The 63,167-nt window shown below is 37.5% G+C and overlaps 1 pseudogene across 1 annotated transcript; it reads left to right on the forward strand.

Moving 5' to 3' along the window:
- The first annotated feature begins 6,721 nt into the window (after positions 1-6,721).
- LOC308553618 (nuclear receptor coactivator 4 pseudogene) lies at positions 6,722-45,323 on the forward strand (annotated as a pseudogene). Its single transcript has 3 exons — positions 6,722-6,973; positions 7,487-7,549; positions 43,798-45,323. The product of its transcript is annotated as a nuclear receptor coactivator 4 pseudogene (transcript).
- The last annotated feature ends 17,844 nt before the right edge of the window (positions 45,324-63,167 follow it).

Raw genomic sequence — 63,167 nt, forward strand, 5'->3', positions numbered from 1 at the left:
CTGCTTTCTATGTCCCCAGAACATGTACTTTGGTAATTAAAAGTGCTGAGAGGGCTATTTGAATGGAAAATATGTTCACAGTTCATAATTAGTTTATAAAATGGATACAGGTAAAAACGAAGCAATACGACCCACAGCAGTCACTGCAATAGAAATACACCTGCTGGATGAGTTCGGTTCATGGGCTGCCAGTTTATGGGTCCAGGTGGAATTTTTGAAAGTATCTTTGAGAGCCCGAGGGAGGGCCGATTTGCTCGGAAAGGAGCCACCGGGAGTCCCGTAGGAGGGTGTGTGGACCCCCGGGCCTGAGCCAGGGGAGGGCAGCGCATTGCCCCAGGAGGAGAGCACAGTGAAAGCTCGGGGAGGTTAATGCAAAGGGCTGGAGACGTTGCCCATCGGCTGCCCTGCGAGCTGCACACGCAAGTGCAAGGCAAAGATAAAAGAGAAATTTAGCAATCTTTTGATAAAGACCAAAAAAAAAAAAAAAAAAAAGAGTAAACTTCCATTTAGATCATGTGGCAAACTTGGATACGAATCACAGTTTCAGATTAAATGGCAGATTTTGTTGAAGTAATTGCTGCAATCAACTTTGCTTGGTCTTAGCACCGGTTATGTTATGTTTTGTTTAGGTGAATTCCTGAGCTCTCACTGCCTAAATTTCTTAATTAGTGAAAATAGTAGAAATAGTTTAGCTTATGTGCTTGCTTTGAGAAATAAATTAAGTCTAATATTACCACATTAGTCATGATAAGTATTTAATACCTAGTGGTGATCATATTGTTGGAGAACATGGCAGGTGCCACATGAGAAATGCAAATATAGTTATTGACCTACTGTGTCAGTGACAAAGATTAGTTTTTTCTCGAGGAGGTTGGAATTAGCCTTGCTGAAAATATTCATTACACACCAGATTAGATTATACATTGTATTTCTGTCACTAAATATTTTTCTTGGTTGTTGTCTGAGTAAAACAAATTGTATGTAGGTTCAAGGTCTATCATTCAGACACCTTCTTCCAAAAGTAATCAGGTTCTTACTCACTTGAAACCAGATCATTCCATTTAATGTGCTCTTAAAAGATCCCCGAGGACTGCCCTCCATTGGTAAACACGTGAGAAGTAGAACAAACTGACTTTCAGGAGCATTGAAGTTTAGGAGAACCAGGAACAGAAAAGAATGATGAATGTAAAATTTAGTCTGAGAAGACTGATGATGATGAAATATAAATGTTTTCCATTTATTCTTACGCAGGGATTTTTGTCCAGTGAGAGTGGTCCATGGTACATGAAAGAATGTTCCATAAAGATTCATCCTAAGGTTTGTGCTGGTCTCTAGCCCCGTTGACTCATTCAGTGACCAGCTCAGCCTGGTTGTGTACTAGAACTCCAGCCAAATGAGAGCTGGACAGCAAGCACTCTTCCCCTCGGCTTTAATTTATTCATGAAAAAAAGTGTTTTTCTGGGTATCACACTGTGCTCAACACTAAGACACCAGGAGAAATGAAACATCACTCCCGACTGAAAATACAGTTTTAGACTCAGTAATGTCGTGCCCAAACCAGACCCACTATATTAGGAAAAGAAATTCACTACCAAGCCAGGAACTATATTAGCAGATATACAAAGATTTTAGGAGTAGCATCATAAATCTAGAACAGAGGAGGTCTTGAAGGAGAAAAAAAGAACTTGGGAATTATAAATGGGAAGATATCGCTAATAATAACGAAGAAGAAAAAATCCAGTAACTTTCAGAAGTGAGAAATTTTCCCCCTCTTTCAAATATTACTAAAAAATATATCTAGGTAAAGTTTTGAACATGCTGTATACCACAAAACATGAAAAGCCTAGACTTAATTTGTTTTTCTTATGATTTCCTATTTAGTGCAAGAAAATCGTATTCAGTCCCTCCAGTTAGCGTCTAATTATGTACCCTGCCACCAAAAAGAAATAAATAAAACCAACTTAACATTTCACTTTGCCAAAGTCTAAAATGTATTCAGAAATTTACGTCACAATTTTTTTAATGGCTTCTGTGGCCGACATTTACTTTACTTAAAAATAGTTTTATTTTATTTTAAATTTATTTTGATTTAGTTAACATTTAAAGATGTTGATCTTTGCAGATACTTGAATATATCATTGCTCATATTTCCTTCCCTTTGGAAGGTATTTGAAACACCTGTCATGGACTGAAACGACCTTTTAAGTTTTGAGCACATCGCTATTCTATTGTGCACTCAAAACTTGGCTTTGTATATAACCCTTTTTGGCAGAATATTTTCCACACAGTAATCCTGTCCCACATCACACGTGTACTGGGACACCCCATGGATAAAAATCATGGCCTTCTGTGTCTTCCTGACAGCTTTCCCTTCTCTCCTGAGGGAGCCTCTACTGGGGTCTTTCTTCTCTGGTGTCCTGCATGTCTTGTTATTTTTTTGTTTTTTGTTTTTACCTTGCTCCATATTATACACAGGATATTCTTATTCGGCTGGTTGTTGTTTCTTAATCTGATCTAGAGATGCCTTCATTGCTGGATTTGCACTTTATTACAAAGAAAGTCTGATTTTTTAACTTTTTTTCCAAAAGACTTTCTTACTGTCATTAATCTGTTCTGGCTCTCCATTTTTAAATTTTTTTTATATAGGCATAAGTAGTTCCTCCATGTATAAGTATGATTGAAAATATAGTATCTAACTAGGAGTGTGCATGAAACAGGAAAGAATTTTTTTCCCTAATTCTGTAGCTCGTCCGTGATGTCTTTTAACTTGAATAAAATTTTGTTTTAAAAAAAATACATACATTTATCTGTATATTCACACAGATTACAGCTTCAACTCCATGATCATGAAGATATTTTCCTGTGTTTCCTTCCAGAATTATTATTATTTCAAATTTCTATCTGTAATCCAGCCAGAATTATTTTTTTGCGATGTACAGGTCAATATTCATTTTTTTATATGTAATTGAGCTGGCATTGTTTATTTAAAGGACTGTTCTTTTCAACTAAAGTGTTATCTGCGTCTTAACCAAGTGGTCTAATGTGGTGTTTGGTCTGGTTTGGGACTTTGTTTTCACTTCCATTGCAATTGCTTTATATGCAAGAATCTGAGCTGGTTATCCTGGAATTACAAAGGATGAGAGTATGCTTGGTCCCTGCGCTTCTGAACAATGTTGTAACCGTGCACCACCTCTGGCAAATAATTATCTTCTGAGATGTGTTTTATGACTGAGATACAGAGAATACACATGATTCTTTTAATTGCTTAATAAAACTAAGACAGAAGTCTTCTTATTACCAATTCCAACCATTTTCTCTAAGAAAAAACCCTTTCTCCCAATGCCTGAGAGAAAGTAGAACTGAGCTAGCTTTTGTATTGATTCAATACCTAAATAGATTATGGAATGATTTGGCTACAGAAAACTCAAGTATGAGGATTATTTCAGTTCCTTTTATAGAGAAGTCTTGACAGTGGTTTTAAGTATTTCTATTAAGAAAACTCTACCCAAAATCCTACTACCTTTTGGCTAATAGAAAAAGTGAAAGATTGCTATATAAATAAAATTAGGTGCATATATTTCTATTTTCTTGTGACAATATATCCCAGGATAGAAAATGGTCTTTTAGTAATATTATAACTCTATCTATTATCTATCTATATCTATCTATCTATCTATCTATCTATCTATCTATCTATCTATCTATCTATCTATCTATCTATCATCATCTATCATCTATCTATCTATCTATCTATCTATCTATCTATCTATCTATCTATCTATCTATCTATCTATCTATCTATCTATCATCTATCTATCTATCATCTATCTGTCTGTCTGTCTGTCTATCTATGTATCATCTATCTGTCTATATATCTATCTATCTCTATCTATCATCTATCTATCTATCTATCTATCTATCTATCTATCTATCTATCTATCTATCTATCTATCTATCTATCTATCATCTATCATCTATCATCACCTATCTGTCATCATTTATCTATCATCTATCTATCTACCTATCTGTAAGTTTTAACAGTTTCTTTCAATGAAAAGTCTCAAATTTATCACCCTCATCATACTAATAAAAAAAATAAAACAAGACATCTTAGAGAACTGACTATAATAGGCATTGTATAGCAAATAGATGGGACAGGGAATAAAAAATATGATAGAATTAACAATGCTTAACTAATATTTCATGTTACCCTAAAGGCATTCATTTAAAATAAAATTAAATGGCTCTATTAGCATGAAAATGTCACCAGAATAACAAAATGTAAGAGTCAGATTCATTAGAGCTGGCTTGGGTCTTAAGAGTTCAGCTCCAGAGCCCTGTCCAGGCACCTTGGTTTTACAGTGACATTTCCAGTGTGCAGGGCTCACTCACTGGACTTTTATCTTCTCTCTGAACCGTTTATGGCAACAGGAGTCAGTAGCCATGAAATTGCAGGAGGTCCCCTAATAAATACTACCATTTATTGAAGGAAAACAGCTGCACACACTTGTGCAGATTTCTATAACATGTGTAAAACAAGGCATCCTACTGGACCTGCTGAGATTCTTTTTTTTTTTTTTTTTTAATGGAAATTTCCTTATTTGGGTAGACAAAGGGTGGATAAGATTTCTTAAGTGGAAAGCTGGTGTTTGTATGGAACCTTTTATCTGTAGAACAGCTGAAAAGATTAACACACATATATACACAACCATTTTCTTCTTCCTTGATAAAAAATAGCTCTAAACTAACTTAAGCAAGAAAACCACATGCATGTGTATGTATCCACATATACATATATACATATATACCCATGTATTTGCATATTTAATTACTTAACTGAAATTTTTTCTCCTTCCAAATTCAAATGTGCCCTAGAAATAAAGACTCCATTTTGTGAATGAGGAGTGAATATTCCTTGAATATTAATTATTTTTAATGAAAGGACAATTCAGGTTAAAATAAGGGGAATGATGAGTTCTTAAGGATCTTGGGTTATTTTTTTGTTACGTTTTAATTCTTTTAAATCTTCAACATAAAGAAAAATATGCAATATTCTCTAGGTTTCTACTAGCACACAAGTGAGATCTAGCAAATTATTTTAGGGAAATAAGACAATCAAAATTACCCTGCTATAAAATAAAGTGAAAAAGTAATATATAATCACATTTCAGTGAATGTTAGAATAACCACAGCGTCCTTAGGGCTTTGAAAGTGCGTGGTTAAGGGATTTTCCAGCTGCCACAAGTCCTGACAGACGCCTCAGCTTTTTGGCCTGGCCCACAGTCTAGGGCTGAAGAAGCTCCTTCTGCAAAGTGCTGCGTCCTGCACTCTGATGGTTTTCTCCAGCTGTGGCATCGTGTGCAGCTCCTGTCCACAGGATCTCCGCTGATCAGAAACCTTGGCTTCAGCTTTAAAATGCTGCTCATAATGACAAAGTCTGGAAAAAAACTCCTTTTAGTTACATGGGTTTAGAGTTCAATAGCTCTGATTTTATTTTCCATGGTTATTCAGATGAAACCGTATAGCACAGTGATGAAATTAACAAGGTTAAAAGTTAAAGGCTAATATAATATTTAAATAAGCTGTGAAACATACAGCATAATAAAGTTGTAGACTAGTTTCCAAAAGTCGCTGCAGAAAACTGATTTCATTAGCTTCTAATGAGTGCTATATATACGAAGATATGCATGCATACTAAAAGCTTCGATATCTCTGTCACGAGCATTTGTAATACAAATAACCTTTTCAGCAAGTGTGTGCACAGGGGATATTTTGAAACTCACAACACTTGTCAAGAGAAAATTAATTTCCACTTGAACTAAGCTAATGTAAATGTCAAATATGCCCTTTGGAAATTTAATCACAAAATAAAAGATCAAGACTAAGGAGTAAATTTGCATATATAAAAACAATCTGTAATATAGCTTAACTGTTGTGTTATTACAACCCAGTTTAGTAAGTGATCTAGCTCTGTGACCTTGGGTAAGTCATTTAGTTTCAGTGTCCTCATACAAATAACTGATTTTTGAGGGTATAATGAGGCATGCATTCAATACTAATGAAAATAATAAATCAAGCCCATGATACAGTATTTTAAACGTTATGAGAAATGTTTATAAAATTCACATATATAGGTACATAGATATGGGTTATTTGTGTAACTAATGATGGTTATGCTTTCCTATTTCCATATTGAACATATGTAAGCATGTACTTATGAAAAGTTTGTTAAATTTGATAATGTTTTATAATTTTTAAAAATAGTCCCCAAATCAAAGAAAGAAAAATCCCATGGGATCTTTCCTTCCAGGAAAAATAACAAGAGAAATATTTGTTCAAAATTTTAAAATGGCCATTGACAAATATTGAAAAGTAATTGGGAAATCCTCACCATAAACAAAATAAATTAAAATGCATACCTAGAGACTGAGAAAAGAGAAAAGAAAGAAAAAAGAGAGAGAACTCATGGACATGGACAGCAGTGTGGTGATTTCTGGGGGCGGGTGGAGGCGGAAGAAGGCATAGAGGGGATAAATGGTGGTGAAAAAAGTCTTTTTTAAATAAACAGTGATGCAAACATTAAAAAATAAAATGCATAGCTAGAGCTTTGAGATATATATGTAAAATACTATGAACTTTTATAGTCGGACATCACACTGACAACATTTAATAATTATTTCTTTTTTAGACTTCCAGAAATTCATGGGTTTGAACCAGTAAGATGTACAGTGAGAGTGGGTTTTCACAGGCACACATTTACCTTTGGGCGCAGACCAAAAAACATGAGAAGCTAAATGAAATAGAAGTTTGTCAAGGTTTGCTAAACTGTAAAATAGGAAACAGTCCCATGATAAGAGCAGAAGAGAATTTGTATTTTAATGTGCAAAGCGTTCTTGGTAGCCCCTCTTCGCAGCAACCTTCCTCCACAAGCACAATCAGCGTGCAGCTCACGTCCACAGAGGGGGAGCCAGAAGTGAGTTCCTGAGTTATTCCAGTTTCAGGGCCACAGGAAGAAAATTTCAATTGAACTTTAAAGTGGAAACACTCAGGACTAAACTAATGCAACATAAAGTTTTAAAAATTAAAGTACTTCTAAACTTTAAGGGCATCAGAATATCGATATCTTCAGCCTGGTTTTCATAGTGTGATAAACAAAATAGTATCATCAATGAGATTAATTCAAGCTGTTGCTAAAAAACACACAGATTGAGTAATTAATTACTTATTTTTCATCTTCTTTTTAAAATTCTTAACAAGCTTAGTGCTTGGCAATGAAAGAATAAATGAATGAATGAATAGTTCAAATGAAATTTTCTGTGAAAAACTTGGTGGTTCTTCTGTAGCAAAATCATGCACTTCTTGGCTTCTTCACACTTTTAGTGTAGCTTTTCTTACTTTGCTTTAATATTCTGATTCTGTGTTTTATTTCCCCATGATTTTCTGGAGTTTAAATACCCTATTCTCTGTCTTTTCATTCTCAACACAGAGTATGGTATTTGGCGTCTTACAGGTCAATAATTGTTTGACAGAAGAGTTAATGACTGAGTCAGTAAGAGAATAAAATGTCTAGTAACACTCAGTTGTTGACAGTTTTGATAAGATAAATACAAACTCCAATATATTGTCTCATTCATTCACAAATATTGATAGAGTGCTTAACGTAAATAAAATAAATTACTCCATAGCTCCCTATCAGCTATTGATTGATGCTATCAGCCCTGAGAGTAAATATGGGCAATGAAGGGAACAGTGCTCAATGGTGCCAGAGCTCTTCACAGGAGATCTGAGGTTGTTGTGGGCTCTGGAAAACCTAGTTACGGTGATCCTGGCTGCTTACCCTTTATGGTTACGAGTTTCTTCGTTTGTAATATGAAGGGATCGCCTTAATGATCTTTAAATTCCCTGTGTGTCTAATATTTTATTATTATGATTGGTAGTTACATGGTTCAGGCACAAACTCTACAGGCTCCTCGTGCACATTGCTTGGGGCTCAGACATAAAATTGTTATAAAGGATATCAACGGGGGGAAACCATAGCTCTAAAATGATGTGGAAAACACAGCAGAAACACGGAGGCAATGAGAGGTCAAACGGTGGCAGTGGTGCGTGGTGAGGAAAGAAAGCTTGAATGTTCAAGAGCAGTATTACCAAAAGAATACTGACACTAAAATGAGTTTTTTAAGGATGAGTTTTGCAGGGACGCAGTAGGGGATGTAATGGGATGAGTCATTCCACGTGTCGGAAACAGCACGTGCAAAGAATAGAGGTTTGAAACAGCAGGAACGTAAAGGAAACTGGAAGTGGTTTGGTTTGGTTGCAGAATTAATTTGTGTGACAGGTTGGAGATTGGAATTGTAGGTAAGAGCCAGACCTAAAGCGTCTTGAATTCCGTGCCTAAGGGTGTAGATTTTCCTATTTAGTGGCAAACCATTAGGAGGCTTTCACCTAGGAGGGATGAAGCAGATCATTATTTACAAAGATCCTAACTCCAGGGAATAAAAGCAGAGGCAGTGAGTTTCTAAGGAGGAAAGCGAGGTGAAGTCCCAGTGGAAAATGTCGAGGTGGGCAACCGGAGCGGTGGCAGTGATGCGGAAAGGGGTACACGGTGAGAGGCATTATGGGGAACACTCAGTAAGATGTGGTAACGGACTGAATTTGGAAGTCATGGAAAAATTACAGGACACGGTGGGAGTGTCTTTAGTTTGGGCGACTGAGAGATGATTTCATTAAGTTGACAGACAACGTAGAAGCAGAAACATGCTGTGGAAGAAAGGTGATTAATTTGGTTTTAAATATGCTAAATTTGATGTGCCTTTGGAACATTCAGGAGGGAAGCGCCAATTGCAGTTAGATTAATGTCCATAAACTTTACTGTTCTTGCCTTAGAAGTCTAACGTGATGCTATCCCTCACCCCTCATTTCCTCCTCTACTGTACCCTCCTTGACCAAGTAGAATGTTCCCCCCCTCCAGCTTTTGAAGTTACTATTTACTCTGTTTAAAACAATTTCTCCCCACACTTTTATAGAGATGGTTTGTGTTTACTAGGCCTTGGTTATTATGTCTCAGAATATCATCTTTTTAGACTCACCTTCTAAGACTATCACGTTGCCACACATAGGTGTGCAGAAATTGCTTGGGCCATTTGGTGTCTTTGGGGGTTCGATATATATTTTGAGATTATTTGTTCTAGTTCTGTGAAAAACGCCAGTGGTATTTTGATAGGGGTTGAAATAAATCTGTAGATTTTTGGGGGGCAGTGTGGACATTTTAACAATGCTAATCCTTCCAATCGATGAGCACAGTCTGTCCTTTTATTTGTATGTTTCTTCTTCAAGTTCTCTCATCTATGTCTTTTAGCTTTCAGAGTACAGATCTTTTACCCACTTGGTTAAATTGGTTCCTGGGTATTTTATTCCTTTGGATAAAATTTTAAATGGGATTGTTTCCTTAATTTCTCTTTCTGATACAGAAACGTACTGGCCCACAGCTCTGAAGGCTGGAAGTCAGGATCAAGATGGCAGTGGTTTTGATTCCTTTCAGTGTCATGAGGGAAGGGTCTGTTCCAGGTCTTTCTTTTTGGTTTATAGACAACCGTCTTCTCCTGGGTCTTTTGACATTAACCTTTCTCTAGGAGTGTCTGCCTCTGTGTCTAAATTTCCTCCTTTTGTAAGGACACAAAATATATTTGATTAAGGCCCACTTCAGTGTCCTCTTTTTAACTTGATTCTTGCTGTGAAGAGCCCATCTCTAACTAAGGTTACATTCTGAAGCACTAAGGGTCAGGCTCCAAAATATCCTTTTGAGGGGAACAAATTCAGCCTACACCATACCAAATTTATCATTATGCTTCGTGTCACCATTAAGTAATGAGAGAAACAATACAATGGTAAGAGAATTTGTCATGATTGACCCAAGTCTGTTCTCCTCCATTTCCACTGATAGATGAAATGCAGGTCACGGGAGAAGCGGATCATTTAAAATAAAATATTCATCCAAAATAAAACATTCAGAATACAGAAAATATCCACAAAATATAAAATAAGTACGTGTAATATAACCATAAAATATACATTTATAAAATAGAGTAATATTTTCAAGGACATGCAATTTCTTGAATACTTGCTAACTTTTCTTTGCCTTGTCTTTTTTTCATGGCAGTATCTAAAAAGATATTGTCCAAAAGGGAAAAATCCTACTTATGTTAATTATTGTTTGGCTCAGTAGCAATAAATGATCATGGTATGAGAGTATACTTGTTCTTAAGGAAACATTAACAGATACACATTTATGTGTATGTATGTTTAAATATATATATTCATGTATATATATGTGTGTGTGTATATATATATAAATATATATATGCACACAAATACAAACATTGATATGTATGTGAGTATGTCTGTAGAGTATTCCTTAAAACTTAAAACTCAGGAAAAATTAACTTTATATAAAATAAAATTTATCAGTGAATAAAACAATATAAATCATAATATAATCCTAACTCTACTAGGTACATAACTAATAAATAATGTAATATACGTATAGCATATGTATAATTTACTGTAGGTAAATAAAAGAGTGGAAGCATTTATATTAATAAGTATTTATTAAAATTAAATTATATGATTCAATTTAGAAAAAGCAAAATTAGTTTATTATAATTTTTCAACTAGATATAGATAGGGACTAGGTAATTTTATAATAATGGTGCATTTTTTAAGCAATTTTACTTTGCCCTTTGCATTTGCTCTGCATTGCAGCTATTTTCCCTGTAGATTTTTTTCCTAAGGTTATAATCCCATCGCCCCGGCAGATTGCACGGAAACAAGCAGAGAGGGTCACAGCCCTCTGTCTAAACTTTACTATTTAGACTCAAGTCCCAAGCCTTCTGAAAATGTAAATTGACCTGGCCAGTTCAATTAGAAGACAAGAACCTAGATTAGAAGGATTAGTTTTTGTAGAACCTAAATGTTTTTCTTTTCCCTAAGCACTTTTCAAGTGTTAAATTTAAAGACAGTTAATTATCTTTCATCCTTTAGGGCCCAGGAAAAACAACTTAGTACTCAGTAAAATGAACATCGGCCTACCTTATTGCTCTCGTCCTTTTGGTAGGCGAATGTGGAAGATTCACACGTTCATGAGCAGAAGCAAGAGCAGTGTCCTCTTGGGGAGACAGACCTGTAGGAAGGATGGGGGTCGAGGCTCGTCCGGCCCAAGTCACAAAAAGCAGCCAGCACGGGCCCCTGGTCTTCCGACGGAGGGAAAGTGCTGATACCTCCAGGCGGCAGGAGCATGAAGGAACAACCGCCAGCAACCAGAGCCTAGCACCCGCACGACCTTGATTTCCAAATGCCACACTGGACTTCTGCTTCCTTTGTGTCAATCAAAATGCTCCCAGAAAGCGCATTTCCTTAGAAAGAGAGGCAGTGTGAGTGGCGGGGACGCAGCTGCAGATCTCTGACCCTAGACACTCGTCTCTCATCAGAGCCCAGGGGAGCTGCTGGTGCCTCATGGGCGGGGTGAGGTTCACCAGATGAGGTGCTAAGGGGTAGGAAAGAGATTTGGAAAGCCCGCCATTGGCTTTTGTGTGTCTCTGCTTTTTAAATAGACTTTATTTTTTCGAGTAGGCGTTGCTGTTCAGCACTGAACATTATTTCATGATCTGGATGTCCCACGGTTTGCTCGTTTATTTACCTACTGAAGAGCCTCTTGGTTGCTGCGGATTTTGGTGATTATGAATAAAGCTGTTATTTGACACAAATGTTTTGTCGGGCATCGCTCTTCACATTCAAGCCCATGGATTTCCCTCCCATTTACTTCCTATTTTCTAGTTTTGGCTTTTATAAATTTTTAACTCGTTGTGGTCATTATTGATATTTTCAATACTTAATATGAGAAAAAATGAGGCCAATATAACTAGGGCATCACTGATAACAAAGTATTTTTTTTTAAGATTTCTGGTAATGTTCTAATATAAAGAAAATCCCCTCTTCTTTCCTTTTTCACGGTGTGAACATTTTTTATGGTTTGATTTTTTTATATCAGAAAAACATCTGATACATTTGAGAGCTGAGATATATCCTGTCATCTGAACTTACACTGAATTTATCTGTACCATGTCATGGTGCTGGAGGTGTTGCTGTGCAATGCAGAAGCCACACACATGTCGAAGTGCGGCAGTGTGTGTGTGTGTGTGTGTGTGTGTGCGTGCGTGCGTGCGTGCGTGTGTGTGTGTGTGTGTTGCTCGAGACTGGGCTTTTCTGCTTACCAGCTGTGTGTTTTATACAAGTTAAGACATTCTTGCCTTTCAGGTTCATCATCAGTAAATGAGGACATATAATGCTAATCCATAGTATTTTTATGGGTTTTAGCGGAAATATTTTAATGTAAAATATCAATTAAATTTTTCCCAAATATAATGCTGCCCCCTAAATGCGATGTTACCTATCATTATTTCCTTTTTGTATTGCAGTCTTTTGTTATCCTTTCTCCCATAAAAAAGTCTAGAGTGGGAAATTTTGAAATCCTTAGCACTTTACTTGGCTTTTATTATGAGCTCAATAAATATCTGTCAAAAGAAAAATGAATGTTCCTGATTTTAAGCACTAGTGTAAACATTTATTTGGCCACTAAGAAAATGTAATAATTAGCCATTTATGTAGCTGAAAATTTGAGAGTATACTTGAGAAATCCTTAAGATGTGGGATGATCCAACGAAGTTATCTGGGCCCTAGAGTTATTCCTAATAACTTACTTTTGTACGTTGTCCTTGCAAGAGTTTTCTTTCCAGTCAATCACTTTTAAAGGTTGAAGCTAAGGTAGCACAAAGTGTGAACCCTTGCTGCATAGTTAGTGTCTTTGTTGCAGCAAATCCTGCTGAGAGTTTATTATTTTAGTGGGATTCAGTTAGTGCCTATAAATACTTTACACAGTGTAAAGGTGCTGCTGTAATCTATCACTATCTGGGAAAGGAAAAGCACTGGTCTCTCCAAGGCGTAGAAAAAGCCCTAAAAAAGATGCTCTAGCATTAAAAAATACCCTGTATCTACTCTGGTTTTAGCTTTCACTTTTAATATAAAACATCATTAATGATCTCAATTATTATATGTGTACATGTGTGATGTATTTGTTGTCTGTATATATGAAGTAAAATGTACCCATGCTATCTATTCCAATGGCCATTCATGACAGCAAATGTTTCCAAACCACTTTCTTAGACTTGATTTCCAGTTTATAAAGTGGTTAATAAAGGCTTTTGTTTGTTTTTTAGTGCTTTAGATACTAACCTTCAAATATAAAATGAATGATTTACTTTTCTTTGTGATTTACGACATGGTGCAGTGTCAAGAATGTTCGTATTTATTTCTGGGAAAACAAATCATAGCATAAACGTAAGCAAGCTAAAACATCAACTGCCCCATGGCCTCAACTTTAATCCCAGGGATCTATTACTTGATTTTAGGTCCACATATTCACTGTCTCCACATTTGAACATTCCCAAATCCATCATCCACTTACCTACTCTCTCTATAATTGTCACTTAATGTGAATTTGTCGATTGTTGTTGGGAGCATGTGTACTCTCATGCCACTCCCTGCAGGCCACATTGTCCATCCAGGTTATCATGCCAGCTGGTTTCAAATCTGGTTCCCACTGTGGATTGGGAAGGAAGGAAGAAGCTAAGGGACACCCCTTCTCTCTCCTCTTTCCTCAAAGGGAGGCTCAGACAGTGGCTACATTTTTCTGGGGCTCCCTCTAGAAAGATCTACCATGGTTTCAATTTTTACCAGATGATCCCTGTCCCAAGACTGGAAAACACCTCTTCTTTTTGAGACTCCAGCCTGGGGAAAATACTGCCTTACTGCTGCTCCTGAACGCTGAGTCTCCTTATGCTCACTGGGTTGGCTTCTCAGCTCTTCCATAAGATTCCTTGCATCCATTTCCCAGGATTAAATTCTCTTTCTTTCACTTAGCGTAATGTTCTCCAGGTAAAAAGACAAGTACCACATGATTTCACTCATATGTAGAATTTAATGAACAAACTGAACTACCAGGCAAAATAGAGACAGGCTCAGAAAGCAGGCAGGCGGCTCTAGTGGGGGGGGGGGGGCGGAGGTGAAGGAATTGAGCAAAAAAGAAAAAAAAGACAGAGAACTCATGGACATGAAAAACAGTGTGGTGTTTTTGGAGGTGGGTGGGTGGAGGTGGAAGGGGGCATAGAGGGGATAAATGACGATGGGTGAAAAAGTCTCCTTGTTTCAAAAAGAGTAAAGGGTTTCTATTTTTTATTTTTGTTCTTTGATTGCGACAGGTACACTCTGTATGATGATATCCTAGGAGTCTCATTCACTGGATATGTTTCTTTTGTGCTATTTGTAGGAATTGTGGACTATGACTCTGTTTTAGATTAAAAGTATTAAACTTTACAGCTTGCATGGTTAACTAAGAATTAAATGAGTCCTTTTCCCCCTAAAAATAATATTTTTTATTTTAAAAATATACAGCGGCATGACTTTGAATTAGTTCTAATATATAGGAACAAATACGTAAGTGGATGAAAGGCTTAATTTATGGAATATTACCATGTGATATATGATTTCCATATATATCACATTTATTTTGGTAATAACTCAACAGGGATACTATGTAACTTAACTTGCTATTATAAAGTTTGTGAAATAGCTCTAAACCAAATCCAGGCTAAGTAAAAAGCCTAGAACAGTCCTAATCTATAAATTTTTTTCTTCCTTAAAGAAAATAGCTAAACAACAGTGACAGGATGTGAATATTCAGTATGTATAATATGGAAATTTGTAATTTTTTCTTTATTTTCTTCGCTACATTAGAAAAACTCCTTGCAGTGTTTTAAGATTAATATTTTCTTTCTGTCAAGGAAAAAAGATAGAGCAAAACAAGTTTTGCTTTTAATGACTTGAACTCTGGATTTCATAAGTTTTAATATAAAATTAAAAGAAGGAAATATATTTGGGAGTGAAGATGAGCTTAGGGACAGAAAATCATGAAGGTGGCAAAAGAAGTGAAGGACATTTCTTAGGTGGGAAGCAGAAAATTGGAAAGTGAAGGATTAATTCACATCAACAAAAAAGTTGAAAGTTAAATTGCCTTTATATGATTAAGTCAGAAGTATAACTTCACTGTCTTGCTCCTGGGCTTGGCTAACTATCCTGTCCTCACTAAATCTGACCTGTAGAGACCGTGGTTGTGTGGATATTAAGCAGGACACCATGCTGGCTCACTAAATGATGACATCATTTTAATTAAACTTGATGGTAAAGAACCAAAATGCCCTAGTAAGATGCATGCCTGGTAGCCTCCACTTGCCCAGGCTCTCCACACATCATGGTGTCTTGAGGTGAAGCCCACCCTCTTCTCACAACCAATGTTTTATCTGTTGCCTGAGAGTCATTGATTTTACTGACTTCATAATATTTCCTGGGGTTTAAATTTATAATAGTTTAAGGTGCTTAGTAGCCCCCAAAGATATTTAAATTTTCATTGATTGCTCCCAAATACAGAAACCTATTCAAAGCACAAAATAATTTTCTAATGGTAGAAGTAAGACATCTCTAACTGATAGGTAGGTTCCAATTAGAGTACGTTATGTCCATATGTTTGTGTGTCTAACCTTGTCTATCATAATTACCTACTTATCACCCATCAATTTACCACCCATTCTAAATAGATATAATATTAATGCCAGAGGAGAAACAATATTATAGTTTACTGAGGACAATAGAAAAGTGGGGTAGAAGTCATGTCATTGGTTGAGAAAAAATATAGTATTACTGTGCAGAAAGTATAATAGACTAGAAATGACTAGGTTAGTAAATTTTCTTTATTTATGACATTATTTTAACTACACAGAAGCCAGTTTCCTATCCCGCTTGTTACTTTGCAAAACATGTCTGATCTCTGTTAGAAGTCAGGATAAAATTTTAAAAATGAATTTTCAAAATCAATCTGAAGGTGAACTGCTTAGTTCTTTGCATTCCCTACTTCACTAGCCCTGTACTGCAAGTTCTGGAAACAGATAGAGGTAATGCATTCTGCATGGCCTACTTCTGAATCTACATGAAACACTATAGATTTGTTTGAAGTTACAGTTGAACAAGTGAAAAAAAAATCAACAAAATCTAAGAAGTACCAGATAGCATGATTTAAAATAAGCTGAAAGGCTTGGGAAAAAATCTAGAAGTAAAATGTTTATTTTTTCTCAATTGACATTTTCAACAATTATTTTTCCTTTTATTAAAATGTGATTATGGTAATGTAAAAAAATTTAAATAGATGGGGCTAAATTCATGTTATTTAATAGTACCCTCACCTCCCTCCTACCCTAATACCAATTGCTCAATGGCAGCCACTTTCACTTTATTTCTGTTTCTGGTACTTACCAATGTATTTCCTAATAATATAGGTATTATGTTATTTTCTTATTTAGCAAGTTAGACATGTATCCATTACAGACCTTTTGATATTCTATTATAATGGATACGTACTAGGCTCTCTTTATTGGAATTTCAAAGAGAAAAAAGACAAATCTCCTACCCATGAAATAGATTTGTTACACCATAAAATTTCAGTGTTAGGTGGGATTTCACATTTTATCTAGTTCAGCACTATATAATGCTTGTATTTTTTCTGACCACTCCTTATCAGAGGACATCAGCTTCTGCATAAACTCCTCCAGTTTCTGTGAAATTATACCTCTCAAGCTTGTCTATTTCATAATTTCACAGCTCAGAATTCCCCCCACCCTCTCCATTTCAAATTAAAATAAATTCTCCTGAGATTTCTTCCTCCTGATCTAAAATTCCCACTGGAATTATTACTATTCTACCTGACAGATCTATAAAATGTTTTAAGACAATATTCATTTTATTCTTTAGTTACTTCTCTGCAAAGCTAAATACTATAAATTCCTTCATGAATGCATTTCAAGTCATCTTTCCATCATCGAAGCTACCCCTAAATTTTTAAAATTTCTTGATGCCCATAGAGTGAACGCTAAACAAGTAGTTTTCTCCCCTTTTTACTCTCTCAGTGTTTTAGGAAAGCCACGTAGCAAAATGCACTCACACTGGGCTTCTATACAACCAAAACACTTTGTAGAGAGCTTTTTGCTGAGCCTGGATTCCTGTACGACGAACTCTTGAACTTGATGTTTTGGATCCAAGAACAGTGCCAACATATTTTATCCCTGTTATATTTTCTTTCTAGTTAGATCTGACGTGTTGTTAAGTCTGGGAATCTTTTGAATACTGATTCTATCATCTGTGATATTTCTCAACACTTCTGTATTTCTGTCAACTGCAAATGCCCCAAGCCTACCATTTCTATCTTTACCTAAACCATTAACACAGACCTTCAACCAGGCACGGTCAAGGACAGACCCTCTGTGCATCTCTCTGCCAGGATGACAGCGATTCTTTGATAAATATTTTTGAGAATTATAATAAGTTTAAGACTTTGTAAAAAGAGATTAGGAAATCCCAAGAAGCCGAAAAATGAATTCTTACGCCTTTTTAATATGTTAAGACAGGAAGGAAAAGCATTGTTAGTGTACTTTTTAAACAATGTATTAAAAAATATTTGTGATTTTATTTCATGACTAACAATTATCTATGAGTTTTGGGCAAAGTGAGTCAATGCAGAATGCGTACTTATATTTATATGGATATTCCAACTTAGCTGCAGATCTTTGGAGGATGACAGTTGTGCTTTGCTCTGTGTGTGTGTGTGTGTGTGTGTGTGTGTGTGTGTGTGTGTGTGTGTGTGTGGAGCTTATGCATAGGAGGGCTAAAAGACACCAAAGGTGTTTTTATTTTCAATAAGAGTCATGGATGCGTGAAAAAACTGCATTTTGAAGTAAGTGAGCACATGCTCTGTTGTTGTGAATTATTGTTGAGTGAGTATAAAATATGACTTTCAGAAAACTTGTCATCTAGATAATATCTTATTTTATTGGCAAACAGACTCTTTGTCCCTGGGAAGTCATCATTACTGAATTTTGACAATTTTAGCGTTTCAACAAATGCATTAATATGTTTCTTATTTCTTCTTATTTCAGGTACTATTTCAATCTTTTCTTCAAAATAAAAGTTGGCCAGATCAATAGGATTAGAAATAGAGAACAAACACTTCCCTTAATCTGGGGGCAGTGCAGGTAATGTCTCTTTCTTTTGGATATTCCCCTGGTGATTGGTTTAATCCTAAACACATCCTACTAAACTGGAGCTTCCATTTTGTGAGTAAACTAAACTAAAGATTAAATTTGGAATAAATTTGTGCTTGTTTACTACAAGATGAATAGCTTGCATATATTACCCCTTGCTAATTAGTAAATTTTATTCTCTAGTTCTTAAAAAAAGTTACTTAAAATGTAAATACAAATATTAAAAATGTGACTACCATTTCTTTTAGTATTTCTCTTTGGTCAACTTTCGAAAATAAAAGCCTTGCTATTTTACTTAAATTTTGAGACACATGGTTACAGCAGCACCGTTCTGGTTTATCACACACAAGTTCAAATCTCTTGATCTCTAAATTCTGATTTCTTAAAGAGAGCTCCAAAGCAAAGCAACATTTTGAATTTGGCATATGGTTAATCAGCTGGGAACTTCTCTTATGCATCTTAATGTAAACCTGGGAGAGAGCAGATTTGTATGGACAAAGTAAATGGAAAGGGACTTTCCGGTAACAAAGAAATAGGTGAATAAATTCACAGGAAATACATAGGAAACACATATTGCTTTGCAAAGAAGCCATATAGAGGAGGCAAGCAAGAAACAAATCAGTTAAAGAAGGAGTCATAGAAATGTTTCAAAGACACTAGGTGTACAACACTAACAGGGCATAAAAGGTTAATCAAGTCTAACAAAACACAAGACAGTATCATATGATAACATATTTGCAAAACGCAGACCCAATAAGAAATGTTATTATTATTATTATTATTTTAAATATATCTTTATTGATTTCAGAGAGAGGAAAGGAGAGGGAGAGAGAGAGAAACATCAACAATGAGAGAGTCATTGCTCGGCTGCCTCCTGTCGCCCCCGACTGGGGATCGAACCCGCAACCCGGGCCTGTGCCCTGCCCGGGAATCGAACCCCCATCGCCTGGGTCCTAGGTCGAAGCTCAACCGCTGAGCCACGCCCGGCCGGGCAAGAAATATTATTAATGCAACTGATTTCAAAGATATATGAATTGTTTTATAAAACATAAGCTTTGGGCAACACAGCATTGCAGACGGAGAGAAAGCATTCGGACTCCCAATGAGGTGACAATGTGAAAACAAGACTTTACTTATTTTCCTTTGGAACCGCTGGGGGCCTCCGGGGCCATCAGTAAGCTTACTTCAAGTTTACCTGCCGCCCCAACTTTCACCTGAAGTCGTCACAGGGAGTTACTGGGAGTCAGCCTCGGAAAACCCCTCCGTTTGCAGGACTGCCCTTGACTAACGGGCTCCGTCCCGCGGCCTGACTGCCACGGGGGTCACTTAGCCAGAGGCTTGTTGGCTTCGTGCCTGCGGGATTCCCGTTGCCTGCGCCTGATGCTCAGGGACAAAATGCTTCTTCAGGCTTAATGAGACGCAGTGGAAATGGTAGCCAAAGCCCAGAATTGTTGTAGAATCCACACTAGATAGAGCGCAGATTTATTGGGAAAAACAGAAACTACATTAGATCAGGCTATAACTTGAATATTTATGACCTGTAAGTGTTGACTCTAAGCAGCTTAATTCTATGTTGAATATAACTGGTAGACAGGCTTTGTAAAATAATGTATATAGGCTCTCTTTTGATAATGATTAATTATTTTAAAATGACCACAATTTGGATATGTATTCAAATATTAAAAAAAATTATTTTTCCCTGCTACTTTAATCCTATGGTGCTATGTTTTACTACTTTTTAAAAAATTTCCCTCAGAGACCTTTATGTAAATATTAATTACCGTAAGTCAACTGTTTAATTTTTAATATTACTGGAGACTTTAAGTAGGCTTAAAATCAAGTATTTGTGTTTACAGTACAATCAATGCTTTTTTTCTTTATATATAAAATATATAAAAGTTTTAATTATGTCTTTTTCTGTATATAATGAATTCTATTACCATAAAAGAAATTACTTACCTTCATCACCTCTGAAGAAAATTCACAGAGTTTGCACAGTTTCCGGCTTATTTTTTAAGAAAACAAAAACAAAAAGCTATTTTACAAAATGAAATATAATATTCTTTAGAAACCTGGAATTCTGCAAATAGGTTACTCATTTGAGGATATGACTAAATTTTCTTGGTAGCACAGCTTCAAAACAGTGGGAAAAAGTTAAACCAATTCGACGATTGGATAAACATTTTTTGGGGGGGCTTGAAATTACTAAATTCAGGAGTTGCCATAGTTGAGTGCCCCCTGCCAAGCAAACTAACATCGAAAGAGGTGTTTTAACCAACTAATAATTATAAATGATGGGCGAATACTAAATTGTTTACTTCTGATGCCTGTTAGAAATCAGATAATAAAGCAAAGAAATATAAATTCCTCTTCTTCAAAGCCCTTCTACTGTGAGACAGATAAGAGGACTGTCCACACGCAGGGATTTCCTGAATGAAAGCTCACTGCGTGTGCAGAGAACAGGAAGGGTGAGCAGCGTTGGGGTTCCATGGCCTTGTTCATCTGGAGAACATCTGGAATCAAGTGTCGAATGACTGTAGGGACTATAACGTGCTGGTGGTGTGACTCAGAAGGAACCATCCAGGGTTGACAGACTCCCAACGGCCCAGTCAGATGTGTAATGCTCGGTGTGTTAGAAAGTTTCACAGAGTCTAGGAAAATGCAAAGAACTAAATATGAATTCTCCTGCCAGTCCAAGGCAATCTGGACTAGTTAATGCAGAAGTACTAATTTCCACTATGTACCACTTTATCATTTATAAATCATGTCCCTACTGATTGTCCTTTTTAATCCTCAAAACGAACCTGAAGATATAGTCTTTGGGGACTGAGAAAAGTTTAAGTCACCTGATAAATTCATATGGAAGATGGTAGGAAAATACTGCTAACCTGCTGTGTGACTTACTTAAGGAATTTCCTCATTCGTAAAGTAGTGTCTATAATACCGTCCTTGGTGTCTCACCATCATCATGATCATAAAATACGTACAGATGTTTTCAGATTTATTTTGCTCCATAAAAATCTTAGGATCAAGCAATAGCTGGGAAGGGTAAGGAAGCCCCTGAGAACTTGTAACTTCTTGAGAAGAGAGAAAGATGAGCATGAACCTTTTGGATAATCAATTTCAACCGGAAATTTTGGCAGAGTTTTATAAAAAGCCTATCACACTATTGAAGGCAGACTTCCACTTTATTCGGGCATAGCTTAGTCTGGACTGAGTCATCTATCTAGACCTCATTCTAGTGTCTCACAGGCTGGTGTGTACCCAGGGCCTCCAGAGCCAGCACTGGCCACAGGCAGGTAGAGTTACACTGTTCCCTTATACAACTCAAGGCTCAACTCCCCAGAGGAGAGGAATGGAAAAAGTCAGAGGAACTTTTCTGCCTCTGGCATCACTTTGTTCCTACAAGCATGGATTGTTTGCTTCTACTGGCCTCTGTAGAGGCACCTGGGGCTTTCTGGTCTGCACAAGAACAACAGAAGTAAAAGGTAAGAATCTAATGCCCTGGAAATACATGTGCTCTGTGTGTGTTGGGGGGTATGTAGATGTTATGTATTAATTAAAAACTGAGTGTTTCCCCTAGTAGCTTGGAGTTCAATAGGGAATATAGCCCGGCAGATGATGGGTAGGTTAGTGGCTGCTTATCCTGGGAGAAGGAGAGGAGGGATGTGGAGTGACTACTAATAGCTACAAGATTTCTTTTTGGGACAATACGAATGTTCTAAAATTAGATTATGGTAATGGATGCACAACTCTGTATATATACTAAAAACCATAGAATTGCACTGTTTAAGTGGGTTAACTTTATAATATGTAAATTATCTCAATAAAGCTGCTTTAAAAAGATAGTTGAAAAAAAGCTATATGATTTCATCACATGTGGGATATAAAACTGAAACTCACAGACACAGGTAATAGTATGGTGGTTACCAGAGGGAAGAGAGTAGGGGGTCCTAAAAGGTAAAGGGGGCCAGATATCTGGTGATGAAAGATGATTTGACTTTGGGTAGTGGGCACTCATGCAATACACAGATCATATATCATAAAAATGTACACCTGAAACCTATATGACCCTACGAACTAATGTCACCCCAATCAATTTAATAAGAAATAAATAAGAAAGGTGATAGAAACTTTTTTTGCTAAAGCAAGGTAGATTAAGGTAGCTATGGATTCATTGTTCTTTTCTCTATCTCTGCAATGCCTTTCAAACCTGTTCCATTTTTTCTCTTCATTGTCTCTGTCTTAGTTCAAGCCTCATTCAGCTCTTTGTCTGGTACTAACACATACAGACTAACATGCTTCTTGGTTGACTCTAGTTGATTAGCCGTAAGCTGTCTTATGCAGACAGCTGCATTTGATTTTGAAAGGATGTTTTAACCACGATTCTCTCTTAGTTTTTCCTAAAACACACGTCTGATTATGGCATATTCTCACTAAACATTTCACGTGGTTCGACATGGCCTATAGAATGAAATGCAAACTTTTAGCTGGACCCATGATTCTCTCTTTCTGGTCTTATTTTTAACAGCATGATTCTACCAAACCATGATTCATTTTTGGCATACAAAACAACTTATCTTTGTCTTAAAAGATACTCCACTTTTCCACTTCTCTGCTTGTCGCCCTTCTCTTAAATTTAAACTGTCAAAATTCCACCCATTCAGCTCAGATGCTTCCTCCTACCTACAATCTTCAATTGCACACATCAGAATTGCAGCCTTTTAAAAATTACACCCTTCCTGGTATTTTAATTACTTGCCTTTCTCCTGTAACTACCTATTCAATAAACTAAGGTCAAGTTGCATTTTCAAATAAATGTTACATGATAAACCTCTTTCTTTGTAATAATAGAGAAAATAGATTCCTGATGCAGAGCAAAATTCCCTCAGAGCCCGTACGGACCTTTGGCTCGTCGCACAATAGTATGACCGTTAGGCTCCTGCTTCTTTCTCCCCCCCATCCCTGCCCCCAAGCATTTCTCATGCACCCAGACCCTCTTCCCCGGATTCCATCACCGAGAAAGCTCTAACTCTGTCAACCAGGCTGGTCAGTGCCGGCCTCCATCTATTGAAATGCACGTTTTATTAACCTATACAGTTAGGAACAACTTTCAATCTGAGACTAAACTGTACAAATGGAACAGAAGAAGGTAAAACGTCCCTTTGCCAGGAATCCTACAATATTAAACCACTCTGGGGTATTGATTTACGGAAATTAGATTCTTTCTAATATACTTGCTATGTGCATTTTCATGGAGCTCATCCAGGGGCCAGGCCTCTGCTTCTGTTATACAATGAGAAATGAGAATAGTGAATGTTTCAGAGATGTCAGCTGGGGAACTGATTACCAAGAAGCAAGTGTGAATGATGGGGCCATGGGATGGTGAACAGCAGTCGGTGGTTTGTATTTTTTACATCCCTACATTTATTACAACTGATTCCTGTCAAGTTAGAAAATATAACATGGATTTCAAACCTTAGCAGTGCACAAGAATTATCTTGTATAGCTTTTAAAAACACAGATTCTTGGGTCCTACACTGGTCAGTTTCAGAATGTGGTGGCCATGAACTAGTGTTTTTAAACCTTCTCAGGTAATGTGGAAGTAACCAGTCCTTGGATTGGCATTGGGGAATTACTGGTTCTTTGGCACATATTTAATGACATCTAGAGTTTTTTGATTAACACTATTGTCCAGACTTTAGAACTTCTCCCTGAATGTCTTTGCACTGAAACCATCATGAAGAAAGGCTTGTAGGTCTCATTCTATGAGCGTCTCAGAGCAGAAAAGATGGTGCTGTGGATATTCTACAATGAACTTTAATTCACTTGGTATTTTGAATCTAGACCAAAAAATCTTTAAAATTGTTCAAGTCCTTACACACAAATATATGAATTGATCCTGAAATATCAAAATGTCACAATTAGGATAAATACAAACATATTTCACAATACTTTTAAACAATTACTTTCTTAAGAAAGTGGAATTACTTTAATTTTCAGTACATCTAAAAATACTGACAATTTAAGGTTGTTCTGTTGCTTTGTAAATGATGGAATAATAATGCTATTTCTAACTGGCCTTACTTAACTTGCCCACTGCCTTAAAGGCAGACTAATGTATAAAAAAAGAAACCACAGATAAAGAAAAGAATGATTCATCAATTAAATAAAGTGGAGAGTTGAAAGTATGCTGCCGCAAAACATTTCTTTATGCCTTAAACAAATTAAATCTCTTGTGATTCCACTGGAAAAGTAGATACTCAACAAAGTATATTCACAACTTTATCAAAGGAACACAGATCTATGCCTTTTAATGAAAGCTTAACCTGAGTTTACACAATGTTTAGGAAACATTGCAGTAATATCTCGCATATCCAACTTATAATACTTGAAAGTTGACTGTGAATTGATTTTTCTAGCTTGATATTCTCAATAAACCTCTAGTCATATCTACTATATTCCAGCAGGGGGCCAGAGATACCATAATCAACAAGGCCAAGTTCTTCCTCTTGGGAATCCCATAGACTTCATTTTTTTCTCCAACATCAAGCTAAGCTCTATAAAAGAGCTATTTTAAGATTCTGCAGTTTTCATGAAGTTAGATACTCTACAGAACAGCCTTTAAAACAATTGACTCTATGTAATTATTTTTATGCTCATAAAGTTATTAAGTACCTGATAAAAAACACCAAGAGTTGCACTATAAGAAATATTTCACCTAAATGCACAATATTGAACCAATGAAATTAATTGTCACATTTCTAGCATTATAGAGAGTTCTGGGTTAGGTGCAGTGATCCCTTCAAGAAAATGTGATCTTGCCCAGCCAGTGTGGCTCAGCGGTTGAGCATCGACCCAGCATCTAGGAGATCGTGGTTCAGTTTCGGGTCTGGGCACAAGCCCGGGTTGTGGGCTTGATCCCCAGTAGGGGGTATGCAGGGGGCAGCCAATCAATGATTCTCTCATCATTGGTGTTTCTGTCTCTCTCTCTCTCCCTCTCCCTTCCTTTCTGCAATCAATAAAGATATATTAAAAAAACAAAAGAAAAAAGAAAAAGGAAACTTGATATTAATATTTTGCTTTCAGCAATAAAATAGCACTTCATGTGTTACTTGTAAAGGACGATTTATTACCTTAATATCATCTTAATAATTTATTTCTTCCTTTCTTCAGGTTTAATCTCACACCACAGCCCTTTGGCCTTAAAGAATAATTTAGTCTATTAGCCCAGAAACCTTTCAGCCAGTCCTTGATGCCGAGCAGAAGCAGATAGTTTCATTAAGAGTGTGCTGTGCTTGAAGGTCAGCTTCAGTTCATCACATACCTGCAGGACTGTGCAGGTAGAAACTAAATATTTTGGCTTCCAGTCTCCTTGTGAATAGACTTCTTTGAAATAAGAAAGAAGACAAAAGAGACTGAATGAGGCTCACACCAGGGCTTGAGGCTCAGGAAAATTATTTAACAGGAGATATGTGGCAGTCTTTCGCAAGTGGTAATTTACCCTCATTTTGGGACACAGTGTGCAGTAAGAGTATGGGGATTCGCGTTATGCACAAGCTGAATGGGGAGGTCTATTGTTCTGCTGAGATTCATGTTTAATTCTTCACACTTGTATATTTCCTGAGGAAGAAAATGACAATGTTATCTACCTTTTTCTGTATATATTTATTATTTTTATTTAAATTAAGAGTTATACTACAGAGTTTCTCTTGAGTAAAAGGAAAATATCTGAAAAAGTTACATTACAAAGAGGAAAACAGGAAGGCAGCTTCCTGAATTTTTTATGAAAACTCACCTAGAAGGCACTGCATATTTTGGAATCAAATAGCATGGAGGCCTTAGGACACATAAGCAATGTAACTGAATCAAAGAAACTTCAGAAGTCTTAGAGCCTTACAAATAGTTCTCCTTGGAGAAGATGCAAATGCAATTGTAAAATTATACATAAATATAAAGATGTAATGGGATGGGAGCATGGAATATTTATGATTATCTTTTTAAAAAAAATTCAACTTAGTTGACCTATAACAGGCATAAAACATCTAAAGTGTATTTCATGGTGCTTTGATATACATATACATTATAAAAGGATTTCCCCGTCTAGTTAATTAACATGCCCATTGCCTCATGTGTTTATGGGGTTTTTGCTTGTTTATTTGTTTTTTATTAAATGATTCTTGAAAAGAATCACCCAATAAGGTGAAACAAAGGAGCCTTTGAATATACTACAATAAGGTTATTTAAAACAATTTTCAAAAACTTGAACTATTTTTTTTTAATCTTAAGATAGAGTAGTTAAGACCTGTATAAAACAAGCATCTTTAAAAGGGAGATTACAGAAACTCTAACCTAGATGTTTACAGAAAAAAAGAGAGAACTTTTTTTTTAAATTTATCTTTATTGTTGAAAGTAGAACTTTTTAATAACAACAAAACAATCTAATTAAAATATGGGCAGAGGTACCAAATAGATATCTTTTTTCAAAGAAGACATCCAAATGGCCAACAGTTACATGAAAAGATGCTCTACCACTAATTATCAGGGAAATGCGCATCGAAAGCGCAGTGAGTTATTACCACACACCTGTTAGAATGGCGATTGTCAAATGGCAAGCAATAACTAGTGTTGGTGAGGATGTGCTGGTCCCTTAGGTATTCAATGGAACCCTTGAGTACTGTTGAGGAGAATGTAAATTCAGCCACTATGGGAAACAGAATGAAGTTTTCTCAAAAAATTAAAAATAGAGCTACCATTTGATCTGGCAATTTTAATTCTGAGTTTACATCCAAAGGAAGTGAAAATAGAATATTAAAGAGACTCCCATATTTGTTGCAGCACTGTTTGCAATAGCCAAGCTATGGAAACAAACTATGTGTCCATCAATGGATGTGTGGATAAAGAGAACATTATTTATACACACAGTGTGGAATATCATTCAGCCACGAGGAAGAAAGAAATCTTGCCACTTGAGACAACATGAATGGACTTTGAGGGCATTGTCCTAAGTGAAATAAGTTAGAAGGAGAGACAAATGCTGCAGGATTTCACTTGTATGTGGAACCTACAAAAGCTGAATTCACAGAAATAGAGAGTAGAATGATGGTTACCAGGTGCTGGGGATGAGGGAATTGAGAGGTTGAATAAGGGGACGAACTTGCAACCAGTAGATAAATAAGTCCTGGAGATTTAATGCACAGAATAGTGATTATAGGCAACAATACTCCTATAAATTTCAAAGTTCCTAAGAGACTGGATCTCACTTGCTCTCACTGCAAAAAGGAAATTATAATTATGTGACAGAGGTGCTACCTAATGCTACAGTGGTAACTATACTGCAATACATATATGTATTAAATTAGCAAATTGTACATCTTAAACTTATACAATGTTGTATGTCAATTATATCTCAATTTAGAAAAGAAACAAGAGAACATTTGACTGAGATTGAGCATCACTGAAAGACTAGCATATAAAATTATTTTGAAGGGGGCATAAGATTTTGAAAAATAGATGTTTTGGAGGAAGGCATTTCAGGCAGAAGAAAAAAATAGCATAAAAAAACAGGGACACAAAAACTTATGGGTATGGTCAAAGAAAATAAGTAACAGGCTGTAGATTTAAAGTATGTTTTAAAAAATTTATCTTTATTGTTGAGAGCACTACAGGTATCCCATTACCCCCTCCCCCCCAGTTGATCCCCTTCACTTCTCTCCCACCCCCCTACCCTCTTTTCTCTGAAATATGATCGTCTGTTGCCTGCATCAATGTCTCTGGATCTATTTAGTTCATCAGATTCTTTTGTTCATTAGTTTCTTCTTAAAGAAGACCCTTCAACATTTCCTGTAGTGCTGGTCTGGTGGTGATGAACTCCTTTAGCTTCTTCTTATCTGTGAAGCTCTTTATCTGACCTTCAATTCTAAAGGATAGCTTTGCTGGGTAGAGCAATCTTGGTTGTAGTTCCATGTTTTTCATCACTTTGAATATTTCTTGCCAATCCCTTCTGGCCTGCAAAGTTTCTGTTGAGAAATCAGCTGACAGTCCTATGGGTGCTCCCTTGTAGGTAACTAATTGCTTTTCTCTTGCTGCTTTTAAGATTCTCTCTTTGTCTTTAACCTTTGGCATTTTAATGATGATGTGTCTTGCTGTGGGCCTCTTTGGGGTCCTCTTGTTTGGGATTCTCTCTGCTTCTTGGACTTGTAAGTTTATTTCTTTCCCCAGGTAGGGGAAGTTTTCTGTAATTATTTTTTCAAATAGGTTTTCAATTTCTTGGTCTCTTTCTTCCACTTCTGGCACCCCAATAATATGAATGTTGGGCCTCTTGCAGTTGTTCCAGAGGCTCCTTATACTATCTTCATATTCCTGGATTCTTTTTTCTTTTTGCTCTTCTGGTTGGATGTTTTTTGTTTCCTTATGTTCCAAATTGCTGATTTGATTCTCAGCGTCCTCTACTCTACTGTTGATTCCCTGTAAATTATTCTTCATTGCAGTTCATGTAGCCTTCATTTAAAATTGGTACTTTATTATGTCATCGATTTTCTCAATTATTTTTGTCATACTCTTACTAATATCCTTGAGATCCTTATAACCATAATTCTGAACTCTGTATCTGTTAGCTTTCTTGATGCAATTTCATTTAGTTCCTTTTCTAGAGATTTCTTCTGTTCTTTCCTTTGTGACATGTTTCTTTGTGCCACATTTTGTCTGCTTCCTGGTATTTGTTTCTATGTATTAGGTAGAGCTGCTATGTTTCCTGGAATTGGTAGAGTGGCTTTGTGTAGTAGGTGTCCTGTAGGGTCCAGTGGCTCAGCCTCCCCAGTCACCTGAGCTGGGCCTTCTAGGTGCTCCCCTGTGTGGGCTGTGTGCACTCTCCTGTTGTAGTTGAGCTTGGTTGCTGTTGGCATCACTGGGAGGAATTGACCCCCAGGCCAATTGGCTGTGAGGACCAGTTGCAGCTACAGCCAAAGAGCTGCTGTGCTGGAGACACCCCTATGGAGCAGGATTTACTTCAGTGGAGCTTTGGTGTTCACCAAGTGCACCCCTTAAATGTGTCACTTGTGGATGTGGTAGGGTTGTCATCCAGCGTGGTCGAGTCTGACCCCCACGTGCACTGTCTCTGGGGCCTCCCGGGAGATGCAAAGTCAGCCTGTGCCAGTGCCTTGCCCAGGGCCACCCAGCATGAGCTACTCAGCAAACCGTAGTTGGCTGCTACTTGTGCTGGGCTTGGAGGTGCCCAGGAGAGGCCCAGCTATGAACCAATGCAGCTGCCGCTGGTGCCAGGCCTGGGGCCGCGTATCAAGCCCTATGGGGCAGCTGCTGCTTGTTTGAGAGACTTTAGGAAAGTCCTAAGCATGAGGCTCGAGAGGCCACGTGCACAGAAAAGCCCCTGGAAATGGCCTGGATGAGCTGCAGGTGGGGAGGGGCGGGGCCTCCGGGAATCACGGGGCGGGGCCAAAGGTGGGAGTCAGGTGCTGGCGACTCAAATATGGCGCCTGCCTGCCGGCTGTGCGGGGAGGACTCGCCACAGGAGCCATGGCCTCCGCCAGCCCTTCTGCCCGGGAGGAAGCCGCCCTCCGCCTCTCGCCCGGATCTCAGGCAGGTTAGTTCCTCCCCGAGTGTCCCGGGTCCTTTTGGGCTGCTGCCCGGCGCTGGGCTCAGAGGGAGCGTCCGAGTGAGTCCGTGCCGGGCCCTTTAGAGGAGCTGCTGGGGCTCCCGCAGCCTCCGCGACCCTCAGGGACAGTCCCTGCTGTGTTCACAGCTGGAAGGTGTGGGGACGTCTTTTCCCGGCCCTGGAGCCCTGGGCTGGGGGCCTGCTGTGGGGCTGGGACCCCTCACTCCTCCAGGAAACCTCCGCCGCCGAGATTCCCTCCTGGGTTTAACCCGCGGCACCGGGTGTGGGCCCGCGGCCATGTCTCCCCGATTCACCCTTATCCGCCCCCGTCTCCACCCCTCCTCCCAATCTCGGTGCTGCTTCAGCTCCCTGGTTGTGGGGCGTCTGTTCAGCCAGGTTTCAGGAGGCTCTGCAGGATGGTGGTTCTGTATTTTAGTTGTAATTTTGATGTGATTGCGGGAGGCGGCGGGTGCAGCTGCTACCCACGCCACCAGCTTGTTTCCTCCCTACTCTTAGATTTTAAGTTGTGGTTACATAAAGAATGATTATACTATAAATAAAAACTAAAAACAAAGTCGGAGGAAGAAACTCATTTGCAGACAAGGGCCATAGAAATGGTAATGTTTGCTTTGGCTATGCTGGTCATGTTAGAATATTTAAGTAAAGGTGATGAACAAGTGGTAGGTGAATATATGATTTTGGTGGTTAGAGGTAGGCCCCAGGGGTTGTGAACAAATAAGATCTACTTACCTAGTGGCAGCTCCCAATGATAAAGAGGCAAGAGGTGATTATAGGCCCCTGGAGAACGGTTCCTATTGGGAGCTAAGCGGGATAGTGGTTGTTAGAGAGCATGAAAGTATCTAAACCAAAATAGCTTGTAAACTTAGTCAACTGAGTATCATTTACTCTAGGTCTTATTTTCTCTGTAGAAAGAATCAGTATGATGACCAGAGAGTTAAAAATATGCAGAAGCAAGGGCAAGTAGGTTTTGAGAAACAAGGGATGATTACTGTGGTCAAATATTAAAGAGAAGTCAGTGAACGTGAAGACTGGGAAAAGACTTATAGGCTGGTTATCAAGAATTTGTAGTGAAAGTTATTCTGCAAGAAATGAAAACATGATGGAATTATGGCAAAAATACTACAGCTGCTCTTTCAAAAGGTTTGGCAGCCAGAGGACAGGACAAAGTGATACCTTGAGAGACTGTCAGTGTGAGGATAGGCTTTGCAGAAGGGAAAATGGAAGCACATTAGTAAGAAAAAAAAGGGAAGAACGCCGAAAATGCTGATTATTTAATGGAGCAAGTTTTCATGAAAAGAAGAAAAAAGGTTACTGTCAAAGTCCAGGTAGATGGTTTAGCACTAAAAAATGGAGGCATTATGGTTCTTTTCTTCTTTTATTTGGGCAGGAATGAAGGGTAAGGTGCCAGATATCGATGGGAGGTCTTTACGTAGAGGACAGTCTGCACAGGTCATTTGAGGTGGCATTGATAAGCGCAGCTAGGCAGGGATGAAGATTTTAACATGGGAAGAAGGGAATATATTAAAATGTAACGAGAGGGCTGAACTATGGATGATGCACTATGGAATCAGGAAACAAATATCATTTCTGAGCAGTAGTGAGAGATGAGCAGGATTGGGAAATAGGGATCTGTAGTGAAATTAGCACCATGTACCTACTTTCTCCAGCAATGCTAAATTGTCTAAAACCAGTGAAACGATTCTAAGGACTACTCAGAGTTGAGTAGAATACAGATGGAAAAGGCAAACAGGCGAGGTATTTTCCAGGATTAACGAGAAGACCACTAAGGAGGCTTTATACGGTTTCACTAAGTTAGGAAGAAAACTGAAGTCAGACAGAGGTGAATGAACCAGATATATAAGGACAGTTCAATGAGAACAAACTTCAAGTTGGTTGTTAATGAAAGTATAGAAAGGGTGAAAAGTAAGATAGTTCTGTCATAGAGGAAAATTTCAAAGTTCAGAATCAATAATATTAATCGAGGACACATAATAAGCAAAAGTGTAAGCTCTTATTGATCCAGAATGTTTGCGGAATGAGATATCTAAGTAAATGTGCTGACTTAAAAAGAGTATTATATATATGTATGTAACATATTTCTACAAATAATCAAGTACGTGGGATTCTGCCAGATGAACTCTCATTTTATTCCCAATAGCCATGAAAATATCTGAAATGTTGGGCATCCGGAGTCCTAAGTCAATATCAGCAATACGTCTAAGTAACACGAAATAGTGTATATCTATTTCTATGCCTACATTGCCTTATCTGTTTACCTACCTATATATGTATATATGTAGCCTGTATCTGTATCTGTCAGATCTTCTGAATATATTGCAAAGACCTAGGAGCGCAGGAGCTGTTCTCACACCCTGCAATCTTCCCGAACAGGAATGTTAGACTTTGCTATGCGGTTGAAAGAAGGAGGGATGAGTAGCTTCTATATTCACTTAGTTGTATATACCATAGAAATCGGTGCAAACCAAAATGTACCTTTGGAAAACCAAGAAGTAGAAAGGGCTTGGAGGGCAGCATTAATTGGGAGAAAAATAGAAAAGGTTTTCTTCCAGTGGAGAGGGCCCAATCGGATAAGCGCGAAAGGTCAGCTAAATGCAAAGCTCAGGACTCCTCTCTTTCCTTGCCTTCCAGCTATTACAATGGTCTTTTGTATATAATATTCTTGATGCAGAAAGAGATGTATAGCATGGGCTGTCAATTTTCATAAAGCAAATAATACATGTAATTAAAACTTTGCTGCCTAAAATACTCTATCTTAAATGATTCAGGAAAACCTTTGTGAGGAAGGTTGCTGTTGAAGATAGATTGCTTCTCAGAGGAATTAGAGTTATTTTAGCTTAACCCATGCTCACCAGTCTATATGGTGCATTCAATCCGACATTTACCACTAGGCATAAAAGAGGCAAAATTGTTAGCTGTGTTGGACAAAAAAAAGAAGTGGCATTAATGACCCATCCTCTATTTTAATGGTTATAGTCACTTGTAAACATACTTGGCAAGAAGCAGAGTGTGTTGGGAGGGAAGTGAGTTGACCAGTCAGGCAGAAACAGAGCATGTGGATTGTGAAAAATAGAAAATAAAGCCTCACTAGTAGAATGGCACAAAATTATGAGCGAATTTTAATGCCAGGTAGGAGAATTTGGTTTTCATGCAGAAGGCTATAGGGTATAGGAGTTTCCTGAGCAGAAGAGCGATATTTCAGACAGATTATTACAGTGAAAGGGTGAATTAGAGAAGGAGTGAATAGGGGCAATTAAAGAGCTGCTGTAGTATTCAAGCATCAAGTGAGGAAAGCCTACGCTTCAGTCTTAGTAGCCACAATTGAGAAGAAAAGGAAAATCAGAGAGACACTTTAGAAAAAGAATGAGAAAAATGACTGAACACAACAACAGACTGCCTCTTCGGAATTTCAAAATAGAAAGCATCAAAAATTCATTTTCTCTCTGTACTCATTATATTTTTCATCTCACTGTATTTCCTATTAATTCTTTATGACCTGCCACTTAAGCAACAAGTAAGAATAATTTAAGAAGAAACGTGACTATCATTTTCTGAAAAGTACCATGAAAGATGTTAACAGTATATTGCATATAGTAAGTGCTCAATAAATGTTCATGAAAAATTTAATTTTGAAATCATCAAATATATAAAGTCAATTCCTCTTTCAGGAACCAGCTTTTGGAATCTAGGGTTGTCATACTTGAGCTATGTGAAGCATGATGTCAAGAACAAAATAAACGGAGACTTTCAGTGTTTTAAGCAGTGAAATGTCACCAGGGACGGCTTCAGAAATGTAAGAAAAGAAATGGACACAGTCAACTTATATGTTGAAATATAAATGAAAAGTTTCCTATCTAATTTTTATAACCGAGGCAAAATACTTAATCATCAAAACTATTTATAGATTGGTAGTATGAGAAATCATTTAAGAAAGTCAAAATATGAATCAATATGTGTTTAGTGACAAGAAAATAGAAATTAAATCTTATATTGGTCCACTTTTTGTATATTATAGTAGCTGAATGATTACTGTGAACAAACCTTGGGTAAAAATGACACTCAAATTATTTCATTGAATGAACATTTTGAATGACAAATTCATTATGAGCACAAATATTTTAATATTTTAAAATCCAGATCATTCTTACAAAATATACAAGCAAATTTGTTGAAAAATGTCTTCAATTAACATAATGGGTGAATTATAAAATCATTGAATGTTATATATACTATTTTGCTTACTGATGACATTGCATAATTCAGTAAAATTTGATATTTATAAATTTATAAACGTATTCATGGATAATTTAAAAACAACCAGAAAAGCCAAACCCATAAATAATACAAAAATTTATTAATTTTATAAATAAAAAAATTTGTACCTGTGTCACAAAATTTAATTAGCCAAAATTTAATTTATACTATATTCTAACCAAAAATTTGAAATTATTTTGAAACATATGAAATTGCTAGTTGATTTGGAAAATTTTAATTATATTATTCATCTAGCTCCTGAAAATAATTAAGGAAAAACATCATCGAAGTATCTATATCCCTAGGAACTCATTAATTTTCTTCATTTACATGCTCAATGAGTAAGACTTTGTTAAGTCACCCAGGTGTTTGTTGATAAATGCACTCATAAGTCACTCTCTTGAGATTTATACTTGGAATTAATCTGATTTTGTTTTCTTACAGAGCAATTTGTTCGCATCTCCTTTACAACGCTTACGTAGACATTCTGCCCTGGATCGCTCTTCCTTAGAGTGTATGAGAAACTCGTTCAGAGTTTGTTGAATAATTAAATTTTGAATTGCCCTTCATCCTTCCTGTCATGGTGAACAGAAAGTGGTGAGAAAATTAATTTGACACTCTTCATATTTTTTCAGTCCCTTCACCGCTATTAAGTGACATGCCATAAATTAGATATACAATTTAGAATTTAAACTTTTTTTTATACATATGAAAAATATTTTAAAAGCCAAAATTGACTTGAACCATCATTAAATTTGTCCTTGTTTTACTAAATGCAAAATGTTATTAGGTTGAAAATAAAAGTATTTTATCTGTAACAATAGTAATGAAATAATATTTTAAAAGATTTTAATATCATATTTTCTAATATTAAATAAGAAAGTTCATTTAATCTATTTTTTCTGTCATTTTTTTTGGGTGAATACCTAACGTGATAAACATATCTGCATTCCTTTGTTTTTTTGTTTGTTTTTGGTTTGCGTTCAAACTATTTGTTTATATTTTAAATATTTTTCTTAAATAAAAATGCATATACAAATCCTTTCAAGGTTGAAATTAGATGCATCCTTCAGTGATTATTAACACTAGTCCCTTATTTTAAGACAAACAAAATGATGTTTGGATGTTCCTTTTCTTAAATTTAATTTTTTTTTTCAATTACAGTTGATCTTCAATAGTATTTTGTATTAATTTCAAGTAGACAGCATAGTGGTTAGATAATCATATGCTTTACAAAGCGTTACCCCGATATTTCCAGTATGGATGTTCTGTCTTTATCAGGAACCAACAGCTGGATAACATCAGACCTAGCGCTTAAGTTTTTTCTAGGCCTCATTTTATTCCTTCCATTAAAGACTTAAACACTCAAGTATGGACCTGAATATATACACAGTTGTATTGTGTGTTAAGAGGAAATTGAACATTTAATTTCTCTCCTTAAAAATAAAGATCTGTTCAATAAACTAAAAACACACAGAAATGCAACGAAATAATAAAACAGCTGCCGTGGATGCTTTCCCTGTAGTGGGATCTAGTTAAGATGACTTAAGGCGCTTCATTCATTGACTCAGTTTCCCACCTTGTCTTTTAAATCATAAGCATTGATTTTTCCTATAGTTTCATCATCTTCTGTGGTCAGTATAACGAAGTGATATCTAACTTCATTTATAAGATACACTCTTCTCATTCTGGTTTCTTTATCTCTAGTCTCGAATCCCTATTAATGAAAACTAATAAGGAACAAAAGAGAAATCTGCTGCTGATGAAATGACATTTCAAGAGCCTTAGAGGTGAGTTCCAGAGACATATAATTTTAGATATGTGCATGCCAGTGAACTGCTGAGCTTTGGAAATTTTTTCAATTAATTGGAGATAGAATTCTACCAGACACATTTCACTCTCCAGTTCAGTAAAATTTCTTAACATTTCATATTTTTATAGAACTAAACAATTTATGATCATTTCACCTTTAACCTTTATTATAATTATGTCAGAATTGCCTTATTATAGATCATACATGAAAAACTAATTCTCCGAGGGGTTAAATCATGTACCTGAGGTGGCAAAATTAGTGTGCCTTGGTTGGAATTTAAACCCAAGTTTTCTGACTAAGATCATGTTATTGTAGCAATACTCTGTCAACTCGCCTGTTCCAGGTAAGAATTTGTAACTTTCCTAAAGATTCTTCTCAAGGAGAAACATTCCATCTTCCAGATGAGTAAGAGGTTACATCTTAATAACCTTCAAAACATATCACTACTCGCTTAAAATAAGCCTGCAGTTGTCAGGCTCCTGTGGGTTAATTTCTTTTGCTGGTAAGACTTGATCCCATTTTCATTGCTTTCCTGCTGGCAAAATCTGCTCATGTCAAATCATATATATTATAGCACTTTCGATTTTTTTTCTATAATTCAGCTATTTTTTATGATAGCAGCATGTTGCCATGATAAAACTGTAACTTGCAGAATAGGAAACAGGATTAAGAACAATAGGAGAAGACCCCTTTTCTATAATAAGAGTGGTCAGGCAGTGAAATAGGCTTTCTCTTAGATAAGTATTTCTCTCTCGGTAGCTGGTGTTATTTGACCACATGCAGAATGGCAGAGAAGAAACAGCATCCACCAGGGGAGGGGGGTTTACATTAGTGTTTCTCAAAAGTTTCTAATCAAAAGAATGTTCTAAGGAGTTTATTTAAAGCTGTTTTTCCTTTGATCCTGGATATCTGCATATTAATTAGATCCCTAGGTAATTTTTATGATCTGCTGGTTTCGGAAACACTGCCTTAGATGGTCACAAATAAAACTTTCAACTCAGAAAGTGGCTGCTTTAGGGCCAGGCATGTGTCAAGTGAGGGGTGTAAGTGTTAAGCTGTGGGTCCTAGCTTGAGGGTTGAAAATAGTTAATGAAGCACTAGAATATATGTGAAAACAAGAACGAAGGGAAGAAAAACAGGAAGGAAAGGAAGAAAGGAAATGGGAAAGGAAGAGAGGAAGGAAAAGGTGGATGCCAGTGAAAGGGGGATTTAATACGTGTGGCGTTTACGCACTAAATTTCAGATATTTATCTAGGGCAGAGTAAGGAAGAAATGAAATCCATTCAAATCCATAGTAAAATACAAATTGTATTTCTGGGCAATTTTTTTCTTGTTGCCCACTGTCAGAAAGTGAATTTGTAATTGTGATGGGAAGAGAATACGGAATGTTTGATTTCGACAAATTTCCTAAAAATAACTCAAGAGATAGTGGGAGGTGAATTAGGAAAATAAATACCAAATATCCAAATCTTCACGATGCTGTGGCTGGATCTAAGTCTGGTGTCTTCTGTTTGTTTGCTTTTTTGTTTTTGTAGTAAAAGGTATGCTGACGGATGTATGTACTTCTATTTGATCATAACATTTTTGGTAAAATTCTAATTTTAATAATTTAAATGATCAAAGAGTACTTTTTATTTTTAGAAAAGCTAAACAGACTTTAAGGATAACCATATATTCTAAGACTGACAGGATTCCCAATCTAAAAGTATCACTAGCTTCTCTGAATAGCTTTTAAATGATATAAAATAAGCAACGAGACATTTGTCTCTTATTCCTTAGCAAAGTAGCAAAGTATACTTAGATGACATTTCTACAAGACAAAATGTTGAAGTTTTTTATTCAGCTTTATTGTTTATGAACAACACATCACAACACGATTGGTGTAGTGTCACTGATACCAACTTAATAGTGAATTTCCCTCTTGAGATGACTCAATTTCAATGAGAGATCAGTTATCCATATAAATACATTATCAACATAATGCAATTTGCTGTGCATAAATATGAAAGCGTTATAATGATTCATTTTGCTAAATGAACTCAAAATGCAGCTAAATATATTATGGTACATAATTACAAGAGTTAGTTTTCAGGGTTTGCATGAGAAGACTTTAGATTAATATAATTTTATTACATATATCTGATTATACATTTTCACAGTATGTTTACTTAAGGTATTTAATATGTTGCGCCCAGTCAAGCAACAAAAGGAATTCTTTACAAAATGGGATCTTATTAAATATTTTATAATTTAAAATATTTGAGTAGTTCCTTACGGGAAAATTCTCTTACTCTGGGTTTATGGTATTTTTTAAGTGGATTCTGATTCTCCTGGAAAGGAAAGTTAGTCATGTTGGCTTACGATAGCATCTGGAATCTTTTCAGATTTAGGTAGAGATGCCAGAGGATTCACAATGAACATCCTGTTTTGTAAGCCACCAGTTCCAGTCTCGCCAGGGTAGAACAGAGACTTGCTAGGGATTTTTTGTGAAATCTGAGCTGTGACCACATTTCTAAGTCACTCTGTTGTATTTCAACCCATATATATCTCTGCAGGAAATCCCAAAGACAACCTTTTGCATGATTTCTTTTATTTTTTTATGCACTAAAAATAATGATTGAGCCACTATTATGTGCTTTTTACTTTAGTGTTTTATTGTGTGCAAGATAGTAGGATAAAAGAAGTGATTAGGGCGTGATTACTGTCAATCCTCCCACCCCAAGTTCTGCCCCCTGCAAACAGCTCTAAAACTGCCTAGATATATTCACAGGGGAGCTGGGTACTTATAACTGTCATTGTCCACATCAGGCCTGACCCCCATTATGTAGGGTGGGTGGTCGGGCAGCAAATCAAAGGGAGGGCTATGTTGCCAACCTCATTTTATTCTGTTTATAGCAAACAGCTGCTCCCAGATGTTAAAACTTCCAAAGTTCCCGCTCCCTTGGCTCACAGAGATACATGTTCCCCTAGGCACACTCCTGGCCGGTCAGGATATGTCCAGGCTAACAATTCCCTCTGCCCTGTGCACGGCTGGCTCCCTGGCCTGGGCTTCTTTGGTTCAATCTGTGTGACGAGTCCTCTCTCATGGGCCTTCTTTCACCGAATAACTACATAGAGATGAATTTTGTTCTCTAATTCATGATAAAGGAGGCACTTAGAAAACGTATTTGAAATAACTGAATTTCCTTTCAGGCTTTTTCTGCCATCCGCCTTGTACCCAAACCATTTCTGTTTTCGCTTTGCCCTTTAAAATGCTAATTAGACCACTTCTTTGTTTTTATAGAGCCCTTAGAGCACTTTGCAGTTTATGAAGGTAATCCATATGTTCTCTCATTGAGTAAGGAACTAACACTTTGCCGTGTGTTAGCTTCAGGCTTCATCTTTACTAGAGACAGGGTACAGACGCAGCGAGTAAAAATGATGAATGCTAGTAACAATTACTAAATGTTTAAAGCATGTACTCTTGACCAGGTATAGTCATAAGTAGGTTGCGTGTGTTGTTTCATTTAATCTTTAACCCCAAGGAATAAGTAGCATGATTCTCCTTTACAGATGGGAAGGATCAGGCAAAAAGTAAACCACGAGACTAGGAGTATAAGCCAGGCACGAATGCCAGAGCCTGTATGCTGATACCTTTTTTCTTCTAGGGTCACACTACCTCCCTTGGTAGATTTTCAAGTATCTACTGTTTGTGTGGGGGCAATCATACTCTGTGGAGAAATGGCTCCAAAACACACCATGTGGTGACTGCTCAATTCTAAACCTAATCCTAGGCATGACATTCAGATCTATAACCGATTAAGTGACTAAGGCTGATTTACTGAGAGGGGGTGATTGTAATCTACATAAAACTACAAGAGACAGAAAAATACTGTCTTAAAGTCACTTCAAGGTATGTTAACTAACTAATAAAAACATGTAGTCATTAAGATTACTTCTCTCTACAAAGATTAGAAAAATGGTAAAAGGGCATACCATTTACGTTTGATTTCCGAAAATATAAGAGTGTAATGTTTTCCTCCTGCAAAATGAGGTAGATATTAGCAATGTTCCCTTGTTAGGAAAGAATTTTCTTATTACTATCCTCTTAGCTTCTTCTAAAACAATTAGATCCCTAATAATATTTGAAAGAGGAGCTAGCTTCTCAAACACAGGAAGTGGCAGTCTAGCTAATTGAATTCTAGGTCAGTGGGTCTTTCTCTGCATGTTTATCGTAGATGATAATGTTTCTCTGGGGGAAATGCGTGGCAGTGTTCCAGTGATTTATTGTTTTTCTACATACTGTTAATGCAAGGACTCTGGTATTTTTGAGGAAGTTATGGCACATCAGGATATGTAGAGTATTCCACTAGCCAGAGAGAAGGTCAGGTGAAAAAAGAAAAGAGAGAATATAAATGCAACAACTTCAAATCAAGACTAAATCTCTATATAGTTCCTTGGTGTGCATCACATTGAATCAATACTAAGAAATTGCAATTAGTCATAAGAAAGCAAACTTTAGAATGCTGAACAGATGGGGAAAACAGAAAAGAAAAGAAGTTATCTTCTATGATAAGACAAACAAAGCATATGACCATTTTCTTCTCATTGATTTTCCTCCTCATTAAGACGTGTCCATTTACTCTCTTTTATTTTGAAGATTCTGGCTGGAGTCTTGAAACTAGAATTGTCTTCAGTAAAGTATTTTGTTCACTATTCAATAAGAAATACAAGGCAAATTCCAGATTGGCTTGGGCAAATAATTGTTTATGCTCTAATTAACCGTCTCCAAATACAAACAGCCCATAGACCTCCTTAGCCCATTCCAGTAACAGACATCCCAAGTTCTTGGGCAAATATTCACTCTGATGACACTGTGGAGTATAGAGGGGGAAACACAGGTTTTCCAAGCAGGAGAAAGAGGAAAAATTAAAGCAGAGTTTTGGAGGCTGGAATGAGAACAGTGGATTTATGGGGAAAACAAGGACCGTATTAATTAATCGACTTACTGAAGTTAAAAAGAGGAAAGCATCTACACTATATATGTTTTCATTGAGCTTTTAACTCCTTTAGCATAAAAACTGTATGCCTTTTGCATAGTAGATACCCAGCTTAAAAAAAAAAAAAGAATGCAGAACAGATGAATGATCTCACACACACACACATACACACAGAGAATTTGAAAAGCTAAATAGGTCTAATATTTTGAGGCCCAAGAGAGGCAAAGAAACTTGAATTTTATCTTAAAACAATAGGAAACATTTGAAAGTTCATCTTAAAGTTCAACTGAAATCTCTCCATTGTATAGCAATTTAGACATGATAATATTCATCTATTCAACCAATATTTACTGGGCATCTACTCTCCACAAAGCATACGTTCTTTATTTTAAGGAGCTCAGACAGGGGCTAATAAAAATGCATTTATAACACAGTAAGAGCAATACTGAAGACGTGCATAGGTAGAAAGAGAAACGTACTGAATTTTATGTGTATTGGGGTGGAAAGGGAAGAAGTGTGATGAGCATTATGTAGTCAGATGAAACATGGATAGGAAGTCCACAAAGAATGCACGACATAGAGTTATGGTAGCAAAAACTGGTGTCCTTGAAACTACAAAGCGTTGAGTACTGCTTGATGTCAAGTAGACAGATAGTAAGCAGAGTGAGATGTGCCAGTAGAAGTAAACACAAAGCGGACCATGGAACCATTTATATACCAGTTCATTTAACTGCTCCTTGTGGTCTGTGCGGAGTCATTGAAAGGTTTAGAAAGGGGAGAATTAAGGCCATTTGAATAGTAGAGAAATAACTTTCAAGGCTGGTAGAATACAGAGCAGAGAGGGACACAACTTGAAGGGGCATATTTAGAAGGAATCAATTTGATTTTTGACTAAGACCATGATCTCCAGGTTCACAGGTCTTGCTACTCTTCCCATCACCACACATACCCTGCCTGGGCTATCATCACCCTGCACACACTCTCCTGCCATCTTTTCTTAACTCTTACACATTCTTTAAATCTTTGCTCAAATATGACTTTATCAGTGAGGCCTACTCTGACCAGGCCACGTGAAGTTTAATTCACTTTGCATTTCTGATCCTCATCATCCTATGCTGTTTAACCTTAGTCCGTAGCAGATCTCAGTTTCTCATAATTCATGCATTATATTTATTGTTTATTTTCTGTCTCCTGCAATAGAATGAAAGCTCCAGAAGGGCAGGGAATTTTTTTTTTTTTAATGTCTTGTTGTTCAAAGTAAACTCAGCTTTAGAAGAGTGCCTTGCATATGGTAGGCACGTATTAAATATTTGCTGAATAAATGAAAGAGGTGAAGATGAAAGGCCAGAAGTGAGAAATACTGAGACCTGGTGAATCACCTAGAAAGGCCAATAGGAAGAGCCGAGGATCCCTCCGTTTCCTAGCCTGGGCGCCTGGGTAGACAGTCATTCCACTAACGGAGAAAGCAAATGCTGAAGAAGAAAGAGTTAGAAAGAAGACAGTGGGCTCTGGTTTGAATATATTGAATTGAAGACGCCTGTGGGGTGTGCTGGTGAGATGTCTTCTTGGAAGCTCAGGGGTGCAGCCCAGGCTAGTTAAGAAAAGTGAGGAGCCATCTGCATGGGAGTCATGCTAGGACAGTAGAATGGATGAGAGCGCCCTCAGGGAGCAGTGCACAAGGAAAGCAATGGGCCAGTAACAGACTCGAGTAAATATCATAACTAATCAAAATGTAGGGTATCATAAATAGTGAACAGTGGGTTCTCATCTTTCTGTATTATGATTCCGGGGATAATTAGAGGTGGTGAGGTGACATGGGGCGATCCCAAGTGGGGAGGCGACTGGTCAATGATCACAGTCATCACATAACTTCCCAAAGCTTAAATTAGTGGGTCGCCAATTACCCTAATGGACCTAAAATACCGCCCTTGCCCCTGCCCCCCTTAGGCTGCACTTTGAGTAAATTTATAGTTTCTCCTGTTTTCCAAGGCAAGTGCAAACCCTAAGATTCTCTGTATCTGAGAAAGAACAAGACCCAAGTTCCTACAGTGCGTTTCTCATCTAATTGTTTTGATTCTCAAGTTAATTGGCATTCCGTTGGTGGGTATCCCTAAAATGATGGGCACTCTGGGGCCACGTAGCAATGGTCTGGAACATTGCACGCAAAGCTCTGTTGTCTTTAAAATAAGTTGGATTAATTTTATGAGTCAGAAGAGGTTATTTATGGTCAAAGATAAAAGGGGAAGTGCATTTTTAATTTTACAGAAGATTTAAAAGATAATTTATACTTTACTCCTAATATTATTTTGTGATTGATATATGCCATATATCTTTTTAAAGAGCATGAATATTTCCTGAAAATCAGGGAGTATTACGAAATAATATTTTTTCTTCTGTTTTCTTTTCCACTTTCAAAATATTTTTATGACATTCTACTAGATGTGGTTTTGAGAGGGTGAGTTATTGGATTCCCAAAATAAAAGATGTGTGTGAAATATTAGATTTGTATTATTTCCAAAATAAGAACAGAGGCCACTCTAGACTGGAAGAGTATCATTTGAAATGATTAGATTGTGGCAGACTGGCAAGAACAGATATATTTTAATTAAATTATTTTTCAATTTAATCTGCCCCAGCATGTAGGCTCTTTCCTCAATCCTTTCATGAAGGTGAAGAAATTCTGAAAAAAGGGTAGGTTTGATACTCAATGTTTTCTTATTTTTAAAAATGGAGACAGCTTTTTTGGCCCTTGGCTTGCATCAAGAGGTGTCTCTCCACCAAAGGTCCCCTCGGATCCCCTGCAGTTGCACTTGTAGCTGGAAGAGTGAGCAGAATTAGTCCCACACAAGACCAGAATGGCCCCCTTAATAGAGAACCCCTTTTGAGGTGTTATGTTGCCATGAGGTGTGGTTGTATAAATAGGTAGGTCTCATCTATCAGAGTAAAGAGGAGACACTTCAGCTTTAGGCCCAGTAGATCTACTGGCTACTGGGCTAGTTCAGTTGTCTTACTCATCAGCTAGAGTGCACCCAAAATGAAGAGATAGCCAATCAAATCTCCATGGGCCTGGAGAGACTAGGTAGCTTGACCCTCAAACCTGAAAAGTCTACTGTCTTACCCTTTGAAACAGACACAACTACTCTGTACCAGGCCTTTACCACATTGGGGTCCCTCAAGATCATCCAAATTCTAGAGCACTTGATGGTGCATGCTAGGTCATCAGATATTGGGGGCTTCATAGAGAAAAGAGGCTGCATCCCATTGCCAGAGCAGAAGTTAGCATCCAGCACCACAGCTGACCCTCTCAGTGAATGGCTCCTTGGAAGCAAACCTGCCAGTGGTCATCAGGCTCCTTTCACACCCAGCACCAATCTCCAGGACTGGCTTACCCTACAGGAGACCTTGGAGAACAGCCAGACTTATGCCAGAGCTTGCAGTTTTTTAAATAATATCTGGGGCAACCTAAAGGGCTTAGAAAACTGACTCCACAAGAGTCAGCAACAAGAAGTTTCTGAAAACCCAAGTTAGCAAGAGGGTAACAGTTATTCTACCACCAGTTCTTACTGCATTGATATTGAAAAGGTTGAAGATCTAAAGCTTCTTGATCTAGATGATTTGGATCTTCCTGATTGGCTAGTGACTCCCCAGGAACCCGCAAAGCTGGAGAAGCCTGGGAATGGCAGCTGTGAAACCAGAGAGAAGTTAAGCTCTTGTTCCAGGTGTTCCAGGAGTCCTAGGGTATGAATGGTTGGCTTCTCAAGCCCATTTCCTGTACCACTTGTCAGGACAACCAGCCCAAAGGTGTGGAGATTGAAAACCTGGACAATCTGAAGTGCCTGAATGATCACATCGAGGCCAAGAAAGCCTTGTCCACCCCAGCATGGTTATTGAGGATTGGCTTGTCCTGGAGGTGTGCAACGTGTAAGTGGCGGCTGGAGAAAGAAGGAAAGGGTGGAAATGGTGTGCCTGTGGTCACCAAACCTGAACAGGAGAAGCATACAGATTCCCTGAATATGTGGCTCTGTCCTTCCAGAAAAGAGGCAACAGAACAAGCTAAGACACCAAGGCCCATGGCTCCTTCTAGCATTGCTGATTCCTTCAAAGTGATAAGGAGCAGTCCCTTGTCAGAGTGGCTCACCACCCCCTCGTGCAAAGAAGAACATCCCAAGGAAGTGCCTAGTACCCCGGACAGAGCGGGCAAACAAAAACTCTCCAGGCCCCCGGGCACTTCCCGTGTCCCTTTAACACAGCTGACTGGGTTTTGCCAGGAAAGAAGACAGGAAACCTCAGCCAGTTATCCTCAGGAGAAGCGGGGACCCCAGAAGAAGGCCAAGCAAGGATCACTTCACTCACCCCTGCAGGAGATACGTAACTTTCCCCCAGGCTGTTACGGCCTCCCAGCAGTTTGTGATCCCTCTGCCTGTGTGTAGATTAAAATTGATGGAGAAAAGCAGTTGTGTTGACTTCCTCTACAGATGTGAAGGAGTGGAGTGCTAGCATCAGGCACCTTTTCTGCAAATTGTCACATTTCCATGAGCGAGTGACTGCAACCTGCCAAATTGTTGTGTTTCCGGGTGTGACCAGCCAGCTTAGTTCCTGCCCTGCCTAATTTTGAACTAGTAAAGAGCAATAAGTCATCGTACTATGAGTTACTGTGTAAAAAAGGCTGCTTGTTGATGTTGAGGTGATTCAGTTCCTTTTTTCAAAGTATGAACTTAACTCGCCCACTGCTAGAAACATGGCATCCTGGTGGATATTTCTTTCATAAGCCTCCACGGCTCCTTAGATTGGGCTGTTACTAGTACATGAAAACACTGTAGGTTTAACAAGGAAATAGTTGATTAAAGCTAGTAAACTTCCTTAACCTTTTGATTACCCTCCTCTGGATGCCTGTTTTGTTGTGGGTTTTCTTCCATTAGTGATGGAAATCATTATTTCTTCTGTCTAATTAACATATAGCATATTTCACACAAATAATTAACCTTGAGAATATAGTGATTTCTTTTAAACCAAAATGTGTACCAGCATCTTGGCAAATTTTGACATTAATTACAAAACACTTTAGCCCACGCTTTTTTCTATGTTACTTTCTTTCAGAATAAATTTAGCTGCTGCAAATGCTGTCTCTATTTCCTTCTCTAAATGTTATTAAAGTGCCTAGTGAGCTCTTTTAGAAGCTCTCTGAATTGCTTCAAGATGATATCCTGGGTAGTCCTAACCTCTTTGAAAATATTCCAAAGAAATGCGGACAGAAGAGCCCCAGCGCCGACTAATCAAAGAGCACAAGGCAAGACCTGTTGCGAATGTAGTACTTGAAAGGTTAATCACCCTAAGGGCTGGCTATTGGTGCGCCCGTGTAAATGGACATTGAGCTTGACACCTGATGCCTTTAGCGAGGGATAAATGAAAATCCTCCTACTGCAAGCACAGTGCACCCTTACCCCTGTGTATAGGAACATACTCAGTGACATTTCAGTCAACAGCCCATTCTGAACACTTGTGCCTTGGGGTGTTTATTGAAGCTTTATGAAAACCAATGTTTTCTTAATATACTTAAAGTCAGGTCCGTGCTTTAAAAAGTTTCTCTGTAGAAGAGAAATGAGATTTATAATGTTTTTAAATTCTCTGATATAGCTGCTTTTCAGACCTTTAAACTATTAATCCACTCAACATGCCTTGGAATATGGTATTGGAAATACTTTTAAAGTGTGTGGTGTTGTCGTCTAGAAAGCTCTTTGGGGGAAAGTTCGCAGGCCGATGAGTGCCGTCTGCCATTCACTGGAATTCTTGAACCACAGATGTAAAAAACCTCTGTTATTTTAGCCCCTTCTCCCACCCCCACTGACACCGTTTAGATCTTTAATAAAGGTGGCGGGTAAACACGTAAGGAGCTTTTCCATTACCTTAGGTTCCAGTAAACTTTGTGGGTTTTGAGGTTTAACACGCTGTGTATTCCTAAATTTACAGTAATCACTATGCTAATGAGTATGTAAAACAGTCTTTTACATTGATGCAGTTTTTACCTCCCTCCATTAAAAGCGTAACAGGCATAAAAATAAAAAATGATATGTTAGTCAGAGCTACTTTTAGAACTAATAAACGACTGATAGCTTTGTGAACCTGTTGTTAAGAGTGGACGGCCCTCGATGATTAATACTAAAGGATCATGCTGTGAAATGCTAGCCTGAGAAACTCTACTATCTTCGAACTGGGAGACTGGGTTTCAGACTCTGTGGGTACCAAGCAGCAGAAAAAAGTGTTGGGGACACATGGATATGAGTGGCCCATGTAGCTGTAAAAGCCACTTGTCCAAATGTGAACATTCTGTCCTATCTAAACACAGTTCTCTGTTATCCCATCAATGATCACACCTGGAAAAGAGTGTTGGGAAGGACTGAACAGGACAAAATGCAAGGGGAAGGGAGAGAGAGGGCTGGACCGACTTGGTCACCCAGACGAACTACTCACCGTGACTTAATGTCCTATCTAAAAGTCAAAATTAGGCATGAGCTCAGTATGACAGTTTCCTGGGGCATCGATGGGACCGCCTGTGGGACCACGAGGACCTTGAGGGCGGCTAGGAGGCTGGGGAAAGGTCCCCCTACCCAGTTCTCGAGAGCATTACCTTGTTCACACTTCAGCAAATTTACTCGCAGCTCCCAGAATAACGGAGGGGGCCCTGTTGTCATGCACATGAAGGCTCGCCTAAGACTTTCCATTGCACCCATCATTACTGGTAATCAACAGCCATGACCACAGACGAAATGATTAAACTGCTGAAAGTTGTACGTATAAAGATCGCAGGCAGACACTGCGTTCGCTGTGGTTAAATGAGCGATTGCTGCACTGCTGAGGGATGAGGAGGCGGGAAGGGGGCAGAGAGCAGATTTCCATCAGGCCCCTCTCGTACGTATCTTCTGAGAACATGCTGTTGAAAAATGGATGGTCTGCAAAAGCAGAACGTAAAAGTCAAAAAAGACAGTGATCACCAAACAGGGTGGTGGTTGGGGGTGGGGTGGGGGCTGGAAGAGAGCACACAGGGTATACATGGTGAAGGAAAACGTGAAATAAAATTTAAAAAAATTTTAAAAAATGATGGAAAGGTGGTTAAATGGAGCCCTCAGCTCTACCTGGATGAAGGAAGAAGACAGTGAACTGGTCACTGTTTTCTTGCTGAGTCAGTGAGAGGAAAAAGGCAAACCCATGTTACAGAAAAAGAATCTCATAAAAATGTCTCTCAACTTCCCAACCAGACGGGTGAGCTGCTTAAATTGAGGACATGTCGGGATTCCAGCGAGGTCAGAGTTCGCTGGGACACGTCGCCGTCGCCGTGGCTGAAGGCTGGCTCCCTGGGGCGGCACAGCCTCGTGTGCCTCGGGACGCTTAGCTTGCGAAGGCTGACAGATCATCACAGTCACTCGGTCGCTCGCCAGGCCAGAAGCTGCCAGCTGCCCGCCACCAGCGGAGGCTCACGGGCACGCAGTTGTTCCCGTGGCGGCCGCTCTGCTGTCCCAGGCAGCGGCTCTCAGGCTGTTGGGCCACAGCCCGCCGTGAGAGCAGAAGAGCAGGCCTGTACAATTCAAGTGAAAGGGTTGCAGGCCACACCACGGCGGAGGTGCTTCCACGTTCCCCTCTCTCGGCCAGTCTGTTCCATTTCGTTTCATTCTTGGCCACGACTCCCTGTTTTCTCCCAGCATTAGAGGCTGCGTGTGACCTGCAGTGTGGAACACGCTGGTCTGGGGCCGCGGTTTTCAACCGTTCTCATCTCATGGCACAGAAACTAATTACTAAAGTTCTGCGGCACACCAAAAAATATATTTTTTGTTCATCTGACCAAAAAAATAAAGCATAATTTTGATTCATTAAAAATTACTGTTGTGTTGGCTGTTGTCATGTTTTTATTTGACAATCTCAGGGAAAAGAGGTCAGTGCCCCTAAGTAGTCAGGTATTGCCTGTTTTAAACATTCCTGTGGCTCACTGGCTGAAGAACCCTGGTCTAAGGTGATCTTTTTTTTTAAATAAAGCAGGTGTTTTTTTATAAACTTATTTCTTACAAACAAGTAATGAAATGCAAATATTTTGAGAAACATGAAAAAAAATTAGAAAAATATAAAGCAGGGTTAGTTTCCTGATGAATCTTATTCCCGCTTGTCCCTTGGATCACATATGTGTGGCCCATTGGACTCCCCAGCAGCTGGACTTACCAGCCACCTGGCGAGGCCGGGCACCCAGGTTATGAATAGGAGTGTCCCTGCAGGTGGAGAACTTCTATTAGACTACATTGCTGTCTTCTGTGTTTGCCCCTTGCTGGTGTATTAACATATAAAATTAAAATTTCAAACCATTAATTTTATATACCCTATTTTAGGAGGCAAGTTACATTTGCAAATAAATTCACTTCTGAGTACATAAATATAACCAGAGGTTTATTTGCAAATAAAAATTCTGGCCATTGCTATAGCTTTTATCTTTAACCTCGGAAGCCACTTTTCATGAAATGCCTGTATCTTAGACATAGGAAACCATTTCCAGAGAATTTTTATTCATTTCAATTTTTCTTACATAAGGTATATATTTTTATGTGAGAAACATGGGAGGAAGATAGCAAAGCAGTTATTTTCATAATCCAGAAAATACATTCAGTCAATAATGTCAACTGAAGAAAAAAATTGTGCTTTGGGTCCAGTGTTTTATGTTTTTTGTTTGTTTTCACTGGGCATAAACAGCCTTAATGATCTGGTCACGTTCCTTGGATCTGATTTGTGATGAAAGGACAGTTGGGGTCAAAATAAAGCTTAATCCAAATTCCACAGAGCGGGGAAATCCCCTAAACGTCACCAGGTTTGCAGGGCACCCTACACACAAAACAACCGTTATGGCTTAGGGGACACGGAAATGATAGGCTCGTGAAGAGAGCAACCTGTGCATTCACTAACGAATCCAAGGGCCTTTATAATTTCTTTCTAAAACTGATCAGAATGAATCAAGATAAAATATTCTAAATTATTCCATTCACATGATGAAAGTGAGCTACAGTTCAGAGAAAGGGTCCAATTAAATTATTAAAAGAAAAATAACCAAAAACAGAGAGAAAAGAAGCAATTCTGGATAAATTAAACAGAGTTTTAAGGGAAAACAAGGGCAGGAGGCAATAAGATTAGGATGAGAGAGAAGAAGGGGAAATCGGGAGGCCTAGCCTCAGCGTGCGGTGAGCTCAGGCCTTGAGAGGAAATAACTGCGCAGGTCTGTTCTAGTCCAGTTTTAAAATTGAAGAAAGATAATTCTAGGGGACTCGCCTGTTATCTTTGAGACCGATTCGTAATTTTCTACCAAAGGTGTTCTATTAGCTGAGGGAAATCTCATTTTTAGATATTGATGATTTGAGTAGGTTTCTGGCTACTGGTTGTCTCTGTTTTCTTTGCACCTAAAGGATGTCCAACTCCAACAAAGAGAAGACTGGGTAAGAATCTGCATCTCAAAAGTGACTGCCTTGCTTGGGTCACGTTCCCCAAGTTTTTTGCCTCAGGCTGAAACTAAATGCTTGGCCTACATTGAGTCAAATAAGATAAATTCATAACCCAGGGACACAGGCAATAGTAGGGGGAAGGCCTGGAGTGGGGCAGATGGGGGGCGGAGGGGATCGGGGGGGGGCATCTGTAATACTTTCAACAATAAAGATAAACACAAATATCTAACTTTGGGAATATATGTATATTATATTTTCTTTTTAAAAAATCTTTAGTTGAAATTATTTTAAAATTAAAAAATATATATTAGTAAGCACTTGTCTGAGAGTCAGGAAAATGTGAATAGGTCCTAGATATCTTTTAAAAATTAAAAAAAATTTTAATTTATTGTTGACATTAAACAGATATCCCGTGCCCCCCAAACCCCCCTCCCATCTACCCCCTCTACCAAGCCATTGCCCATGCCAGACCTTCCCCACACTGCGTATGTCCATGGGTTGTGCATACATGCATATGTGTTCTTTGGTTAATCTCTTCCCCCACCCCCTTTCCCTCTGAGATTCGTCAGTCTGTTCCATGCTTCTATGTCTCTGGATCTATTTGGTTCATCAGTTTATTTTGTTCATGCGATTCCACATATAAGTGAGATTATGTGGTACTTGTCTTTCTCTGACTGTTATTTCACTTAGCATAATACTCTCCAGGTCCATCCATGCTGTCGCAAAAGAAAAGAGTTCCTTCTTTTTTATAGCAGCATAGTATTCCATGGTGTGAATGTCCCACAGCTTTTTTATCCACTCACCTACTGATGGGCACGTGGGCTGTTTCCAGATCTTAGCTATTGTAAATAACATTGCTATGAACATAGGGGTGCCTATATTCTTTCTGGTTGGTGTTTCAAGATCCTTAGAATATATTCCCAGAAGTGGAATTGCTGGATCAAACAGCAGTTCCATTTTTAATTTTTGTTTATATATTTTCAATAGAAAATTAAATCATACAAAATAAAAAATAACCAAAGGTAAAAGAACAAAAACAAAAAGAAAGTGGTATCTTGACAGTTTCAGTGAACTTTACCTAATTAAAAAATGTTTAATAATATAAAATTTTGTCTTTAAAAGAAAGAGTATAAAGTTATCTTAACAGGTAAACTAAAAAGAAGTGTGACTGGATGATCTATGAACAGAATACAACATAAATATATGATGATGGACTGCTGAGGGTACCTATAACAGTAGAATTAAAGTATCTTCCCCCTTAACCACCATTCCCCCACCAGACTGATACACTTGTTACAATTGATGAACCTACATGGACACATTATTATCACCCAAAATCTATAGTTTGCATTCGAGGTCACTTCTGGTGTTGTGCATTCCTTGGGTTTGCACAAATGTACAATGACATGTATTCATCATTAAGGGAGTTATATAGAGTATTTTCACTGCTCTAAAAATCCACTGTGTTCCACCTATTCTATGCTCCCACCACAATCCCTGGCAACTACTGATATTTTTACTGTCTCCAGAGTTTTGCCTTTTCCACAATTAGTTGGAAGTCATGCAGTATGTAGCTTTTTCGGATTTGACACCTTTCACTTCGTGATATGTATTTGTTTCCTCCCTGTCTTTTTATAGATTGAAAATATTTATCAGATGTGCCTTGCAAATATTTTTTCCCAGCCTATGGCTTGTCTTTTAATTCTCTTGACGTTTTTTTTTTTTGCAGTGCAGAGTTTTAAATTTAAATAAAGTCCAGCTTATCAATTATTTCTTTTATGGATGATGACGTTGTTATTGTATCTAAAAAGTCATCACCATGCCCCAGTTCATGTGGGTTTTCTTCTATGTTATCTTTTTTATAGTTTGGCATTTTACATTTAACTGTATGTCCCATATCTGTTGCATAATGAATTAAACAAGCTATTCGTTGTATTTTTCTCTGATTCCCTCTTTTCTTACTTCAAAATATAATATTTCCATACAAAAAGATTTCCTTTGAATAATCTATAAGTCTGGGGGGGAAAGATGTTCAGGTGGGCCAGGATGCAGCACATCTTTCATGACTTCATTATAAGCAGACACACACACACAAATCCTAATGAGTGGCGTTAAACTAGGACCACCAGAGCTTCTTCTATGGGGTAGCATACCAGATCTTGCTCCACTGTGATCTCATAGCCTGTAATCACTGTATAAAGTGATCTTTCTCAAACAAAAAATGCATCATTTCATTCCTTTATTGACACTTTTAGAAGAATTTTACTTGTAAGATAATTTGAAGAACTCCAGATCGTGTGATTTATGATCTAGCTTCTGGGGCTATTTTGATAAGTCATCAATAATATAATTTTACTAAACTACTCTACGTTCCTGATTATGACATGTGTTTGTTCTCCAGCTTTCTTTTTTCCATGTTTTGTTTCTCTCTCAATTTTTCATACGTCTTTACCCAATATTCCATTTCTTTCAATCGTTTGTCCCAAAATAAGGTTATGAATTAATTCTGTCAGGAAATCTCCCTTGAATTCTCACTAGAATTAGTCAAGGGTTCTGCGTATGCAGCTTGCATATCAAATTATGTTTTTCAACCACCAATTTTATGTAATATACTTATTGCTCTATTTGCCCATATCCTTTCCAGAATGTGAATCGCTTACTGTGTCTATTAGCATTTATTTCAATGCTTAGAATATCATTTGAGAGCCCTTGGGTGCTCACTGATTGTGACACCCCTTACCCAAGAACTTCTACTTGCATTGGACAATGGGTGTTAAAAGTTATTCTTTTTTTATTAACTCAAGATACTGAAACCTTACAAGTGGTTATCATTTGCTTATCACTTATAGAACATCTTCTAAATGCAAATTCTGTGAAGTCTGTAGGTTGAATAAGAGAGTTGCTCTCCTCCAAGGGAAGTGATGATAAGGAAACTAGACCTATACAAAAACAACACGTGGAAATGGGTAAGAACTGAAGAGGGAGCAGAGACATACGCTGGATGTCTTGGTAAGGCCATTACATTAAAAAACAATATAAAACATCCATCTAAAGCAGTGAGAATCAGCAAGCGATTGCTTAAAAATGCTTAAAGTGAAAAAAATATATATATTTAGCACTTAAATATTTGATTTTAATTGAAGACATATGATTGTAAACTTATTCTTTACTTTTTACTTTAGAGCCAAGAATTTTCTTCTGAGTATGGGTTTGTTGGAAAAGGTAATATGTGACTTTATTGCATAAATCAGAGCCACACTGTGTCATCCAAAGTATTTCAGGTTTGTTTGTTTTTTTAAAAAAAGAATGAATATTTAAAAGCACAGTTTAGATGAAGAAAAGATGACTTTTTAATGATTTCCATCTATGCTAATTTCTCAATCTGGCCTACAAGACTTCAATAAAAAATATGTTTATTTCCCCTTAATAGTATTTACAAGGTGCTTATTGTAATCTTAAACACAAACATCCCTGTTCACACTCACATCTCATTAATTTATATAATTATTATATAATGATAATTAATGTGATGCATAAGTAGGTTTGGGAACAAATGCAATTGAATTTCACAATGCACTGACACATTCTGCTCAGTAACTTTGTCATCTCAACCTCACTGGGGAAAGGAGAGAGAGAGAGAAAGAAAACACTAAATACTTTCAAGGAAAACCACTGTCTCATCATGATGGTTGTTACAATAGATTTATTCATTGATTAAAATCGCAAAAAGATAGTTATGTCCAGTTAATTATGTTCCCCTAGTCTAGTGTTTTGCCCTTTGAAATTTTATATTTATATATAAATTAGATTTTTTATTATTATAATGCTGAAAATAATTAGTGGCCTACTGTGTGTTCTCTAAGAATCCTGAAATCACTTTTTTATAATAAGCTTATTAAGTATGCTCATATATACAGGGTGTCCTAAAAAATGTATACACATTTAACAGCTGATAACTCAATTGATGCTTCTTTATTTTCATATTTAACCCATTGGGATGAATAATTGTTCAAAGTGTGTATACATTTTTGAGACACCCTGTATATGCAGAAGCTACATTATTTTATTATTACAATGTTCAACAGTGAGTAAACAGACATATAATGCTGGCTAAAATTTGTTAACTATCATTTATTGAGCCCAAATACTTAAAAATATTATTTCTAATCCATACAGCAAATCTTTAAGAGGTATATATGTACCCTTATACACCCCTAGAAAAGTGAGAAACAATTACAATAATTTAGATGGATAACTTAGGTAACTATTTCCAAATGCTACTTTGAATCTAAATTCTGTTCTGCATTTTCTGCTAAAGACTCCCACATTTTGAAAAGATGGTGAAGAAGAAATACCAAGGCAAACAAACTCAATAAGCTTCCACTGTAATCAAATAAACACATTGTGGGGACTTCTTCCGTTTCTGCCCACGAAGGATTAACAACCACGGGAATTGCTCTCTGAGAGTAAATGTCTAGAAACCTGGAAAAAAGATATGAAACTGCTTTCACTTCATTCCACTCACTCTGATAAATTACAGTTTCTTTTTCATTCAGTTCAAAGGCTTTTAAATTTCATTGATACTTCTATAACCTACGTTACTTAGAAGTGTGTTTTTTAGTCTCTCAGTATTTTGAGATTTTCCAGCTATCTTTCTGTTACTGATTTCTAGTGTGTTCCCATCATAGTCTGAGAGCAGACACTGTAGGACTTCTATTCTTGAGCGTCTGTTAAGGTGTATTTTTTGGCCCAGGGTGTGGTCCCTGTGGGTGAGCGTTCCTTGTGAGCTTGAGGAGAAAGCCCTGATTTTATGCCTGCTGGATCCGTCCATTTCTCACCCAGGGGTGTGGGCGTCTCCTCCCAGAACCGTGGATTCATGTTTATCCTTAGAGTTCTATCCATTTAACCTCCCATATTTTGCCACTTTTGTTAGGGGCTTGACATTAAAGATTGCTTTTCTTCTTGGAGAACTGACCCCTCTATCTTGTGTAATGGCCCTCTTTATGCCTACCTTTCCTTGCTCTGAAGTCAGCTCTGTCTAATGCTTTGGGGTAGTTGAGGGGGAAGAAGAGAGAATGGGAACTAGAATAGATATACTGGTTCTAAAGTCCTCAGGGAAAAATAAACATGTAAAAGAACAAAAACATGGGACTCTCTTAATAGTTACAGAAAAGGGAATTTAAAAAATTAAACACCATTTTGTGTTAAAAGCTCTCTGCAAACTAGTAATAAGACTTTATTTATTTATTTATTTATTTATATTTATTTATTTTCTAAAATATATTTTTATTGATTTCAGAGAGAGGAAGGGAGAAGGAGAGAGAGATAGAGACATCAGTGATGAGAGAGTCATTGATCGGCTGCCTCTTGCATGCTCCCTCCTGGGGATCGAGCCCGCAACCCGAGCATGTGACCTGACTGCGAATCGAACCATGACCTCCTGGATCATAGGTCAATGATCAATCTCTGAGTCATGCTGGTGAAGCAATAGGACATTTTTTAATGTGATAAAGGGAACCTACAGAAGTCCTGCAGTTCAGAAACAAGGCATGTATGTTTGGTCTTATCATTTCTTTCAACATTATATTGAAAGTTCTAGCCACTTTATTAAAGCAAAAAAGAAAAATGGTTACAGATCAGAAAGGACGAGATGAAAGTCACTCTTATTTGTAGACTATGCAATCAAGTTGATTAAAAAAACCTATGGAACCTTAGAAAAACAAAACAAAAACAAAAAGCTATCCAGAACTAATAAGTGAGTTTAGCAAGTTATATGATACAAAGTCACTTTATAAAAACCAATTATATTTTTATGAACTAGCAAAGAAATGAAAATAGCATAAAAAAAATGAAATAATTAGGGACAAATTTAAGGATGCCCTAAATAATGTTAATAATTTTATAAGGAAGGAAGCCCCATCTTACAAAAGAAAAAAAAAGTCATTTATTTTAACCTTTGCAAATTTCTAAGTAAATGGGTAAATTTTTTTTACTACGTTTCTCATTTTCAACTTAGGCAGAGGCATACATATATATATCTTAATTATTTCCAGAGTAGAGAAACCAGCAAAGAGAGCCCTTAGTCCAACAAAAGGCACCAAATCACCAGTATGTGGACTCTCGGGATGATGGGGAAAATATACCAAGCTAAGACAAGAACAAAGATTCCACTCACTTCCTGAAAACCCAGGGAAGAATCATAGAAAGGAAAATTACTCTTTAAATATCTGACCACATGTAAGCCCCCTCCCTTCCAACCCTCATAAAAAGGAAACAGAAAACACAAAAACCAATTGAGAAAGTCAATGTAGGCACAAGTGCATTGTGATTTTGTATTCAAAATCAACACAGAGAAAGCTCATTTTACAAAATAAGTAAAATGTGATACAGAATTGTATTCAGATGATGAATTAGAATTGTTTCCTTCCCCTTCTTGGCTCTTCTCAAGATACAAAAGGAATGTAAGAATGTAGACATGGAAGTAAACAAACATTTTCTCTTTGGCTTGCCAGCATCCTGCGACTGATAATCCCACTGAGGAGCGGGAAGAAAGGAAAGAATGGTGCTTTTTACTTACCCCTTAGAAAAGCAACGGGAAGGAGACTGGCATCCAGGAAGATAAGTTTGGACTCAACAAACCCGAAGCTCGAAGCTGTAATTACCTCCTGTGTCTATTTTTGATCCTGTCTACTTTGTGATACTTGATATCATAATGAGTTGCTGATTGTGTTTACAAACATTTGCAAGGTGCTCATTTTCTGCTTCTTTCCAGTTGGAAATGCTGTTTTGTGTACTGGAAATGGCTTGACCAGCTGAATATAATTCCATATCATTTCAATTTATTACAGATAGCATTTGCCTAAACTCGGTTCTGTAGAGGTTTGTTGCAACTTGCAAAAATCACATCCTGAAGAACAGGAGAAAAAATGGTATTACGTGTATAGTTCCCTTCAAGCATGTATTATGCTGATATAGTTGTTGCCAGAAACAACTTTATGACGTGTGATTGGCCCCTGCATTTTGAAAGTAAAATGATTATTATATCCCCTAAAAATTATCAATAAATTTTTATCTTAACAACTATTATCACCTTTTCAAACAATGTATCAAATGCGGTAGGTAGTATCTCTTTAACTGACATGTATAGAAAAGCTAAAATGAAATTTGTATTCAAAAAGTTTTAGTCATGTTCTGTCTTGAGGAAGCCCAAAATTGAATAGAACAGGCAAACTCCCCTAAATAACTGTTATTAAGCAGCTACTAGTAAGCAATTATTACCCTGGAGGGACCTCTCAATCAACAACATTTATGAAGCAATAGAATGTTGTGCAAGTTGGAGAAGTGTTAATAGTAGTTTAATATTATCCAGGATCAAGATTAATGGAATTAGCAATGATTAATCATGTAAGTGAATGGTCATTGTAAATATCCTATTAATAATTTTATTTCTCCCTCAAGTTTTAAGGAGAGTCTATTATCTTACTTTTACAGGTGCAGGAAACAGCCTCAGGGAGATTAAGGGATTTGATCAAGGCCACGAAAGTAGTAAATGTCAAAAATGGGATTTGAGCAATGGTTTACCTGATAATGTGACCTACAGCTCTTGTCCATTGTATTTCCTTTTTTCCCTAAGATACAGCAAATAGGAGTTTCAAATTTGGCAGCTGGAACCGTCCATTTCCATTACGGAGAAAGTTCTGGAATGTTTGCTATTACACCTACTTGATGTTGCCAAGAACTCCATGCTAACAGCGGGAGCCCTGCGTTCCGGGGTCAGCTCACTCACTAGCAAACCCTACGGCACTGAGTGGTAACTTCACCTTTGCGCTGTGGTCGCCTTTTCTTAAAAAAGAAGAATTACATCAGATACTCCCAGAAGCTTTCTGGTTTTGCCTATAAATCAACTGAAAGATTTACAAAAAATAGAAGTTTTATTAAGAAAAAAATATTTTTTTCTGTTAGATACCTTGCCTTTCATAATTTATGATAGCTATGTGGAACTCAATATTATGGATCATCACAATTTATTTAACCTACCCATTCCCCTTAGAAATTTAAATTATGTTTTTGCTATTATAAATAACACTGAAAATGTTTCCTTATATGTATATCTTTGTAAAATGATTTCCTTAGATTTTTTGCATTACTGGAAGTAGATTTATTAAATTAAAGAGCATATTTATTTAAAGATTTTAAACAAAAAGCTTTCTTATAGAATGGTTTAATGAATAAACACTTTCTTAAACCCATGTTAACAATGAATGTTATTATTCTTTTTAATAATTTGCCAATATTGTAGGTCAAAATTAGTGTATAGCGTATTTAGATGGCATTTTGAAAATTTTCTATTAATGGCTACTTTCCCATAGATTTATAACTCACTTTCCTTGCCCCTTTTGTCAGTTTCTGGTTATGATTTCAGCTGATTTTAATTATTTACTTATAGGTGAGATATAAGATATATAAAGTCTAATAGTGTCGCGCACAGTGATTAGGTACATGGCTCCATGACTATATTAGTTACATATGTCAGTGTGAAAAATTACTTCAAAACTTAATGACTTAAAATAACCAACATTTATTATCTCCCAGTTCTATAAGTCAGGAATTCAGAGTAGCTCAGCTGGGTGGTTATGACTCAGGGTCTCTCTTGTACTTGTAATCAAGACTTGGGCCCAGGCTGCAGTTGCCTGATAGCTTGACCGAGGCCAGGCACCCACTTCCAAGAAGACTCACTCACATGGCTGTACAAGGGAGAAACTCAGCCCCAGTGTGTTACCCGGCCATGTGACCCTCTCCACAAAGCCTGCTTGAGGGTCCTCACCGTATAGAATTTGGATTTTCCCTGACTGGGTAAACCCAGGGAGAGGAGAAATGAAGAGGAAGCCTTGTATGATCTCATCTCTATAGGTGCAACTGCTATTTTCTTTATTTTATTCATTAGAAGTCCCTAAGTCATGCATTTCATCAGTTTCAAGGCCTTTCTCTCTATAAATACTGCTATTTTCTTTCTCCATTCTTAGAACTTCCACTGCACATACACGGGACAATTCAACCATAATTTCTCCCCCTCACTAGCAATGATTCTAAACCTACAGATTACATTTGATAACTTAGGACCCTTCAAGTAATAAGCGTTATTTTTTTGCTTGATGCAGATTTCAAAAGAGAGCAGTCTATTAATGAGCTTGTTAATGAAAGAAAGTTCTTTTTTGTTGTTAATTCAATTGGAAGAGCAGATTTCCCTATCAAGTTCTTATTTGGTTTCATAATCATCGTTTTTTGCTGTCTGTTTCATCTTAAGACTCAGGTTGCTAGTAAAATTTAGAGAAGATAAAAGATTAATTAGTCACCTGTCTGAATCCTGAGGGGATTTTCATGGACTATGTTGATTTTCTAGTAAGTTTGTGATAAAGCTAATTTGATGTTAAAGAAAAAACTAAATTACTCTGATTCTTGTTAAAGATAGTAAAGAAGATTTTATTCAAAGGGATTACTACAATGAGATTTTGTACTAGGAGAGAGAGATTGGGTTCAACTCCAAATACAACCAGGAAAAGTGAGGATTTACAGCCAAGGAGAGGAAGGGAGAGGGTGATTGGTAGATGGAAAATTACTAAGAGGGGGCACTAAGAAAGTAGACTATTTCTTGCTAAACTTAGGTAACAAGATTCTTCCTGGAGGCCGTCCAGGGTGAGCAGACATCAGACACGCTGGGGGATGGTGTGGAATGAGGAATTCAGTCAGGTATTCAGGGTGATCAGGTATCAAGGGTGGGGATTTTCTCTAAATAGACTTAACAGGATTCTTACAAAAACTGGATTTGACAAGGACGGAGACTGAAGCCTGAGGTTGGAGGAACCTGACTAAAGTTAGACCAAAGGAGAGAATTTCTCTCAGTGTAATAGTTTTATTTGCATAGAGATTGATGGCTGAACCAGCATCTACCTGAGGTTACAAAGGATAGTATCATAGTATAAATCAAGATACATGGGAAACAATTAAAATTAAGTAAAATAATGATAAAATAAAAAGCCATATAAAATGGAAGCGGGTAGATATTTTTAGTCAAATTCTGCTCTGTATTTGTATAGTCCAAAATTCTGAGGCGATGATCCCAAAGATAATGTCAGGGTTCCTAACCATCCTTTGAAGTTTTAAAGCAAAAAGGGGTGTGAGAGGGATAGAACCGAAGTTACTCAGTTCCACAGGCTGTTGCTCTTTACCAAACAGCTGGGTAATCTTCTATTTTCAGTCTAACATATTCAGGTAACACACGTAACCTTCAAAATATTGGGGATTGTCTATGAGCCACTCTTCTACCTTGATAGATGTTCATAATCGTGGATGTAAAATTTAGTCTTGCAAAATTTTGAAAAAAACTTTGCATGATAATTTTGAATAATGTGGGCTTTAGAGTCAGACAGACCTACCTCGGGTGCTTGAACTATGACCCATTAGCTTAAATGCTTGATGTCAGGGCATTTTCTCTTCGACGTTTATTCTCTTCATTTAAGGGTAATAATATGGACCTATCTTGCAAGTTCATTGTGAAGACTAAGCGGCAACAAGGTCACACGCATTGTATGTGTTTAATAAATGTTCTTCTTATTATATTTTCAGCAGCACTAAGAGAGTCACAGTCCTGGTAATGGCCTTGGAAAGCCGGCTCCTGCGTCGCGGAGAGTTTGGTCTGCGTTGCAGCTGAGGCAGAGGCTTGGAGAAAGTCGGTTCCTATCCTTGGCGTTGTACTTGTTGTGAGTATTAAACCGGGGGAATTAGTAAAGAAAACCAGAGCACCCTGCCAGGGGAACTAGCCTTTTTTGGAGTGTGCCCTCTTATTATAAAATGCAGGGGCAGCCACTTTCTAGAACTACCGTAAGAATTCAATAGCCATCCTTCGTTACTGCCAGTTATTCCAGTTCTCCTGTTAGTTCCATAGTCCGTACCCCCTTGGGGAAAAGGCTAATCCATAATAAATATATTTCCTACACCTGCGAGGCCACACAGGTATTCACATTTTACGGGGAGTAACATTTTCTTTTGCAGTTTTCCCCCAGAGTGCTTTATATCCTTCTAGTCCATAGTAGAAATTATTCAATAAACTTAAAAAAAAAAAAAGGTCTAAAAATTGGAGCACTATACAGAAAGAACTATAAATAAACATTATTACACTATTTAAAAATGGTTTGGATCATTAAATGCTATCATAACATGCCTATACCTGCATATATTCATTTGTACTATGAATAAAGTCATATGACTAAAAATATACAGCATGTTAAATATGCTATTTGTTCCTATAAGATCAAATCAGTATACTGTTACGTTTTTCTAGAAAACAAGACAAAAAAGCTTTTAAACATCAATTTATAGATGACAATGCATTTTTACATGTTATATTGCCTAAATGAACTTCACAAATTGTATTCCAAATGAAATAGGTTTCCAGTAAACAAATTTTGTAAGCAATTACTTGCCTCAAATGATTTCTTTTCTTGTCCAAACATTGACTATTTTCTGAAACACAGTCTATCTATAGTCTTTTATTTTTAATCTTTTTACATCCCAGAGCATTTTGTTATATTTTTCAAATAAAGTGATTTATTTGCTAAAATAACATGAAAGTATAATTATAGTAAATTTTTATAAAGCATTTATTTCAAAAATAAATCCTACTATCCCCTACAGAGTCACGTGTAAAGAGTAGTTCCATATGAGAGCTGCATTGTTAAGAGGTTTCCTTGTTATGATTACAAATGTAAATCATAGGTAGCCTGTGCTACTACAGTTTTTATATGCGACCCATAAATTTGAATTTTAAACAAATCCTCCTAGTGATTTTTCAGCTAGTCCTCAGGTAATACTTTCAGAAAGATTGATTTAGAGGCTGACACTTTATTCTTCATTTTCCATTTACAACAGAATAGAAAGATACTTCTTACAAGTCACCTGCCAGGGGATGAAGGCCAGGTCCCCCCCCCCCATCTTTCTCTCTTTCCCCCTTCCACTTTCTCTCTCTAAAGTCAATAAATAAAAATTAAAAATCAAACACGCACACGATGGCCCGAAGGCCCAGGGGCCGCAGTTGAGGAGGCCGCCACTCGGGCATCGCAGCTACCTGGCGGCTCTCCTAGGGCACCCACATAACTCAAGCTGCTTTGCTTTCAAGGCTCCTTAGAAGGTCTCGCTTCCTCCAAAAGAATCCACAGGGACTTTCAACAGCATTTGTAATCATTTCCCCGAGGCTTATTGTTTCCCTATCCCTATATCCCCTTAAAATGTAAATTTTCCTGAAAGTGCTCTCATTTAACAATTTAGTGGGGGTCAGTTGATGAAATCCCCTTTTTCAGAAGTGACTCTACACTAGGGCAGTGTGAGAACACCTCAGATGGAAAGTAGAGGGAGTTAGAACTGAGCTGGGTCCGGGAGAGCAGGGGCCACAGTAATGCTTTTCTGTTAATTCTCAAAGTTCCCAGGACTAATTATGGCAACAAACAGAAACGTTCTGGCATCAAAGAATAAAGAAAACGAGCATTTTGCATCAGTTGTGATTCAGGAGCATTAACATTCCTATTTGAGAACCAATCTTAGCAGTGACTAGGAGTAGGGTGCTTCGGTCAGACTGCCTAAGTTTTTTTCCCAGTGTCCATGTATATCTTTACTACTTTCAAGGGCACTTCATGCTTTTCAAAAATTAAATTTATTGGGGTGGCATTGGTTAATAAGATCATATAGGTTTCAAGTATATAATTCTAGGATACATCATCTGTATATTGCATTGTGTGCCCACCACCCCTAGTCAAA

Source organism: Miniopterus schreibersii (genome assembly GCF_964146895.1).
Source record: "Miniopterus schreibersii genome assembly, chromosome: 2".
Classification (NCBI taxonomy): domain Eukaryota; kingdom Metazoa; phylum Chordata; class Mammalia; order Chiroptera; family Miniopteridae; genus Miniopterus; species Miniopterus schreibersii.